At 42.6% G+C, this 72,089-nt stretch overlaps 5 protein-coding genes across 7 annotated transcripts; 2 read left to right on the top strand and 3 right to left on the bottom strand.

The window, feature by feature from the left end:
• Positions 1-8,691: 8,691 nt before the first annotated feature.
• LOC125506145 (pathogenesis-related protein 1-like) lies at positions 8,692-9,487 on the bottom strand. Its single transcript, XM_048671008.1, has one exon. It carries the CDS (start codon positions 9,376-9,378, stop codon positions 8,878-8,880), a length of 501 nt encoding a protein of 166 aa, XP_048526965.1. The 5' UTR covers positions 9,379-9,487; the 3' UTR covers positions 8,692-8,877.
• Positions 9,488-13,876: 4,389 nt separating this feature from the next.
• LOC125507467 (RING-H2 finger protein ATL38-like) lies at positions 13,877-14,893 on the top strand. Its single transcript, XM_048672041.1, has one exon. It carries the CDS (start codon positions 13,877-13,879, stop codon positions 14,891-14,893), a length of 1,017 nt encoding a protein of 338 aa, XP_048527998.1.
• A 13,951-nt stretch (positions 14,894-28,844) lies between these two features.
• On the bottom strand, positions 28,845-31,789 carry LOC125510957 (filaggrin-like). 3 transcript variants are annotated; one of them, XM_048676242.1, is made up of 3 exons: positions 31,729-31,789; positions 30,062-31,644; positions 28,845-30,016 (listed from the first exon to the last, which is right to left on the bottom strand). In XM_048676242.1, the coding sequence occupies exons 2-3, from the start codon at positions 31,572-31,574 to the stop codon at positions 29,442-29,444; spliced, it is 2,088 nt and encodes a 695-aa protein (XP_048532199.1). In that variant the 5' UTR covers positions 31,575-31,644; positions 31,729-31,789; the 3' UTR covers positions 28,845-29,441. The 3 variants fall into 3 exon arrangements, with proteins under 3 accessions (XP_048532199.1, XP_048532200.1, XP_048532198.1); XM_048676243.1 differs by having other exon boundaries at positions 28,845-30,048; positions 30,139-31,644; XM_048676241.1 differs by having other exon boundaries at positions 28,845-31,644.
• Positions 31,631-35,333, bottom strand: LOC125507466 (protein ENHANCED DOWNY MILDEW 2-like). The gene is made up of 6 exons (XM_048672039.1): positions 35,059-35,333; positions 33,913-34,199; positions 32,592-32,688; positions 32,407-32,502; positions 31,729-31,978; positions 31,631-31,644 (listed from the first exon to the last, which is right to left on the bottom strand). Exons 1-6 carry the CDS (start codon positions 35,059-35,061, stop codon positions 31,631-31,633), a joined length of 747 nt encoding a protein of 248 aa, XP_048527996.1. The 5' UTR covers positions 35,062-35,333.
• A 157-nt stretch (positions 35,334-35,490) lies between these two features.
• On the top strand, positions 35,491-37,610 carry LOC125510956 (U3 small nucleolar RNA-associated protein 18 homolog). Its single transcript, XM_048676240.1, has 2 exons — positions 35,491-35,639; positions 35,784-37,610. The coding sequence occupies exon 2, from the start codon at positions 35,797-35,799 to the stop codon at positions 37,438-37,440; it is 1,644 nt and encodes a 547-aa protein (XP_048532197.1). The 5' UTR covers positions 35,491-35,639; positions 35,784-35,796; the 3' UTR covers positions 37,441-37,610.
• Positions 37,611-72,089: the final 34,479 nt, after the last annotated feature.

The following is a 72,089-nucleotide window of genomic DNA, read 5'->3' as shown; positions in this document are numbered from 1 at the left end:
GTCACCCACGACGCCGCGTCTGACGCGTGCCGTTCTGGGCGTGCGCGGTGGATACGGAGTGAGATGCGGCGTGACCTAGGCCGCGCGTGCCCGTGCACTGTTTTGGGCCTGGCCCAACAGCGCTCGGCACCGTGTCTGGCCCAGGCCCGGGGGCTCCTGTCGGTGTACTAGAGTAGGGGTACCCTAGTATCCCGAACTTGTGCACGGACAGTTGTAGCGTCCCGCGGCAAGGCTTGCCGGGTGACCGCCAAAATCCTCCGTGGTTCCCTTGGAGCCATTCAAGAACAAAGTGTCCAAGCCAAGAAGACAAGACCCCGGCAAGAGGAGCTTGCCGGGAAGGCTAACAAAAGCATCCCAAGACCCCGGCAAGAGGGGCTTGCCGGGAAGGCCACTCAAGGCATTTCAGAAAACTTGCCGCGACGCGCCACGCGTCCCGGCAAAGCCCGGTGAGCGACAAGCTCCCGAACACGACAAGACGACGACCGCGGCAAGGAGCTTGCCGCGGGAAACCCTCACTTCGTGCCCGCGCTCCAGCACACCCGCCGACGTGTCGCTCTAGGACCCTCCCAAGCACACGTGGCGGGAGGCCGTGCAGCTAGGGGTGCGAGGTGGCAAGCAGGCGCTGACAAGATAACCATCATGGCAAACGGTGGCGTCCCTAGCGGTCCCTTTCGGTACTGTTTAGGCGACACAGACGGGCAATTAATGCCCTTGTCCCCTGCCGCCAGGGTTAGGTATGATAACACTGTAACAGGTAGCTGTGCCTACCATACCACCTTTCCATTTTTGCCCTTTACCTCCGTTGCAACCTGTGGGTAACCCCTTGCATATAAAAGGAGGCCCGTGTGCAACGGGGGGAGGGGAGAGGCCAGTTCGACCACCCACGCTCGGTCTTGCTAGCCGTCGGTGTGTACTGTAGCACTCCGCGCTCCCGAGCTAGAAATCAATACAAATCCACAAAGCAGGAGTAGGGTTTTACGCATCCGTGCGGCCCGAACCTGGGTAAATCGCTCGCGTGCTTCGCCTCGATCTGCTCTTTGCGCGACCTCCGCCCCCGCCGAACCGAAAGGGACCCGGTCCGCCGGTCCCATAGGTGCCCGTGGATCAGCACCCCCGGCACATATTGAGCATCAAGATCTATAGAGATAGATCAAGACGCTTGATAAGTTTTTTCAATGAGTACATACCTTGACAAGATTTTGAAGTAGTTCAAAATGGAACAGTCAAAGAAAGAGTTCTTGCCTGTGTAACAAGGTGTGAAATTGAGTAAGACTCAAAGCCCGACCACGGCAGAAGATAGAAAGAGAGTGAAAGTCATTCCCTATGCCTCAATCATAGGTTCTATAAAGTATGCCATGTTGTGTACCTATTGTATACCCTACACTGTTTTTTGGCAAGGGAGTACAATAGTGATCTAGGAGTAGACCACTGGACAGCGGTCAAAATTATCCTTAGTGGAATAAGGAAATATTTCTCAATTATGGTGGTGACAAAAGGTTCGTCGTAAAGAGTTACGTCGATGCAAGCTTTGACACGGATCTGGATGACTCTAAGTCTCGATCTAGATACATATTGAAAGTGGGAGCAATTAGCTAGAGTAGCTCCGTGCAGAGCATTGTTGACATAGATATTTGCAAAATACTTACGGATCTAAATATGACAGACCCGTTGACTAAAATTATCTCACAAGCAAAACATGATCACACCTTAGTACTCTTTGGGTGTTAATCACATAGCGATGTGAACTAGATTACTGACTCTAGTAAACCCTTTGGGTGTTGGTCACATATCGATGTGAACTATGGGTGTTAACCACATAAAGATGTGAACTATTGATGTTAGATCACATGGCGATGTGAACTAGATTATTGACTCTAGTGCAAGTGGGAGGGAAATATGCCCTAGAGGCAATAATAATGTTATTATTTTATTTCCTTATATCATGATAAATGTTTATTATTCATGCTAGAATTGTATTATCCGGAAACATAATACTTGTGTGAATACATAGACAAACCAAACGTCACTAGTATGCCTCTACTTGAACTAGCTCATTAATCAGCTTAGCACCCGATCGTTTAGTATGTTGCTATTGCTTTCTTCATGACTTATACATGTTCCTATGACTATGAGATTATGCCCGTTTACCGGAGGAACACTTTGTGTGCTACCAAACGTCACAACGTAACTGGGTGATTATAAAGGAGCTCTACAGGTGTCTCCAAAGGTACATGTTGGGTTGGCGTATTTCGAGATTAGGATTTGTCACTCCGATTGTCGGAGAGGTATCTCTGGGCCCTCTCAGTAATGCACATCACATAAGCCTTGCAAGCATTTCAACTAAATGAGTTAGTTGCGAGATGATGTATTACGAAACGAGTAAAGAGACTTGCCGGTAACGAGATTGAACTAGGTATTGAGATACCGACGATCGAATCTCGGGCAAGTAAAATACCGATGACAAAGGGAACAATGTATGTTGTTATGCGGTCTGACCAATAAAGATCTTCGTAGAATATGTAGGAGCCAATATGAGCATCCAGGTTCCGCTATTGGTTATTGACCGGAGACGTGTCTCGGTCATGTCTACATTGTTCTCGAACCCGTAGGGTCCGCACGCTTAAGGTTTCGATGACAGTTATATTATGAGTTTATGAGTTTTGATGTACCGAAGTTAGTTCGGAGTCCCGGATGTGATCACGGACATAACGAGGAGTCTCGAAATGGTCGAGACATAAAGATTGATATATTAGACGGCTATATTCGGACACCGGAAGTGTTCCGGGTGATTTTGGAGAAAACCGGAGAGCCGGAGGGTTACCGGAACCCTACCGGGAGAAGTAATGGGCCATATGGGCCTTAGTGGAGAGAGAGAGGGGCAGCCAGGGTGGACCGCGCGCCTGCTCCCCCCTTGGTCCGAATTGGACTAGGAGAGGGGGGCGGCGCCCCCCTTTCCTTCTCCCTCCCCACTTCCTTCCCCCTCCTAGTAGGAGTCCTACTCCTACTAGGAGGAGGACTCCTCCTGGCGCGCCAATAGGGGCCGGCCGGCCTCCTCCCCTTGCTCCTTTATATACGGGGGCAGGGGGCACCCCTAGACACACAAGTTGATCCACGTGATCATATTCTTAGCCGTGTGCGGTGCCCCCTTCCACCATAATCCTTGATAATATTGTAGCGGTGCTTAGGCGAAGCCCTGCGACGGTAGTACATCAAGATCGTCACCACACCGTCGTGCTGACGGAACTCTACCCCGACACTTTACTGGATCGGAGTCCGGGGATCGTCATCGAGCTGAACATGTGCTAAAACTCGAAGGTGCCGTAGTTTCGGTGCTTGATCGGTCGGGCCGTGAAGACGTACGACTACATCAACCACGTTGTGCTAACGCTTCCGTTGTCGGTCTACAAGGGTACGTAGATCACACTCTCCCCTCTCGTTGCTATGCATCACCATGATCTTGCGTGTGCGTAGGAAAATTTTGAAATTACTACGTTCCCCAACAATTACATGATAGATCCCATCCAACCCATCACCGTCCAGCAAGCCTACGATGGAATTACTCATGCGCGGCGGTGAGCATCATGAAATTGGTGATGGAGGATGGTTGGTGATGACGATGGCGACGGATTCCCCTCTCCGGAGCCCCGAACGGACTCCAGATCAGCCCTCTTGGGAGGTTTTAGGGCTTGGCGGCGGCTTCGTATCGTAAAACGCGATGATTTCTTCTCTCTGATTTTTTTCTCCCCGAAACTCAATATATGGAGGTGGAGTTGGAGTCGGAGAGGCAACAGGGGGCCCGCGAGGTAGGGGGCGCGCCCCCCACCCTCATGGAGAGACGGTGGGCCCCCTGGCCTTCATCTTTGGCAGGTATTTTTCTTATTTTCTGAAAAGTGTCTCCGTGAAGTTTCAGGTCATTCTGAGAATGTTTGCTCCTGCACATAAATAACACCATGGTAATTCTGCTGAAAACAGCGTCAGTCCGGGTTAGTTCCATTCAAATCATGCAAGTTAGAGTCCAAAACAAGGGCAAAAGTGTTTGGAAAAGTAGATATGTTGGAGACGTATCAGAACGCATTAAAATTCAACGGAACAACAGCACGGGCCATCTATCTACAACAACATAGACATGCAAAATACTATCAAATACTAAGTTCATGATAAATTAGAGTTCAATTAATCAAATTATTTAAGAACTCCCACTTAAATAGACATCTCTCTAATCATCTAAGTGATCACGTGATCCATATCAACTAAACCATGTCCGATCATCACGTGAGATGGAGTAGTTTTAAATGGTGAACATCACTATGTTGATCATATCTACTATATGATTCACGCTCGACCTTTTGGTCTCAGTGTTCCGAGGCCATATCTGCATATGCTAGGCTCATCAAGTTTAACCCGAGTATTGTGCGTGTGCAAAACTGGCTTGCACCCGTTGTATGTGAACGTAGAGCTTATCAATCATCACGTGGTGTCTCGGCACGACGAACTGTAGCAACAGTGCATACTCAGGGAGAACACTTATACCTTGAAATTTAGTGAGAGATCATCTTATAATGCTACCGCCGAGCTAAGCAAAATAAGATGCATAAAGGATAAACATCACATGCAATCAATATAAGTGATATGATATGGCCATCATCATCTTGTGCCTTTGATCTCCATCTTCAAAGCACCGTCATGATCACCATCGTCACCGGCTTGACACATTGATCTCCATCGAAGCATCATTGTCGTCTCGCCAACTATTGCTTCTACGACTATCGCTACCGCTTAGTGATAAAGTAAAGCAATTACATGGCGATTGCATTTCATACAATAAAGCGACAACCATATGGCTCCTGCCAGTTGCCGATAACTGTGTTACAAAACATGATCATCTCATAAAATAAAATTTAGCATCATGTCTTGACCATATCACATCACAACATGCCCTGCGAAAACAAGTTAGACGTCCTCTACTTTGTTGTTGCAAGTTTTACGTGGCTGCTACAGGCTGAGCAAGAACCGTTCTTACCTACGCATCAAAAACCACAACGCGGTATAGTGATTGCTTTTTGATCTTCAGAAAGAATCATGTTCATTGAATCCGATTCAACTAAAGTTGGAGAAACAGACACCCACTAGCCACCTGTGTGCGAAGCACGTCGGTAGAACCAGTCTCGCGTAAGCGTACGCGTAATGTTGGTCTGGGCCGCTTCATCCAAAAATGCCGCTGAATCAAGAATCGACTAGTGACGGCAAGCAATATGTATATACCCACGCCCACAACTCCTTTGTGTTCTACTCGTGCATATAGCATCTACGCATAGACTTCGCTCTAATGCCACTGTTGGGGAACACAGTAATTTCAAAAAAAAATCCTACGCACACGCAAGATCATGGTGATGCATAGCAACGAGAGGGGAGAGTATCGTCTACGTACCCTTGTAGACCGTAAGTGGAAGCGTTATGACAGCGCGGTTGATGTAGTCGTACGTCTTCACGATCGACCGATATAGCACCGAAGGTACGGCACCTCCGCGATCTGCACACGTTCGGCTCGGTGACGTCCCGCGAACTCACGATCCAGTAGAGCTTCGAGGGAGAGCTTCGTCAGCATGACAGCGTGATGACGGTGATGATGTTGCTACCGGAACAGGGCTTCGCCTAAGCACCGCTACAATATTACCGAGGTGGATTATGGTGGAGGGTGGCACCGCACACGGCTAAAAGATCAATGATCAACTTGTGTCTCTATGGGGTGCCCCCCTCCCTCGTATATAAAGGAGTGGAGGAGGGGGGCCTCTCTAGGCGCGCCCCAAGGGAGTCCTACTCCCACCGGGAGTAGGATTCCCCCCCCCCCTTCCCTATGTTGGTTCTAGGAGAGAAGGAAGGAGGAGGAAGAAGGAAGGAAAGGGGGGCCGGCCCCCTCTCTCCCACTAAGGCCCAATAAGGCCGATATACCTCCCGGGGGGTTCCGGTAACCTCCCGGTGCTCCGGTATACTCTCGATTTCACCCGGAACCATTCCGATGTCCAAACATAGGCTTCCAATATATCAATATTTACAACTCGACCATTTCAAGACTCCTCGTCATGTCCGTGATCAAATCCGGGACTCCGAACTACCTTCGGTACATCAAAACACATAAACTCGTAATACCGATCGTCACCGAACGTTAAGCATGCGGACCCTACGGGTCCGAGAACTATGTAGATATGACTGAGACATGTCTCCGGTCAATAACCAATAGCGGAACCTAGATGCTCATATTGGTTCCTACATATTCTACGAAGATCTTTATCGGTCAAACCGCGTAACGGTATACGTTGTTCCCTTTTGTCATCGGTATGTTACTTGCCCGAGATTCGATCGTTGGTATCTCAATACCTAGTTCAATCTCGTTACCGGCAAGTCTCTTTACTCGTTCCGTAATGATACATCCCATAACTAACTCATTAGCTACATTGCTTGCAAGGCTTATTGTGATGTACATTACTGTGAGGGCCCAGAGATACCTCTCCAACAATCGGAGTGACAAATCCTAATCTTGATCCATGCCAACTCAACAAACACCATCAGAGACACCTGTAGAGCACCTTTATAATCACCCAGTTATGTTGTGACGTTTGGTAGCACACAAAGTGTTCCTTCGGTATTCGTGAGTTGCATGATCTCATAGTCATAGGAACATGTATAGTTATGGAGAAAGCAATAGCAACAAACTAAACGATCATCATGTTAAGCTAACGGATCGGTCAAGTCAATCACATCATTCTCTAATGATGTGATCCCATTAATCAAATGACAACTCATGTCTATGGTCAGGAAACATAACCATCATTGATTCAACGAGCTAGTCAAGTAGAGGCAAACTAGTGACACTCTGTTTGTCTATGTATTCACACATGTACTAAGTTTCCGGTTAATACAATTCTAGCATGAATAATAAACATTTATCATGATATAAGGAAATATAAATAACAACTTTATTATTGCCTCTAGGGCATATTTCCTCCACTTTACGCCGCGCCAGCGTCCGTTTTTGTCATCCCTCTCTCTGTGTTGTCATGATGATGGCCTACCTGTAGCCCTGCGACGGGCTACACACGGTAGGCTGACCGGTCATTAAATGTCTGGTCGGTGGAGTGCTCTACAAGGCCACCCTTCCTGGTTGATGCGTGTCCCGTCTGCTCGGGGGCTCAGCCCCCGTGTGCGTCATGGCTGGCATCATGGGCCTCTTCGGGGGTCTTCTGTGACTTATTTTACGACGTGTGACCCACAATTTGCAGTTCCTGCACAAAGTAAATGTACCAAGGTATATTTTTTTCATGGTTATTCTTTTCCCAGCGTTAGATATTTCCGAGGAAACTTGGATACCTAACTTTTGTGTATACCCTGGTATCCATTGTTTCGTCAATAGCCTCCGGGCCCGCCTGCAACAGTCTGGTGATGGTCAAAGAGGCGAGCGTGCGCTCTTATCATTATGCGGGTGGGGCCTAGAGCCGAATAACTGCGCTGGCCTTGTAGTTCCAAAATGCCTTGCTACTAGTGGGAAAAGGAAGTAGCTTCTGCATGGACATAAGGCCTCTCCCAATGCTCCACCGTGTACAGGTGCTAAGCCTTCCACGTAGGCAAAAATTCTGATATGGTAAGTTATTTAAAAGGAGAGAGATATGTGTGGTGACCCTAGAAAGAAACAATGCTAAGCACGTGAACCTAGGCAAAACATTTAAATGAAGGAAGCCCACCAATACATGAAGAGCTTTAGTTGCTAAAACATTAAATGAAGCAAGCTTAGCTACCAAAGCTAAGCACCTATGCATTGGGGAGTATAGTTGCTAAGCTATTTAATGTGCTTAGCACCTCATCTAAGCACCCATGCATTGACAGCAGCCTAAGAAATACGACTCTGTGCTTGGGGGGAGGTTTTGATGTGACCATTCGGTAGCTACTAATGACTATAGTTTTGATTCTTATTCCAAGGTTGACTACCCCGAGGCCCAAGGAGGTCTCATTAAATGGAGGCCTCGGGGTTTTTGCTGCTCTTACCCGTGATCTCCCTTCTCCTTTAGGCGATAAAAGGCGCTTCCCGGGGCGGATACGGGCTCCACTACCTCCATAACCATCGCCATCCCCCCTCCCATTGTTTATGTTGTCGCCATGTTCCGGCATCGTCCTTCTCCTCGCAACTCCGCCCCTCTTTCTTCCACCTTCCTCCGCCCCGTCCACCGTACTCGGCTAGAGATGAGTGCGCTTAGTTTAGTACCAGCCCCAAGTGGTGAGGGCCCCGCCGCCTCCCCCCTGTCCTCTCCTAGGGTTGCGCCGCCCCCTAATCCTTCAGGGGTTCGGGCGGTTTTTCCCTCTCCCGTCCCCCTGCAGACTCAGGCTCCGCCTAGGGTTAGCATGGAGGCGGCCATGCCAGCACCGGCGGTTCCTGTCGTCCACAAGTTCCTCTTCGAGCACCCAGGGGGGATGGCCGTGGTGGCCTCCGCACAAATACATGCCCGTTGCGCTTAGGCGATCCACCTAAGGGATGCTATATGGCATTTTGGCTCAAGGCGTCCCGTATCGCTCCGAAGTTGAGAGAACGCATCCAATCAGATCCCATCCAACTAGTGACGTTTAGTTACAAAATACATTAATCATTATGTTTATGTTAAAGTTATACACCTAAGTTATTTTTCTCTCTAGCTTCACCCCTGGTAATAAAACTTTATTTTCATTCATAAGCACTGCATAGCAAGCACCTATAATACAACTTCCATGAATCGCAACACATACCTTGAATCTCTCCTGCTATAGTCACACGTCTTATCACGACTGTGATCTCAACTTTATTCTTTATGCAATATACGCGCTGCTACGTACATGCACGCATGCATGCATACCCTAGTATGGGCTCTGCCCCACGTAGTTGCCCGGCGGGTTGTAGCTGCAGATGATGAACACGTCGTCGCTGCTGTCGCAGACGACGCGGGCGCAGCCGATGGCCGTCGAGTCACGCCACACCACCTGCGTGTAGTGCCCGCACGAGTCGCCCTCCGGGGCCGAGCAGCTGTTGCTGCCGTGGTCGTAGTACTGCTTCTCCGACACCCACGAGTTCACGGCGTCCGCCGCCGTCCACTGGGTCCCGCTGCCTCCGAAGAGGTTCTCCCCGTACGGCCGGCCATCGGGAGTATGTATCAGCTGGCAGTCGCCGCGGCGCTGCTCCGCGTAGTTCTGCGCGTACGCCGCCACGTTGTCGTCCCAGGTCACCGGCCCGACGCCGACGTCGGCGCGCGCCGCGTTGTGGGGGTCCACGAAGTCCTGCGGCGAGTTCTGGGCCGCGACCGCCATGGCGGACGCGAGAGCTAAGAGCAGTACTACTGCCAGCTTCGGCGAGTACTCCATCGCTAAGGCTTACAAAAGTGAGGGAATATGTACAATCTTTTTTCCTTTTTGAGGGAAAGGAAATATGCACTATCTGTGAATGTATCTGTGATGATGAGATAGGGTGCTGCGACCATGAGTAGTGTATTTATACTGCATAAGTTCCATGGTAAGTAGGGAAGCTTGGAAAGTTGAGGAAGGTTATGTTCCTTGCACCGTGTTTCTTAAAAGGAAGTTTAACAAAAAAAATCTTGACTGGTCAAATTCGAGAAATTCAATCCAAGTACGTAATATTTTTCATGAGACAGCAGGAATTCCATGCACCTGCGCTGAGGGTAAACTCTAGTACGACTAGAATGAAAATTGAAAAGGAATTAGTACGATATTGTGGAATAGTATAATGAAGGCTTTTCAATTCTTGTGGTTCTCAATCGAGTCCTGACGTTCTAGATCACTTGTTTGCCCGTGATTACCGGAGTAATATTGCCATCCAAAGTACGTGTTGGAGTAGGTGCTCTGGAAACGCAAGTGCAAACTGTGGAAAAAGGTGCGTTGTCCGGATCGTTGCGTCAATTAGTCATGTCATCTTTCCAAGATTACCTCTGTGTGCCGATGTGTAGTAATCTTCGACTTGTCTTGCTCGTTGTCCGGTGGAAAAAAGTGTAATGTATTATTTCTTCTGAGATTACCTCTGCGCGCAGATGGTGTAGTACGACGTATCTTCATCATTTTTTTTCATAACAATTGTAGGTGTTCACACGCATGCGCATACACTTAACCTTATGAACACATATGCATACTTCCTTATTAGCATCATTGAGATATTGAGCCGGCATAACATTTTGAGATTGACGAATTTGCCTGTTCGTAGTCGACAGGAACGTCTCCTCCCATTGAACGAACATTACCAGAAAGGCTAAAATATATTTAGAAAAATACAAGCACCAGTGTTAAATCTAAAACTTAAACCCTGGGGATAGTTATATGACAAGAAACCTAACTAACCAAGCTACGCTCAGTTCACATGCATCTTCGCCATTCGATTTTATGGTACATATGTACATGTCGCCTTCATTGTACGAGATCAGGTCAGGCCTTCTCAGTTGTGACGTAAGTACTTGGGCTTGGTTGGTACATAGTATGATCGGTACTAGCTAGATTTCAGTTGACTGAGATTTAGCCAAGTCTTAATCGAGTTGAATAACGTTATCATATTTACGTACAAATAACATATAAAAATAAACTAAAAATAGCGTTGATGTCTTTGTATGATCTCATATAGAGTTTGAGTCAGCTGAGATTTAGCAAGTCCATAGAAAAGAAGACCTAAAATTGTGAGTGGCTAAACGAATCTTTACCTAATATTAGAAAGAGGGACCTAGGAAGACTTTGATTCATAGGAATTTTATAGGATTTGTGGAGAATTAAAATTCTTAGGAATTTTTTCTACATTGGTCGTTTGATTCGTATTTTTCCAAAGGAATCACTTGTACTACATTCCATAAGAAATCTAACAACCACTCCAACCTCTTAGAAAAAAACTTTGTTTTTCCTGTGATGAAATCAAACAAACTAAAATTCGGTAGAATTCAAATGAGCATGACATTTCAATTCTATGATTTCCCTATTTCTGCTTTTTACAAAACTACGAATCAAAGAAGCCCTGAAGGGAGGATTTCTTTTCCTTTATAGTTTAGAGACTTTATTAAATCATTGTCATATCCTTTAGAACAATTGGAGCCAAGAAATCAAGCGATGGTCTCTCCAGACCTCACATGCCATCTTAATAAAACCAAAATGAGCAAGTTCATGTGAAGCTACATTTGCTTTTCACCGGCGGTGTATAATTGTCGCCCAGCTGAAGCTTGTCATTAAACTTTGACAATTATCAGTGACAATCGCCCCCGAAGGGCAGTACTCCAACGGGTTCTTCCAGGCTTGAACAATTTTCATCAAGTCATTCACCATCACAAGGGCAGTGAATACCCAATTCTGCTATTAGCTGTAGACCCTCAATAAATCTTCAGCCTCTATCGATGGAACATCCAACCTTTGAATGCTTGTACCTACATGAAGCAACAATGAATCCCTAATTTTTTTAGGGGTAATGAAGCCCCAAATGAGTCATGAAGAAGAGTCCCGAGGCCACGTTGTCGCCAGAGCTATAAGCATTGAGGAAATCGTTGACTGGTAGCTGCTCTGTTGGCTGGCGGGTAGGGGACTAATAGGATAACTGGCAAGTTAATCGGTCATTTAATCAGTTAATCTAATGATTTATTAGTTTATCAACTAATCGGTGACCCTACGAGTAGGGATTAATCGGCAAGTTAACTGGTTAATCGGGCGAATTCGTGAACAGGGGCTATAAGTGAGATATAGCCCTAGGACGTGGACCGACCCAACACTGTACCATGACTTTTTATGTTTCCATTGTTTTGTGCAGCTTTCTTCGGGTTATTTTTCATCTTACTTTTTTCCTTTGTATTTCTTCGTTTCTTCATTGGTTTTCCATGGTTTTTTTGTTTCCTGTTTTTCTTCGTTTCTTCATGGTTACCACTAGAATGTTTCTTCATGGTTTTTTTTCTTTCCTTCTCTTTTTCTTGTTTTTTTTCTTTTTCTCTACACATGTTTGCTTCTATACAATGCACAATTAAGTGTACACGTACAACATTTTCTTGATACACGTTGACAATTTTTCAAATACATGATGCACTCCCTCCGTTCCTAAATATAAGACCTTTTAGAGATTCCAATATGGACTACATATGGAGCAAAATGAGTGAATCTACACTCTAAAATATGTCTATATACATACTTATGTAGTCCATTTTGAAATTTCTAAAAGGGCTTATATTTAGAAATGGAAGGTATTATTAAATGCATGTTTTGAACATTTTGTATACACATTAACAATTTTTTAAATACATGATGTATATTTTTTAATGCATGTTTTAAACTTTTTTTTGAATACATGGTAAAAAAATCATATACACGTTTGAACAATTTTAATGGCAATATACATTTTTGAAAACTATGCGACATTTTTTCCTATTTTCCTTATTTTATTTACTTCTCTCTACACATGTCTACATTTTCGTAAATATTGTACATTTTTTGTATACAGCAAGAACATTTTCTTCTACATGTTTAACATTTTTTCAATATTGATTAACATTTTTCAAATATATGTTTTGATGTCTATTTTTTCATACACATTGTATACTTTCGGTATATACATCTAAAACATTTTTTATACACGTTTAACATTTTTAAAATACATGATTAACATTTTTCAAACACATTTTTTGAATATGTGTTATAAGTTTTTCAAATACACATTGAAACAGTTTTGAATGATATGAAACATTTTTTAAAACTACACGGACATTATTGTAGATTGTATAAACATGTTTTATATGTCATGAACATATTTTTGAAATGCATGAACATTTTTTAAAATGTAACATATATTTTTGAATGGTAAAATATAATTATTTCGAATTGAAATAATAAATAAATTGTATAATAATTTTTTAGATGTCACATACATTGTTTTCATGGCCCAGCGTCTGTTCCTTTATTTTCCTTCATATACATCCCTCTGAAATCAACGTTTTGCTCAGCAAGGCCCAAGACAAAAGGACCGCTTCTCACGGTGACATATTTTAGAGTGTACCTCATTTGTACAATAATGTCTCTGTATTTTTATACAGTTGTATCTCATTTGTGCATTTATATCTATACCAATATAAAAAGACCCAAATAGTCATATCCAAATCATCTCAACCGTCAAAATTATGTTACCTAGCGGTTCAAATCGCTCCAATGTTGAGCAGCAAACATGTTTAACGCTCTAATTACCCAACACTACTATTGGTTATAAACACATTTTGACTCAACGCTATCCCTTAAAATCTGTCATGTAATTAATATCCTACCATTCCCGCGAAAAAGTAATTGATATCTTACCAAATACCAACATACAACAAATATATCTTACCTAATATTACATGCAACTAATATCCTATCTAATATAAACGTGCATTGCACGTCCATTATTACTAGTTGTCCTAGAGAGAGAGACTAATTTTGTTGCTCATGAATTAGAAAATTTGGCTCAGGGCCTCTTTAGCCTCTTCTCTTTTTTTTTTGCTGAGCCTCCTAGTCTCCTAGCGAGTTCAACCATCTCTTATTAAGTGATGTAATGCTGTTTGAAGATTACCTCTATAACCCAATTGCTATAACCGTCCGGTGCCAAAGACTGGCGCGAAGCACGTACGTATCGAAGCTCGGAACTGAGCAGGCAAGCCTCGTCCATTGCGGCATCGCGTATCTCTTCCTTCTTGGCGCCCTTGACGTATCCTTGAATTAAAAAGAAAATGTCACGCCGGGGCAAATGCAAAGCGCACGAATCTTAACGGAAATTTTGGTAGGGTTTACAAACTCCTAGACTCCGGAGACCCAGCACGCCCACGCCCAGCTCCGCCAGAACCAACCCTAGCCGCCGGGGCGCAGCGCAATGGCCGCCTCCCGCAATCGTGCCTTCGCCTCCGTCGTTTTCACGGCGATCGCTTCCTGCGCAGCAGCGCAGACGCCGGGAGGCCCGGGATCGGACAACTCTATGGATTTCTCGGACGTGATGGCCATCTCCTTCTTCATGGCCATTTTCTTCCCCGTCTTCGTCGTCCTCCTCGCGTTTGCCTGCCTCCGCCTGTACCGGCCGCCAGACGAACCCCCGGCCACCGAGAACTCTTCGTCGGAGTGGCCACACTCGCACCACAAGGAGGGCCTAGACGCCGCCGAGATCGCGGCGCTGCCGCTAGTGTCCTACCGCGACGTCAAGCAGCACCGGATCAGCGACGGCCGGATCGACCCGCTGGAGTGCGCGGTTTGCCTCCTGGAGTTCGATGACGACGACAGCCTGCGCCTCCTCCCGACGTGCCCGCACGCGTTTCACCCGCAGTGCATCGGCCTCTGGCTCGGGAAGCACGTCACGTGCCCGCTCTGCCGCGCCAGCGTCCTCGACCCGCCGCCGCCACTAGGGCCAGATCAGGAGCTGGAAACGCCGGCGCCACCCGGCTCGCCGCCTGTTCACGATCACCATACGGTGGTGCTAATCGAAGACGACCCCAGCCGCAGCGAGGAGGAGGAGGACAGTGCCAGGATCCTCGCGAGGACGCGGCGCGAGGCCGGGCGTGAGGCGCTGCCGCGGTCGAACTCGACGGGGCACGAGCGCGCCGGCCGGATGGAGCGCTTCGCGCTGCGGCTGCCGGAGCACGTGCGCCTCGAGATCCTCATGTCGCACAGGCTGAGGCACGTGACGAGCGCGGTTGCGTCCGTGCGCGTGAGGGAGGGGAGCGCCCACGACCCATCTGCCGGCGGGAATTCGGTACGGAGCGCCGTGGCGAGGCTCTTCTCACTTTTCGCGCCCGGGGATGGGTGGAGTGGCGACGTCGAGGACAAGTCCGGGGGGTCGTCTCGCTGGCGGCGCGATGACTCTACGCGGGGAGCAGGGGAAGACAAGAGAAACGATTGATGGAAATGAGAGCGGAGCATTGACCCATTGAGGTAGAAAATGATTTGGTAGTTGTGTTGGTTTGGTTGTGAACCTGTGAATCTGTGATCAGAGAATTGGGTCAATTTTCCTTCAGATTTTCAAGAAACAGAGCGTGAGTGATGGCATTCTATTTACTCCGTAGTAGTAACTGTTCCAGGATTCAGTATTGAACTGCCAGAGTGAAGATTTATGTAATGTCACATACTCCGGGAACCGTCAGAGTATTTTGTTACCGGGAACCACTATTATATAGGGATCAGATTACTGATTCCAAGCGATCCATCGCCGTAAGATTAGAAGCTTCCCGAGGTCTGATTGCATATGGTATATATATGAGACGTGCGCCAGCCAGGCCAGGCAAAATATGCCCCTACATTCTTTTTCTTCTTTTTTGGATCATGTGCTCGACCACTTCCTCCTTTGACAGAGCTGTGAGCAGTTTGGAGTGGGACCCACATCTGCGATGTTGAGACCGTAGGTGGGGAAAAACTTTCAGCTTAGCAGGGACCTCAATCCGCCACAAATTTTTTCGAGCAACATCCGCCACAAATTTGACCACCCCTTCTCCTCGGCTATGTTACAAGAACCAACCGTCCCGAAACGCCAGCTTTCACATCGCACTTTTGTCCCGACGAGCATGAGATAAGCAGAACGCAATGTAAAACGAAAACTGTTTGGGCGCGCCGGCGAACTTTAGGCCGGACGTGTCCACGCGCACTTCGCCCCAGCCATACACCAAACGACACGTAGGACACGGGGCCACCCACACGCTGCCTTCAACTTCGCGCGGATCTCGGCCCCTTGACGTAGCATCTCTACCACCCCTCCCCCTCTCGCGCAGATCTTCTCAATTGCAGCGCGTGGCGCAGCTCGCCGTCAGCCATGGATGTACGTTGCAGCCCCGCTCATCTTCCCACCTCCCTTTTTTTTCCCTTTCCTCTCTTTTTTTTCCTCCTCCTCCTCTCTTCCTTTTTTGCTGCGACCGCCGACAGGCCAAACGCCAGGGCGACCGAGGTGCCCATGCTACAACCATGGTACCCATGCCCGTGCTACAACCATGGGGAGAGTTTTCCCGTGTTACAACCATGGACACAAAAAGTTACATCCAGTAGATAAAAAAGCTTCAATCAGACAACGGAATACAAGTAAAGTTACAACCGTTTGACAAAAAGCTTCACCCCGCAAATGAAAAAGCTGCAACAAGAGATTGAGAAATCTTCCTCGACGACGGCCATGGCGTCTCTCCGTTTTTTTTGCTACAATCGCAGAGTTAAAAGTTGCAACCCCGGTGGTGTAGAAAGCTTCAGCTGGCCTTGCTAAAAGCTTCAACTGCGAAGCTACGACGAGCGGCGACGGCAGAGCTGTATCCGCGCACGGTGGTCGGGATGCTACAACTGGCGTTTGGTTTTGCTACAACCAAGGAAAACAAAGCTGCAACAGGTGGCCACGGGAGCTGCATGCTAGCGGCGACGGGCGACATCGAACTACAACTGGCGACAACGAGAGCACCGTCCACCGGGCTGCGAGGAGCGGAGGACCAGTCGCCAAGAGGTAGGGGCTGTGGGGGAGATGCAGGTGAGGGGGGGAGGGGGTGGAGGGATGCGAACGCGGTGGAGGAAGACGATGTACCTGCGGGAGGAAGATCCAATGATGGTACTGCGCGCAATTGTGTGGCTGTGGGCCGACCGGCCCAAATTTGGGCCGACGCGCCGGCACAGATCATTGCCCTGTAAAATTCCCTTTTCCTTCAAAATTCCACAACCAAAAATCCGGGATGCTACGGAGGGATACTCAACATAGTTGCAGTGTCCATAGGGAAAAAAGTGTACCGGATAACCTCATCACGTACCGTCTACGAGCCCTTGACTAACAGAGGAGGATTGTCGGTTAGAGCATCTGCAACATATGACGCAAAACAACGATCGTGCCCAAAAAATTATTGTTTGGGGCATTTTGGGCCCAAGTCCAGCTGCCTGATTGTTGCCGAAAAACAAAAATGGCTGTCACCGTGAACCCAGCCGCTAGTGTAAACTTTCATAGCCGCCACCCCACTTCACAGTCCTACGTGTCGGTCGATTCCGGCCACCGGCTATAGTCACCACCACCCCGCCGACCATCGTGAACCTTGTCGTCTCATCCCGCCCCTCGATGACCTCCAACCCGACTTCCCCAACCGTGTGGCGCTCGCTAAATGGACACCCCGTCCCTGCGACGTCCTAAGCGTTGTTTGTCACGAACCCTTCCCCACCGAGCTCGCAACGCGGTTGCCCCATCCCACTGACATCCCCTAGCTCATGTCGTCGTCCTTGAGCACCTCGCTACAGCTCCTGAGCTCTTGCCACTGTTTCCGAACTTTCCCGCCATTGGATTCTGCCATCACCATTGGTGTCCCCGTCGAGCTCGTCCTTGCCATCGGATACGCCGTGCAGCCATCGAAAGGTCATATTTCATGTGGTTTTCAGTTTTTTTGGCACCAGTATTTTGGTAACTCCACCTCAAATTGGCTTTTACTCGTTTGTTTCAACTGCTTTAGATTGATATGATGTTTGTCCTCTATTGTATTCACTCATTGTTATCTCTTATGTTTGGTTTTTCTTTTGAGTATTGCTTCGGACCCTCTATTCTTCTTCACATCCAATCTACTATAAGTCTCCGCAAAGTGTGCTAACTGAAACAGCTCATGTTCAAACAAGTGTCGTTGACTGCGTCTTACCACGACCAACACTAAAATTGTTTTGGCACCGGCTTAAACTCCCACTCCACCTTATCGTATCAACAGTACACGTGGTGTGCGGAGCCGAAGCGACAACCTTACACCAAAATGAAAACCGAAACACTTGACAGATCATGCGTCATCTGCTCCTTTAAAAGCAAACTTATGTTTGTGACCTTTAAAAAAATGTTGATAGAATTCAAATAAAGTGTTTGTGACCTTTGTAAATTGTTCAGGCATTTCAAAAAATATGAATGTGCCATTATTAAAAAAAATTACAATGTAAAAATATATTTGAATAATTCAAAAAACAAATCATACCATTCAACAAAATTACTTACATTAAAAAATGTTCATGCTTTTCATAAAAATATCCGTGCCATTTAAAAAAAGTATTATATACAATGTAAAAAAATTCCATAATTTAAAAATAATTTTCCGTATAATTTGAAAATATATTTAACATTTATTGAAAAAATGTTCAAAACATGTATTTCAAAAGAAATTTTAATCATGTAAAAAACTCAATGTGGGTAAAATATGTTTAAGCTGTAAAAAATGTACAACAGCTGTTGAAAAAGTAGACATGTATTGACAGAAAAAATATTTTAAAACTAAAAACGATAAAAAATACATAGAACCGAAAGAAGAAGAAAACACACAAAAGATTCCAAAACTGATCATACCGGTCCCAACAGATTATAAAACCGATCAGACCGGTCTGATTGGTTTGTTTGAAGGGTCTGTCTAGGACACATCTAGATGTGATATAACTAAGTTGATATCCACTCTGTTTGTGGTCTCAAAGTGTGCTAACTGAAATAGCTCATGTTCAAACCAGTGTCGTTGACTGCGTCTTACCACGACCAACACTACAATTGTTTTGGCGCCCGCTTAAACTCCCACTCCACCTTATCGTATCAACAGTACACATGGTGTGCGGAGCCGAAGCGACAACCTTACACTAAAATGGAAACCGAACCACTTGACAGATCATGCGTCATCTGCTCCTTTAAAAGCAAACTTATGTTTGTGACCTTTAAAAAAATGCTGATAGAATTCAACTAAAATGTTTCTGACCTTTGTAAAATGTTCAGGCGTTTCAAAAAAATATGAACGTGCCATTATTAAAAATGTTTTACAATGTAAAAATATATTTGAATAATTCAACAAACAAATCATACAATTCAAAAAAATTACTTACATTAAAAATGTTCATGATTTTCATAAAAATATCCGTGCCATTTAAAAAATTATTATATACTCCCTCCGTTCCTAAATATTTGTCTTTCTAGACATTTCAAATGACTACTACATATGGATGCATGTAGACATATTTTAGAGTGTAGATTCACTCATTTTGCTCCGTATGTAGTCACTTGTTAAAATGCCTAGAAAGACAAGTATTTAGGAACGGAGGGAGTACAATGTAAAAAAGAATTGCATAATTTAAAAATAAATTTTCGTATAATTTGAAAATATATTTAACACATATTGAAAAAATGTTCAAAACATGTATTTCAAAAGAAATTTTAATCATGTAAAGAACTCAATGTGGGTAAAATATGTTTAAGCTGTAAAAAATGTACAACAGCTGTTGAAAAAGTAGACATGTATTGAAATAAAAAAGATTTTAAAAATAGAAATCTCTCCCTAATAATAAAGTACGGATTGAGTCTCCGGGTTCACCGTCACGGAGCTTTTACCAAAAAGTCCCTGAAATTTATAACGATCAACCCGCACTCCACCCCTGACGTTCGCTCGATCGTGCCACCCTCGTGTTCGATCAATCGTGCCTTATGTCGCACGCTGATTGGGCCTATTTTTTTTTAGGGGCGCTGATTGGGCCTATTGGCACCTGGGCCTTAGCCTATGTTGTTTCTTCTTTAAGCTTTTGCCAATAGCTGGCGTAGGAACATTGTCTCAAAAAAAAACTGGCACACGAACAGGAAACCCACTAGGGCACGAAAAGGAACTCCCACGAAACGATCTAGAATTCAAACCGTAGAGCCAAGCCGATCGCCATAGGAGTCTTCTTTCCCTACATACTATAATTTCCAAGTTGTTTTCCCTGTTTGTTCTCTCCCATCTCACGTGGACAGGATCTTGAATAGCGAGACCCCAACGGCCACGGCAGACAGATCTTGATGGAAACGAGGAGCACGCCGAATAATGCGGCGATGAACGCCAGCAAATCATCTTGTCTACCTTCCACAGGTTGGCAGCGCCACAGACGTCGATTAGCCTGGCCATGGCGGTGAAGTTGATGCCGGAGAGGATCACGTTGGGGCTGTTGTGTAAGAGTGGCTTAAGAAAAAGGAGCGTGACCAACACCGTCGCCGCCACGTCGAGGAGAGACGCCAAGCTGCCATGGTGATGACGCGGCGACACAGAGAAAGCTTTCGTCTCTTGATTGCTTTCGTCTCCTCAACTTGGCGAAGCCGAGTGCAATATTTTTCTTCCTATGCAGATACACGCGACAATCAGATGGGTTGGCGTACGTCCAATCTTCTCCATTCAATTCATCGTGAACTTTTGGTGAGACTGTAGGATTTGCCAACCGCAGGGACACCACCGGCTAGGAGTAGCAGCTGGCCCAATCCGGCTCATCCACTTTTCTCAGCTCGTCGAGCGAGACGCCAAGAAGGCTTAGAAGAACATGGCTGATGACATTGCGCAACAGGCCTGCCCTGGCGAGGCCTTCACAAGAGGCTGCAGGAGGCGCAAGATGAGGTGAGCCGCGCGAAGCACCAGCGAAGGATGCCGGCGGCAGTGGGTAGCCAGGTAGAGGTCGATGGGGTCGATGAGATAGCGGATGATGGGAACAGGAGCATGAAGCCAAGACGTACATGCACACTTGGCTCAGATGGTTGATGCTTGAGGTGGTTCTTACATATGGTGCTGTTCTGATGAAGTGGACATGGAGGTAGGAAGGAACTAGCTAAAATTTTCAATGTGAGTACATATGGTGCAAACGTTGTTGTCCTTTAGCCATTGCGTTGAGGAAATCCAGAAGCTCTCCCTCCCATTGCTCTACCCCTTGCATTAGTCCATCATGAAAACTGTGACGTGATATTCTTTCAAAATTTGGTGAAGCTGCATTTGAACATGGTATTCTTCCAGGAGTGTGTCCCATTTTTTTTGTGTGAATGTACTATTGGTTGAGCAAAGCAAGACAGAAGATGATGAACTTGAAGATGTGCATAAAAGGAATTCCGGTATTTTTATTGCTATAGAAGTACAAAAAAGAGAGGGCTAGACTGTATATTTCTGGCATCAAGTAGGATGAGTATGATATTGTCGTGTAGTGCACGTCCGAGTAGCTAGGAGATGGCACACACGGCTATTGTCGTGTAGTGCACACCAATATACCTAAGGAGGTGACGCGATCTAGCAAAGTAGAGATGTTTCAATGGCGTTCCGGCGTCGGCTCACCTTGATATGGGCTGGTAGATGGAGTGGCCGAGGAGCCCAGATGTCGGGACATCCAAGAACGACGATGCCAAGGACGACCATCTTGGTGTGCATTACTGTGCTATCATACCCATGTCCAGTTGCATCACGTTGTCAACCAGGCGAAGCAGTAGAAAACTCACGGAGCAATAACTATGACTAATCTCTATTTTTTTTATCCTTTGCAACACACGTATTATTCTGCAAATGGCTATTTTGCATTATTTGAGCATGGCACAAACACAAGCATTTCACATACACAACATGCATGCTCTTTCTATCTCAAATTTCTTCTTACGCCGTTGTCTCTCTTTGCCTCTCTCTGAGTAAACCCTGATGTCGACCGACATTCCCGACCGACGCCGTTTGTCCTCCACAAAGCTCTCCACTGGTGTAAATCCGTCATTTTATTTTACGGAGAATCCTCTCGCCTTCGCTGTATGCGGCCTTGTGACTAACTCTATCCGCTCAGGTTTTCAGGAGTTGTGTTCCCCTAGATGCCGGCACGGTGTCTCCGGCTGGGCTACCTTGACGCCCTCTACGCGGTTTAGACCATGCTTATTGTGGTACGATGTATCTTTTTTTTTCCGTTGCAACGCATGGACATATTTGCTACTGGGCTACCTTGATGTATCTTTTTTTCCGTTGCAACGCACGGGCATATTTGCATAATTTTAAAATATTTTTCGTATAATTTGATAATATATTTAACATGTATTGAAAAAATGTTCAAAACATGTATTTCAAAAGAAATTTTAATCATGTAAAGAACTCAATGTGGGTAAAATATGTTTAAGCTGTAAAAAATGTACAACAGCTGTTGAAAAAGTAGACATGTATTGAAATAAAAAAGATTTTAAAAATAGAAATCGATAAAAATGCATAGAACCGAAAGAAGAAAAACCACACAAAAGATTCTAAAACTGATCATACCGGTCCCAACAGATTATAAAACTGATCAGACCGGTCTGATTGGTTTGTTTCAAAAGTCTGTTTAGGACACATCTAGATGTGATATAGTTATGTCATATCTAAGCTGATGTCCACTCTGTTCGTGGTCTATTTTTTTTCTTAGTTTTTTTTTGTTTCTTATTGTCGCATTATATATTTGTGGGAGTTTAGATGTGACATCCTTAAAAAAACATCTAGACGTGAATTAGACAAGCTGTTGTTTCAACTACTACTGTAGTATTGGGCCGGCCCGTTTGTGGAGCGCCGAGGTAGAAGAGACCGTGGCGCAACAGGGGAGAAATATCCGTGGCGGAAAGATAGAGCCACCTCGACGTGCGGCATCGCTACTCCATCTCCGCCGCCTTGGCATTGACATCGGACATCGGCCGGACTCGCCGTCTTCGAGATCGTCGAAGCGACACTACAGAAGTTGGAACAACAGGGGAGGATGCCAAAGCGACCCTCGATCGGACGGGCGCGTCGGCCAGAAGCGCCGCCGCCGGCGCCTATACCTCGTCACGAACGACGGGGAGGCGATATACGGCATCCGCAAGTTCGATCTACCGTCGGACCCTCCGTCCTCCGCCGATGACGACGGCCACGCGACGGCGCAGCGCCTTCCGAGGGCCGTCGTCCGCCTTGAGGCTCCGGCGAGCAGGTTCTTCGCGGCTAAAGGCAACAAGATCATGGTCATGGATACCAGCCAGTGCGAGCGCATCGTCCCCGTCTTCGGCGTCCGCACGCGGTGCATCGCCCTCGTCCCTCGCAACGGCTCGCGACCCACCTGGCCCATGTATCTGCCCGTCGGCGGGAAGCTCGCCGCCCTTGACGACGACTCCTCGGAGCTGCTCCGTCCGTGTCTGTGGGGATGGGGGACCCAGGATAGGCTCCCGAACCCTCCGTTTGATCTGGAGGACATGACCGCCCACTGCGCGCACCCGGACGGCCGGACCGTCTTCGTCAGCTCCAAGGCCGCCACTTTCTCCCTCGACACAGCGTCTAGGGGTGCTGCGTGGAGGCGCCATGGCGAGTGGAAGCTGCCCTTCGCTGGCCGTGCGCACTTTGACCCCAGGCTCGACGCCTGGGTCGGGCTCTCCGGCGACTCCCCGGACACGCTCGGCTACCTCTGCTCCTGCGACGTCGTGCCCACCGACCCCAGCAGCAACATGGAGTCCCCGCCGGCGTGGAAGCTTAGCAAGGAGAAGCTCTTCTGCGAGGACCCAGCCGAGCAACACGTCGGAGCCAGCCTCGTCTACGTGGGAGTCGCACGCTTCTGCCTTGTGCAGTACTTCTCCGTTGTTGAAGACGATGCCGCCAGCAGCTCTGGTAATGACGAGCCGGAGATGGAGGAGGCCATGCCACCGTCGTCTCCTCGCTATAGGCTTCGATTGACGGCGTTCTCTCTCCTGTATGACAAGAAAGGAGACCTGCGGGCTGAGACACCAGTCACACCACGCCGGGTTGGATGCTACCAGCTGCCTGCGCCGTCAGAGATCCACGAGTTGCGGGATCCTGTGGCGTTCTGGTTGTAATGGAAGCCATGAGCATATTCAATACTCGATGATTACAAGTGCGTGTACTGGCATTATGAATCTGTTTGCTGCATTTCATGAAGGCTCCCTAGACGTTGAAAGACTGAATTATGGGGTGATCACCCTAATTCCTAAAGTCAATGGGGCCAAAAAAATCCAAGAATTTCGGCCTATCTGTTTGTTGCGGTGCCCTTACAAACTCATTACCAAAGTGTTGGATAATCGAGTGGCGATGTTTGCTGATAAGCTCATCAGCCGGCACCAAAACGCTTTTATCAAAAAACGTAACATTATGGATGGAATACTTACTTTGCATGAAGTGTTACACCACACACATATAAAAAAGAAATGTGGGATAGTCCTAAAACTTGATTTTGAAAAGGCATATGACAAAGTGAATTGGGATTTCCTCTTAGAATGTCATAGAATGAGAGGCTTCAATGAGAAGTGGTGCGGCTGGATTAGCCAAGTTCTACGAAATGGCACTATTAGTGTCAAGATCAATAACACTGTAGGCCCCTATTTCCAAAGTAGTAAGGGGGTGAGGCAAGGAGATTCCATATCTCCCTTTCTCTTTAATCTAGCGGCTGAATTCCTTTTGAAAATGATTTTCAATGCCCAGAAAAATAATTTGTTTAAAGGGCTGGCAGCAGACCTCATTCCAAATGGAGTTGCTGTCTTGCAGTACGCAGATGATACTGTTCTCTGCATTGAGGATGATATAGATATACTTGTTTGAACTTATGTCTGGCTTGAAAATCAATTTTCTTAAAAGTGAAGTGTTGTGTAGGGGGGGGGGGGGGGATATGACTCTCCAAAAGTATGCTGATTTGTTTGGGTGTCAAATAGGGCATTTTCCTATGAAATATCTGGGCGTACCGGTTATTCTTCCTTGAGAAATTCTGACTGGGAGTATATAGCAATTCGATATCTTAAATGTTGTGACTCATGGATTGGTAATTCTGCCTCGTCTGGTGGGAGATTAACTTTGTTGAATTCATCCCTCTCGAGCATTGCTTATTATTGTATGTCAATGTTCCTACTTTCTAAGACATTTATCGAGAGACTCGATAAATATCGTCGTAAGTTTTTTTGGTGTGGAGGGAGGGGTAAAAAGCGTTATTATCTGGTTAAATGGACCAGGGTGTGCCGATCTAAGAATAAGGGTGGGCTGGGTGTGAAAGATCTTCACAAACAGAATATCTCACTATTAGCAAAATGGTTGTGGAAGTTAGATACAGGGGAGAGGCTGTGGCAAGATGTGGTGAGGGCAAAATACCTTAAGAACAATTCACTAGCTGCTGTGAAAGCGAAATTTCATGATTCCCCTGTATGGAAAGCACTGCTTAAAATAAAAGAGATGTATATGGCTTGAAGGAAGGTGATTGTCAATAATGGCAATGTTGCCAGGTTGTGGCATGATCCCATTGGCACTCACCAGCCTTTGGGTGTCACTTATCCGACCCTGTTCAGTATCACTAATTATCAGGACGATACTATTGCTCAATTTATCAAGCGTGCTAGTGGAGATATATTCAGACGCAGGCTGAATGCAGACCTGAGCTGTCAGTTTAATGAGGTTAAGAAAATTATTGATGGCATTGACACCTCGGCTGGTCCAGATAAGATTGTGTGGGGTGCTGGGCTCAACGGCAAATATACCACTAAATCCATGTATTCTTACCTGGAGAAAGATCTTACTGGTTGTGACTATAGATGGATTTGGAGGGCTAGATTACCTACCAAAATCCAGATTTTCCTTTGGCAACTCTTCCAGGATGCTGTTCTGACTAGGAATGTTATGAAGCGTCGAAACTGGGCCGGCAATCTCAGGTGTTCTTTCTGTGATTGCAGAGAAACCTATTTACATCTGTTCTTTCTTTGCCCAGTGGCAAGGGTTGTCTGGCGCACGGTTGGGGCGATGTTTGGGACTGATTTATGTCCCAATAATCTATGTCAATTTTATTCTTGGTGCTATGCTTTTCTTCCTCAAGGGGAATGGTGCTTCACTATGGGGCTGGCGGCTATATGTTGGGCCATTTGGAATCGTAGAAACCAGACTACCTTTGAATTCAAGAAAATGGCGTCTTCTTTCGAGATTGTCTTCAACGCTTGTATGCACTTATCTTATTGGGCAGGTCTCCTGAAGGGCGAAAGGCGAGTGGAGCTAGAGCATGGTGCGATGATTCTGAAGGAGAATGCTAAAGAGATGATGAGAATCTGCGCGACTGCACACGCGGGCGATGCCGTGGAGTGATCAGCTGCTGGGATGCTGAGTCATTTTGGAAAACCTTTTGGAGTGCATGGGTCGAGACACCAAGACTTTGGAGAGCGTTTTGTGGAGCTTTGTTTCTTATATTCTGCATAACTATGATGCTTTGGTGCGGGATTGTAATGTGATCTGAACTTTAGTTTGGTTCGCGGCGTGTTGATGGTGCTTCAGGGTTTTCGCCTCGTAGTGGGCATTTCGATTGCGAGCGCTCACAGCGGGTTTCACTGAAGTGCTTGATCTCGCTTTTTCCCTTTCCCTTGTTTGAACTCGGAACTGGCTGTATTTCCGTTATATTTTTAATGGAAAGGGGATTAGCCCGGGTAAAAAAAGTGCGTGCACTGGCTGTGTGCTATGGCAGTGGGACTCTTGACGCAAGTTAGCATGTCTGTTATAACTTATAAACCTTCTCTAGTTGAGTGTTATAAACTTTGTCGCAATAGTTAAATGTAAGTTGTTTGAATTTTGATTTTGTGTCAGTCAATGTGTGGCAAAAAGAAGGGGAAATGAGGCGCATCACCAAGGCTGCAGATGGCCGTGCCGAGGCAAGCATAGCAAGGACCAGGGATGCCGGCAAGGCCTCGGCCGAGAATGAGCCGTAAGTGGAGGCTACTAGGTGGTTGACGTACGGGCCCGGCGAAGAAATCTGGTGCTTGGGAGGTTTATAAGGATGGACCGGGGGCGGCGGATGCATGGCGGTAGGCGGAGATGAGGGGAGGGCGGGGCGGAGAGGCTGGCGTGGAGCGCCACTGCCCACGGGTGATGGAGGCACGCAGATCGGCCGGTGGTCGTGGCAGGTTCAGATCGTTGGGGAAGACGATTACGATGATTTGTGTGAGGTGGAACAAAGTAATTCAGAATCTAACGGTTCTGGAAAATTCGATCGACCCAAATCCGTTTTTCAGGCAACTTTGTTCCTCGAAAATGCTAAATGCACGAGCCAGTCGTAGCCATTTTACAGGGTCCTTCCTCTAAGGGCATGTACAATGGTTGATAAGATGTCTTATCTTAAATCTTGCATGTAATTTAGATTTGACAAAAAACAAAAAAAGATGTCTACAATGGGCCATCTCTTAGCTTTATCTTTAATAATTAGCTATTCTTATATACGTGGTGAAACATATTGTGCTAAGAGATCATCTCTTGTCTTCTCTTAAATAAGAGAAGACAAACCTTTTTCTTGTAAGTTCTCTTTTCTCCATCTCATTATTTATCTTGCGTGGCACTCTTAAGATAGCACCATTGTACATGCCCTAATTCTCTTGACAACATCCCCCCCCACCCACCTCCTTAGATTTCAGCGGGTGGGGGCCCTCCCTCTCCTTTAATCCAATCAAAACCTGCAAGTGTAAACCACCCCATAAGGGCATCTCCAATAGTTTGTATGTTAGCTTGTTGGTAAAATATGCCATGTCATCAATCAACACCTTAACATACAACAACTCCAATGGGTTGTATCTAGTTTGGCCAATAGGATGTGAGATAATAAATGGGGTGCTCTCTCATTCTACATTGGAGCTTGTGCAATGGGTGTTGGTTCATGTACATACAACCTTCCTCTCTTTCCTCATTTATTGTATGACACATCATCAAAAATCCTCTGTGGCAAACTCTACCAACAACCATCTTACGACCATTGAAGATGCCCTAATGATCCATGGATGTAGCATTAATACTTGTTCCTAGTCAGGCCCAAACTTTGTAGCACTAGTTCCTGAGCAAGTATAATAAAATACAGTCAGCAGGCTATAAGGATTAAACAATTATATATGTGATGAGTCGGATGAGAGAGAAGAGGAGAGAAAAGGGAAGCGGGCTGTAGATTAACATCCGGCTGCAGCACAGACTCCAAGAAACATTGTGAAAGTGTATGATGGGTCATGCATAGCTACTATACATGTTGCCTATAAGGTTGACTAGACGTGACACGACAACATCATATAGTCGGTTGTTGGCTATATTATTAACCATGCTCTAATCCACCTGGATCACAGAAACTAATTTACATATCTACCTATCACTCTATCACTATGGATATTGCCTAAAAAAACTATCAGTATGGATATTGCCTACAAAAGAACCTATCAGTATGGATATAGTATTTCTGTTTTTTCTTTAAATACTATCTGGCGCTATCGAGGTACCGACTGATATTTCGGTATCGATTGTGTCTCAAATATGTTTGGCTCGAGTGACGCCACCTTCTCCAAACCAAGTCCTAAAATGTTATTTTCATACACTGTGATTGATACAGAGCGACTGATATGACCGAATGAGAGTATACACTTATGTCGTCATCAAAATATTGAAGCGATGCATAATACAAGCTATGACACATGTAGGATGTACTTTCTTAGTTTAGATTGAGAATTTAGCGAGTGTTTATCTATGTACTGTATTTCATAACAAAATGGTGAAAAACCTAAAATGCATAATACTGTAGTCCATAGTTGGCTTGGAGAAGGTGGAAAACCTAAAACCTAAAATGGTGAAAAACCTAAAATGCATAATACAGTATTATATAGTATTATTTTCAATAGTGAAAAACAAAATGGTGAAAAACCTAAAATGCATAACAAAAATGTTATTTTCAATGTTTTCTATGTATTGTATTCCATAACAAAATGGTGAAAACCCTGAAATGCATAATACATTATTATACATTTTTCGAGCATGGAAACAGCGCAGTTCCACTTCCTGGGTCCGTAAAGTGTCTTGTTGGAACTGGATTCGAATGCCAAACAACTTCAAATTCCAGGGTTTATGTGCTTTGTAGCCAAACGCGGCGTAAAGATTATTTGTACAAAATACTCTTAAGATCATTTCATTCAAGTACTAATGGGAAGAGTATTCCGGTAGAAAGCTACGATCGCTCTAACAAAGTAGCGTGAGATCTTTAGTTCGACACAAAGCTCAATCTTCGGCCCTGTTCGTCAACCCACCCAGTACAGGAATCTCAACGCCTAAGAATTCTACGAGACAAAACTACATACATGCCCTCGACGCCTCAAATGATCCACAAAACTTGTTCTTCATCACATCAAGCATCCTGAGAAAAGAGGTAACAACGAATCGACCATTCACTATTTTTTACAAACATCAACACATATTTGGAACTACAAGTCGAGCACAACTGAAGAAACCTTCCGAGTCTGGCATACAACATATTTGGAACAACTGCAGATTACCACATACAAATTTGGAGCAATAGAAAAAGACCACCAAAGACTTAGCTGCGATTGGCATTCACTGCATTATATAGCGCTTCCATTTGCTTGGCCCGTTTTTGTCTGAACCACTTCTGCTTACTTCTGTGGGTAAGTTTCCACACCAGATTATAAAATAAGCACACTCCAGCAACCAAACCGCAAACTAAGCAGATCATTTCTGTCAATCGACAAGTAGCAAGATCCGAGGCCAACATCAAACACACTCGTTAAGGTACGCTGGCACCACCTCGGGTTGAAGGTTACCGTCCAACCACTCTGACAAACTAAGGTTTGACACCCGATTCGCTTCGCGGCTAATTGAGGTTGAACTGTTGGTTTCCTGCAGGGCTTTTCATAGGCTGGCTGGGACTGGCAACACGAGGATCACAACAGCAGCAACCTACCATACGGGATAATCCGGCAGATAACCGTCAACTCTTATTGGGTGGTTCGTTCGGTCGAGGCGCGGGACATACCTATCCGTAACGGAACCTGCAGCAAAAGCCCTATCCTCTGCATTCATGCTGCTGCTTCGTGGATAATCTGACCTCACTCCATGATCACCGAAACGCCCACCACGGAATGTGGTTTCTTCGCCCATGCCGGCATCTGTTCCAGGACCATATGCACCAGGAGATTCCCCTCGGAGAGAGTACGTATTAACGGGAGCAATGCCTTCTGGTAGCACCATATTCAGTGGTCGACCGGTGTACTCCTCGACATTGGGCGCATCATGGTGAAGGGGAACACTTCTCTTTTCCATTTCATAGTCTGCAGGGCCTGATCCTCGTGGGTTCATATAGGGGCCACGGCTTCCACTAGCAGCATGTTCAGATCTCTGATATGGAGGGGAACCATGCCTTCTGCTAGCACCATATTCAGTGGTCGGATGTGAAGGGGGGCTGAGACTAGTACCAAAATTACCAGAAGGAAGTGCTGACTGCTGGGGACTCAACCTCCTTCCACCAATATCACCATCACTGGAATGATCCTCACGATGACTCGACCTCCTCCTACCACCATCACTGGAATGATCCTCACGATGACTCGACCTCCTCCTACCACCATCACTGGAATGATCCTCACGATGGCTCGACCTCCTCCTACCACCATCACTGGAATGATCCTCACGATGACTCGACCTCCTCCTACCACCATCACTGGAATGATCCTCACGGTGACTCGACCTCCTCCTATCACCATCACTGGAATAATCCTCACGATGACTCGACCTCCTCCTACCACCATCAGTGGAATGATCCTCACGATGACTCGACCTCCTCCTACCACCATCTCTAGAATGATCCTCATGACGACTCGACCTCCTTCCACCAGTATCAACATCACGGCGTTTGGAATAATCATCACGACATTTGAAATAATCATCGTGTCGATGTTGCTCATATCTGTGTTGGTTGTTGCTTCTATGATGACTGTTACGATACTCCGCCCTTCGCCCTTCCGGAGAATGTCTGCTTGATCTATTTTGAGAATTTCTTCTCCCCGAGGGTGACCCACCCCTATAAGAATTTTCCCTCATATTATTTCTCCACTCTTCTCTACTTGATCCTCTTCCCTCTCTGGATTTGTATTCGGAAGTCATTGAAGATCTCTGATCATCATTACACCGAGGATGATCTTTTGATGAGGAACAAGAACTTTGACGAGCATCTGTTTTTTTGTGATTATGAAGATGCTGAGGACTTTGATGAGCATCTCTTCCAGTTTCCATGTGAAACTTCTTATTGTTCCTTTCCAAGTCCAACATGTTACCATCAGTTGCCTGTTCCTCCTGTCTCTGTCTCTTTTCTGACTTGTCACTTGAAGTATCAATTTCTGTTGCTTTGTTATTATCATTGCAGTGAGGGCTCTTCAGCTCCTGCTGGCAGGCATGGCTTCCATCAACTTCTCGGTCACCATCAGATCCGGAGGTTAACCGCCCGTCAGGTAATCCAAATTTATTACTGTTGTTCCCAGGAGTCTTCTCCTTTTCCCCATATGTATTTTCTCTCCTACGAGTTTCTCTCTCTTCTCCAGATTTGGTGTTGCTTTCATCCTCTTCAGCCTTTTCCTCCCCAATAAGTTTTTCTAGCTCATCATTGTGTGCTTGATTCAAACGGATGGTCTCTTTCTCAAGGACACCTCTCCCTTTTGGAATCTTATCTTCTGTTAAGTCATTCATATCTACTGTTTGGATCTGGTCGGCTTCTTCTCGACATACCTTGTTTGACAGCTCCACAGTTCCTGATGAACCTTGATCGGTGTTCATATTCCTTTTACCAGTCACTTTTGTTTTCTTAGCAAGATTTCTTGTCCTATAAATTTTTGGAACAGGAGTTAACTTTATCTGGTCGGCTTCTTCTCGACATACCTTGTTTGACAGCTCCGCAGTTCCTGTTGAACCCTGATCAGTGTTCATTTTCCTTCCACCAGTCACTTTTGTTTTCTTCTTAGCAAGATTTCTTGTTCTATAAATTTTTCGAACGGGAGTTGACTTTATTTGGTCAATGCAATGTGTTCCAACAGTATCCATTTCTGTACTAGATGGTAACTTTATATGGTCTCTGCTAGGTGCTCCAAGCTCAGCTTCTAGTTTATGGCTTCTGCAAGATTTCAACAGAAGTTAGTTGCTCTGAGAAGGAAGTACAGAGAAACTTTGGGAAACAAACGAGTAAGAACTAACATACCCACAGTAAATGATAATTCTATCACCCAGGTGCCAAGCGCGTACACTTGTGCCACGCTTTCTCTCAATTGAGTACTGTCTTCCATCGTTCTACATTCTGAGCACCAATGTGCAGGACATGTAAATGACATCCCAGCAGCAATCCTCCTCTCCAACTCGCAAGCTCCATCAGTATCATCAGGCTCAAGTAATTTGGCAATACAACTGGGGTGGTAGAAGTGCCCACAAGATGCTTTGTAGCATTGGAACACCTAAAAGAATGCACACTTTAAAATGGAAGAACTAGAATCACGAAGATATTAATATTAAAAAGGACAGAGATGGTGAGAGGGCACTTCGAATCATATCTAAACATACTCGAGGATCATAGCCACGAGCATCAATCACATGCACGAAATATCAACAGGCCTCAGTTGCCCACAATTCAAAATACATGTGAATGAAGACATCAAGGAACTGGATTTAAATGTTGTCACTTAGTAAGACACAGGATGGACACAAGCAAGTTTAGAGTATGATGATGCATGAAAGGTGCTACATAAACAAGAAATAAGCAACAAGCATACTCATTGGAGGAAGTGAATAATTATCATTGAATGGGAACCGCAGAACTACAAAGGGCACCATTATCTCAACAAACCACATGCCACATTCTTGTAAGAAAGATATAACAAGTTACCTTAGCATTTGGTCCATCAGATGGCTCAAGATCTCCACAACTGAAACATTGGTGTTGCTTATATTCACAGTTCTTGCATAGATAATGATCAATTTCCTGTAAATATGCAAAACAAAACAAATCACAAATTTGAGCCAGGAAAATTATAATGCTGCTGGACCAGTCAATGAGAACTTTGTAACTACCTGTAGTTGTGCAGAAGTTAAACCAAGAGTTTCACAATTAGATTCCCTTCCATCTTTTTCTCTGGGATGGAAGGACCTTTTACATTGTCCTTCACAGCTACATAAAATAAGACAGGATCAAATTATTAACTCAATAATAAATCTACCTATGTGCCAGAAGTTTATAACTGGCCCGAAATGGATTCTCTGTGAAAATACTGGAGAATGTCTTATTTGTTCAATTTACTGGATTTTTGGCAAATCCCCAAAACACAGCACGTTGAATTCCAGTAAGAAGACTTTTTTTTTCCTTTTGCTTTCTCTTTCATGTTAATCTCAAGTTCTTAACCTCCCCCAACCACGCAAGCAAACATTAGTTCTTGAATTCTTTTGAAAGAGTTTCCAAAACAAGTTTAAAAAAAGGCTGGTATTACAAATGCCGGTACCTACCACTACCAGGACATCTGGGAAGCTGGTTACAATTGGTTACGACAGTAGTAACCGGCATGAAACAAAAATTGCTCCAAAGATACCATAGCACAGAGCTTGTTCTTGAAATCATCAGATGATCAAAGCAAAGAATGAAGGCTAAACCATGAGAGTAGGTATATGATCTATTGTGAAATGTCAACAAAAAATGATCCATTGTGAAATGTCAACAAATAGAAATTGATAGCCCTCAAGCTATCAGTGGCCAGTTTTCTTCAAGGAAAATAGTAGAGCAATTTACGTTTACAATTGCCAACAGAAATGATATCTTCTAGTGTCTTTAACATGACATCTCAGAGATCAGTATACATAACATTTCCTTTGCGTCCACATGAAATCTTGTCCTATGAATCTGTAGCTCACTCACTCCTACAGTATTATTTATTTTGGACGAAGTGCCACAATCATCCCATATGCATAGCCCGACTGAATGACATGTCTTCAAGACTTTTGAACTAGCCAAATAAAACAATGTTACCCCCCCCCCCCCCACCGGTTGACTAACACTCCTCTCTTCATTTTTGGTTAGTTGGAAAACTAACACTAATTAATACCACTTGACTAAGACAAATCAAAAGCTTTAAATTGTTTTCTAAAGAAATTCCCGAATTTGGCTTTCAAGGTTCTACATTCACATTCTTTCAAATACTTCACAAATACAAAACCATATTAATTTTTGTCTGAAACATGGACGGAGTTTATGGCATTACAAAGATTACTCAATGTTGTATTTGAAATATTTGACTATATTGGTGATGTTTGCAAATTCAATTCTTTTACAGAAAAAAAGAGAAATCACAAATTCAATTCAGTAGTGTTTGCGGTCAACGACTGATTAGGAAGCACAACTTACCATAGCAATTTCCCTCCATTGTCACATATTGCACATAAATTATCAGTAGCATCACCACCACCACCATCATCATTGTCAATATCATCACCATCATCGTTGCTATCATCATCAGTGCAGCTGTAATCATCACTGCTCTTGTCATCACCACTACCATGATTGTGGCTAGCGTCATATTTGCAGATATAATCATAATCGTTTTGATCACTGTAATCATCATCACCATCATCGTCAAAATCTTCTTCGTCACCACTACGCATTGCAACAGTCGGCCGTCTGGTACGTAAACCCTGTAAAATGGGATTCAAATGAGAAGTGAAAACAATGATACAGCAGCAAGACTTCACAATATTTTATAGGTCTCTAAGATGCATATCTAAGGTCATTCTCAATCTACCTCTCTGATGTTCCTGGAGGTATTCTCAATAAACCTTTCAGGAATTTGTGAGTGCAAAAAAAAAGTCATGGTCATGGCACAACCCCCCATTGAATTGAGTAAATACTAGCAGAGTTCCTAGTCATTGAAAATAATAACAATGTAATTCCTTGCAATAATAACTATGAGTAAAGCAGATTGGATTCAAAGGTTGTTGTAGCTTCGCTTGACAAGAACGGGGTACTAACCCCGTCAACCAGAGCAAAGGGAGGTCAGGGAATTATCTGCTTTACTCATAGTGCTCCATGCCCGTATGTAAGCCATGTAAACAAACCCTACAAAGGCACAAACTGGGCTAATCCCCGGGTTCAGGGAAACATACCCAAGTGAAAGGGAAACTAATCCATTGCAAGAAAGGCCTGTCTTTTGTACATTGAACCCTAGTGCTAACTTTACTGTCTTAAAAACAAACCAATCACATCCTAAACAAGTACAGTACTGCAATCCACAAGAGGTCAGTGAAGAAAACATGTCCAAAATACTCCAAGGTTCCAACTTCCAACAGGTAATTTGCACATAACAACGAAACAACAGTACAATTGCAAAAGGAACGATGATCTTGACAGGATTATTATCTGGGGAATTTGATGAAATGCGATCTAGCACTTGGGCATTGGATCATATAACGCCGCAACTCCCCCCTTCCCCCGACGTGCGGCCCTAAATTGGCAAGGAGAAGCATGATGTGAAGCAACAGATGATAGGGGACTCACCATATCTCCCGGCGCCTGACCGGAGCGCCGCCGTCAGTCGTCCGGGTTCGGGAAGGGCTAGGGCAGGGCGAAGGCGCTCGGCGGAGGTTGGGGAACGCCGGTGAAGTTTCGGGAAAGGGCGCGGTGGAGGCAGGCACGGGCGGCGGACGGCGGGATTGAAGCGGTGGCCGGCGGGAGAGGCGGCGGGCGGGCGGCGGCGCTGGGCGAGGCGGCGAGAGCGCAAGGTGACAGTTCCTTTTTTTTTCCTCCCTATTACAGTACTGAAATTTAGGCAGACTTCAGGGCTTTTCTTTCTGGGGTATTGCTTAATTATTCTTTTTTTTAGGAGCAGTTTTTTTTAGGCCCTGATGGGCTGGGCTGCGTTCGCAGGTGGCGGGCTTGTTTGGGGCCCAATCTGGGCAAGCGGCCTGCCAGGTCGCAGTCGATAGCCCTAAAATCTCTCCAAACCCCCCGCTGTGCCACCGCCGCCGTCACCGTCGACACCCCAACCCCCCACTCCCCTCCCCAATCACCACGGCCTCTCCCGCCGCCGCCGCCGCCGCCGCCACCCCGTCCGCAGTCTTTGGCCGCTGACTTCCGAGGTACGAAGCTCGCTATCCTGTTTTCTTCCAGCGATTCGTCCAATCCCGCTGGCCTTCACAGCTCGCGGATCCGCCCCTGGTTCAAAACTGCGCATTTGTCGCTGGGATTGGTAGCGCCGTCTAATCCGCCGGTGTTCTCCGCAGGGTTCCCCGCGCCATGACGAGCCTGATATCCCAGAACGCGCTCCCGAAGCGCCGGCTGGAGAAGGACGACAGCAGCAGCAGCGATGAAGAGACCATGGATTCCCCCGTCGCCTCGGATGCAGAGGCTGGGAAGAAGCCCAGGCCGGAGGATCGCAGGAAGGACCGGAGGAAGAAGAAGAAGGCGCTGGAGGCCAGGCAGGGCCAGGAGGCCGATGAGATGAGGCGGCTGGAGAGCTCTCTGTTCGGCAACATCTACACCCCGCTCGAGTTCGGCACCGAGGCTGTGCCGGCTCGTGGCCAGGATGATGCTAAGTTGTTCTCCGTGGACCGGTCTGCCGACGACGACCTGCCTGTTTATGAGGAGGACCTGGGCAGTGAGGATGAGGTGCTTGATAAGGGGAGGAAGCCCGCCTGGGTGGATGAGGAGGAGGATAGCACCCAGGTGGACATCCTCAAGGTTGCGAGGCTGAGGAAGCTGAGGAAGGAGGCTGATGAGCGCGTGATCTCGGGCAAGGAGTATGAGGCTAGGCTGCGCGGTCACCACGCCAAGCTGAACCCTTTCACTGGCTGGGCGGATATGGACCGGAAGGCTCCTCTCCGTGATGGTGACTCCGATGAGGAAGAAGGTGGAGTCGACAATATGCTTCGGAACAATGATGAGCTTGTCGTCAAGGGTACTGCTAAGCTCCTGCCTGGCATGCTGGACTACTCGAGGCTTGTTGATGCGAATGCCCAGGATCCTTCCAGTGGTCCTATCAATTCAGTGCAGTTTCATAGGAATGGTCAGCTGATGCTTGTTGCTGGCCTGGACAAACATCTGAGGTTTTTCCAGATTGATGGCAAGAGAAACCCCAAGATCCAGAGCATATTTGTCGAGGACTGTCCAATTCAGAAGGCAGCCTTTCTACCTGATGGCTCTGAGGTGATCCTTTCCGGCAGGAGGAAGTTCTTCTACTCATTTGATCTGGTGAAAGCTGCTGTTAGTAAGATTGGACCCTTGACTGGGCGTGAAGAGAAAAGCCTGGAGAGCTTTGAGATATCACCTGATTCGAGAACCATTGCGTTTATCGGTAACGAGGGGTACATCCTCCTGATATCTTCCAAAACCAAGCAGCTCATTGGAACCCTCAAGATGAATGGTAACGTGCGTTCGCTGGCCTTTGCGGATGGTGGGAACCAGCTACTGAGCAGCGGCGGGGATGGCCATGTTTACCACTGGGATCTCAGAACAAGGAAGTGTATGCACAAGTCTGTCGACGAGGGCTCCCTGTCAGGCCTTTCCCTCTGCACCTCGCAGGACAGCTCTTACTTCGCCACAGGCTCCAGCAGCGGCATCGTGAACGTGTACAAGAGGGACGAGTTCCTCGGGGGGAAGAGGAAGCCGCTGAAGACGATCGAGAACCTCACGACCGAGACGGGCCAGATGAAGTTCAACCATGACGCCCAGATCCTGGCGATAAGCTCGGGCAAGGATAGGAATGGGATGAGGCTCGTACACGTCCCATCCTTCACCGTGTACCAAAACTGGCCAGGGCCACGGTTCAGCCTTCAGTACCCGAGGTGCCTGGACTTCAGCCCTGGGAGCGGGTTCCTCTCCGTCGGGCACGCCGGCGGAAAAGTTTTGCTCTACAAGCTGCACCACTATCAGAACGCTTAGGGCTCCCACAGTCCAGTTTTGACACTGTATTTTTCTGCTTCCAGAGAAAACCCTTGATGTTATCTGTAACGTGATTCTTCTTAAACCCTCTTGCCTTGTGAGTGCCGTTGTCACAGATATTTTGATGGTGAATGCAATACCCTTCTGGTGCCGGTTGTTTGAGCAAAGAATTTCATCTTACTGTTTAAGAAGTTGATTGGTGTGGCTCTAGAAAAGTTGGAGCGTTTAGAAGGTTTGATTGCAGCTCTAAATGTTTGTTTCACCATTTTTAACAGGTGACCGTGATTCTGTGTATGATCTGGTGAGTTGCATCCTGTATTTGTGTTGTTGCAGTAGCATACGACATCAGCCAAGTAATGTAAGTATGTAAATGTAAGCATGCAACTCTTCAGGCAAAGGATGCTTTCTGTTGTAGGATTTCAAAGCGTAGAATTTCTTTTCGATTTTATAAAAAGAGTTTGGGAGCTAACTGCATCGCTGAAACATCAACTTGGCGTTGTTAGTTATTTATGTAGCAGTGTTATGTTCTTAGCATGCAGGAGCCAGATGGTTCCTTTGATCCTTTCCAATCCAGGATAGCTATGCATAATATGTAAAAGACTATTCCTGCGCGTGATCATATCTTATGGAACAAACCATAGCTTTTATGACCAATAAGGAAAAGGAGCATGGAGTGGTCGAGGTATCTTATGTAGAGAAGATTTGATATTAGCTTATACTCGCTCCATCAATAATATAAGAGCGTTTATATCACTAAAGTAGTGATCTAAATGCGCTTATATTTCTTTATCAGAGGGAGTAGTTGGTAGCTTGAAAACACAAAGGGTTTACATTTACCCAATCGTGCTCGGTTTATAGGATGCTGCCGGAACAGAGTTGCCTTGTGCGGTTGTGCCTGCACAAGCTTGCACTCTGCTCTGTAACTTCACCACCTATGTTCTCTTCATGTAGGCCCCTAAAGGTGCACCTTTCGAATGTCCATAGCCATGGCTTATACTCCCTCCGTCTGAAAAAACTTGTCTCAAATTTGTCCCTCAAATGAATATATCTAGCACTAATTTGGTGCTAGATACATCCAATGTGTCGATATTGGTATACTGCTGAAACACAGCTGCCTTGCCGCTTTGTGTCATCCTCTTTACCTCACTGCCAATGTATGTACTTTTTTCATTACTTTTTGCCGGAGGCACTACGCTACTTGAGATGATTTGTACTATCACCATGCCCCCGCCCCTGTGGCCCCTATTTGGCGCATAGGTCCCTGTGTAGTAACCTAGCCGTTGTTGCCCCCCCCCGCCCCCCCCCCCCCACCCTCCCCCCTTGTTTTGGCAAGGTTCGAACCTTCCTTGAACCAGTTATCCTTTTTCTTGCCTGGTGGTTTATTTATTTTCCTTTTTCCTTCTCTTTTTTGCTTTTCCTTTTTTTCATCTTATTTTTCTTTTTCCATTTCCTCATTTATTTTTCTTTTGCCATTAAGTTTTTTCTTTTCTTTTCTTTTTCACATTGCAAACATCTTCCAAATTCATGAACATTGTTTGAAATAATGAACATATTTTACAAATTCATGAACATTTTTCAAAAATTCATAATTTTTTTTTGGAAACTTGTGACCATTTTTTTGACTGGGAAAACATTTTTCACAATCATAGAAACTCATGGATTTTTTTAAAAAAACATTTTCCAAATCCATGGACGTTTTTTACTCAGCGAACAATTTTCAAATTGATGAACTGTTTTTTGGCATTTGGGAGTATTTTTTTAAATTCATGATTTTTTTTTATTTTTGTGAAAATATCTCAAAAATTTCATGAAAATATCTTCAATTCGCGTACATTTTTCCAAATTCACGAAAATTTTCTGAATAAGCAAATATTTTTTGATTCCCTGAACATTTTTTTCTAGATCTTAATTGTTTTTTAAAACATGTGGGGACATTATTTGCGGGCTTTTTATGATTTTCCAACATTTTATGATTTCTTGAAAAAAATCGTAATTTGTTTGAATTTTGAAACTTTTTGAAATCTTAAAATACTTTAAAGAAAAAACAAAAACAGAATTTAAAAGCAAGAAAAAACGAAATGAACAAACAGGGGAGTCCCGCCCACACGTGGCCCAGTCCAAAAACACGCGCGGGCTGTATTTATCTGTCGAACTTTGGTCATGACGTTTTAGGGGATTATACTAACAACACAATGTAATTACCTCAATTCATTAGAACAACTTCCATTGACTCTCTATATCTATCCTTTTCATTTGTATTCTAGTTCAAGAATCGCTTGCTTTCTCAAATCAGAGATTTGGCTCACGATTGCCCTTTTTTAATTCCAGAATAAAGTTACATGTATTTATAAAGAAAAGAATGCAAGTTTTTTTCTTAAAAGGCATAATACCACGGTAATTAGTGAACCTTTTTAAATTTCGCTATATTTCTGGAATTAGTGAACCTTTTCAAATTCTATGAATTTTTTTTCTCTAAATAGCAACTTTTTTAAAAAAAAAATCGTTAGCTTTCTTCAATATGTGAACCTTTTCTTTTTGAAACAAATTTGTGAACCTTTTTTTAATCTATGAACATGTAAATTTTGGAACAGCGCGGCTGCAATTATCCTTAAACAGTTGACGGTATTATTATTGATCAGTGTTATGATGCGGCTCTAGTGGTAAGCGAACTGCGTACTGCAAAGCAGCGACGCATTTGGTTAAGCGGTGCTGAACGCGCTGAATATCAGGTCCTCCGTGTGTTCACCATCACCTGTCTCTTCATCAGCGCGGTGACTATATCTCGCTTAATGCAAGTGCTCCTTCCGTCTCGTTTAATAATTCCCTCCCATCTGTAGCAAAGTGGGTTCGGCCATATTTGCTGTTTTTTTTGTTCGCTGATTTCGATTGTCTTCGCTGGTTTGGTTTCCCCCTGATTTTTTCTTTTGTCTTTCTTTACGATTTTTCTTTGGTTTTCTGTTTTCTTTGTTTCTCGAACATTTCTCTAAAAAAATCATGGGTCTTATGGTTTTATTTGTTTGTTCAAGGATTGGTTTGTTTTTTGTCTTCTTTGTTTTTTTCCTTGATTTTCAATACGTTTTTTCTATTATTTCTTCTTTTCTTCAGTTTTTTGGTTCTTTCCCAAGTTTCTTTGGTTTTTTCATGTTTTTATGTTTCCTTTTCCGGGTTTTTTCTGTTTTCAGTACAAATTCATCATTTATCGTAAACATTAGAAACATTTTTCATATACACGTTTAACTCTTTGCAATGCATGATTAATATTTCATTGAAATCTGATTTATATATCTCTACTTTGTTCATCAATGTTTTACATTTTTGGAATATATCTAATACACATTATAATTTTTCATGTACAAGTTAAACATTTTTAATACATGGTCGCCATTTTTCCTATACACTTTTAAAAAAATCAAACGCTTGATTCATATTTTTCAAATACAAGATTAACATCTTTTGATTACATGGTCAACATTTTCTCTATAAGAAATTAACTTTTTTACAAATGCTTTATTAAAAATTTTGAAGTATAATTGTCGTGGTTTTGTCACGGCAGATGTCCTAGTGAAAGGACTTAGTCGTGGAGCCATCGCGACGGGTTAGCTTGAAGGGGTTAAAGCGAAACAAGGGACGCAAGGAATTATACTGGTTCGGCCCCTTACGGTGAAGGTAAAAGCCTGCTCCAGTTGTGATGGAATTGCTAGGGTTTCGATGACCAGGGAGCGAATCCGCTTTGCCTGGCTCTCGAGTTATTGTCTATTGTCCCTAAACCGCCGCCGGGTAATCCCTTTATATGCACAGGTTGACGCCCGGCGGTTTACAAAATCCCGAGGCCGACTCACAAACGTGCCCGACTCGATTTCTACCTTTCCTTGTCTTACAACATAAGTTACATATCATACGGCAGTTTATGTCTACGGGTCTTAATCCGCCTTTGGGCCCTGGGCCTTCATGTTAGACCTCTTCCGTAAAGCGCCATACTTCTTGTCTTCATGGGCTTCAAACATGACTAACTCATTGTGAACATAACCCGGCCCCTCATGGCCGGATTATACTTAATAGTAATATCCCCAACAATAATGTTAATTTTTTAGTAGGTAGTGAATAGTTTTTTATACACATTTAACTTTCAAATGCTTGATTTACATTATTTCCAGACACAAGATTGACATGTTTTTAATACATAGTCAATATTTTTTCTATACATATTTATCTTTTATCAAATACTTGTTTAACTTTTTTTATATGCTTAAGTAAAATTTTCAAAATACAAGCTCAAATTTCACATTATATTTTTTTTGTATGCATAACAAACATTTTCTCTATACACATCTAACATTTTTCGAATGCTTGATTGACATTTTTATGTGAAGTTTTTTATGTAATATATATTTTTATAGTAACGGAAAGTATAAAGAAAAGTAAGGAAATAGTGCAAAAAACGAATACAAAAATGGGAGAAAATAAGAAAGCAAAAAATGATGAACTTTCTTTGAGAATTGATGAACTTTTTTTCCAAAATTGATAATCTTTTCCAAAAAAATTGATTTTTTTAAAAAAATGGTGAACTATGTTGAAATTCGTTGAACTTTTGAGGGACGATGGACTTTCTTTTAGAATCGATGAACTTATTTTCAAAATTGATGGTTTTTTTCTTATTTTATGAATATTTTTAATAATAGATGATCTTTTTCAGTTTTCATTAACTTTTTGAATTTGTGAACTTTTTTGAATACATGAACTGTTTTTCTAATTCGTGATTCTTTTTTAAATTTGTTGACTTCAAATTTTGTTCATGTTTTTGCAAAAGAAATCACGTTTTCGTAAAATGTTTTCAGATAAATAAAAAATCTACATGACAATGTACGCGAAATAAATAGCGTGCCAACATTTTTATTTTGTTACTAGGAGTCCTTGACATGTCATACCTATATTTATTTTATATTAGCAAAAATACCTGTGCGTTGCAACGGGCGAAAAAAATTAATGTGAATTTAGTAAGGATTGTATGTGTAAACATAACGTCTAGTGTGTTACAATGAGAGAAATTAAAATTGACCCAAATTTGGTAAGGACAGTAAGTGCAAGCAACACATCACTTGTCATCCGTTGTAACTCAAGAGAAAATTAGGGCTAGTTTTGTAAGAACTGAATATGCATATACAATGAGGAAAAAATGGCACAATTAAAATCCATGCCCGCTGCTGCTAAAAATCCATGCAGCCCCACACTGTTGGGGTTAATTAATCCTCAAATTTTTGTCTCCTCCTTTAGTTAGGTCCTCCTATGCGATTAGTGCGATTCATATTTCCTTTAATTTTTTCGTGTGATCAGTGCCCAATCAATCGGGTGCAGCTTTCTTCTTTAGGAATGCATGGCAGCCCCTCAATCCCGGGAATATATCATATTTCCTTTAATTTCTTCATGTGTTTTTTAAAGATCCGTTCTCATTCTTTATTTGTTGACTCCCGATTCCGCTCGTGGATCCAGAGCAACTTGGAACGTATATGAATTGATGAAATTCAATGTAAAAAAACGAGGTGAGACTATTTAAGTGCAAAATGAACCAGAACTTCTCGTGAAGTTATATGTTACCTCAGTTTTTTAGGGGTATATGTTACCGCAGTTGGTTGTGGCCCTTGCAAGTTAGGGCACTGATCATGATCGATTCCTTCACAGTACAAATCATTTTTTGGATTATTTAGCTGGCCCAATTCGATCGGACAGGCAGGCCTCCAACGGCGTGTCATTTCGGCTGTATTTTCTGTTGAAAAGGGGCAGTGCTTTTGGCCCAAGTCCTGTCAAACACAGATCCATGCCCCGCTTAAATTACGTAGAATCTATATCTATGCATGATCCTTAGCAGGCTTAGTTGGTTTGCGAGCTTATTATTGGGGCCGACTTATAAACATAACCTGAGGGTTAATTACATAAAATAGCCGGGTCTTTTTTATAAAATAGTATGATGGTGAACTCGACGAAGTCAATCCGTGCTTTATTATTACTAGCACATATGCCCGTGCGTTGCAACGGGAGAGATAACTGATATGTCCGTCAAAATATTCATCACCACAGCCCAACAACATTCGAATGGTGCCACCCGCCCACGACAGAGAGCTGCACACTAAGGTCTAGCATTTGGTATATTTGGTATGGGTTTTCTATGACGATTCTAATCCTAAAGAGCCTAATTTTCAAATGTTTTATACCAAGGCATTATTTGGAGGTTGAAGCCATGTTTGAAATCTGCATCAAATCATGAAAAAATAACAATAAAATGGTTATTGTAAATGCGTTTTAGGCCATCTCTGCAAACACTTGAAGATTAATTAAAAGAAATGTTTGTGTATGAGGGAAACAGACCTAGTTTGTTGCATTCAACTCGACGCTTACGTAGTGCTTCTCACCTTCCTAGTTGCATTATTTTTGTTGCACATCACGGTCGCACGCTCCGCAGCAACACTTATATGTCTGCCCCTTTCACATCTCTCGATATCAATTCCTTTTTGTCATTTTATGTATGCCACGCCTTTGGTATTAGTACCAATTCCTTTATGTTATCCTCTCCTTCATATTTTTTTAATCTCCCCTTTTTTTATGTCCATTGATCACACCCTTTATTCTCTCGTATTTTTATTACATATGCCATTCGAAACCGGTATTTCATACTTAATTTAGCGCCACAACATCCCATGAAATATAAGCCACATGTAAGCCCGCCTTTGTTTCCTTATTCTCGAGGTGTTTTTTTGGAGGACCGGTTTGCTTATTTTCCTGACAACTTATGCATGTACATAATGCAGAAAATCGAGGTGGGACTATTTTATTGGGTAGTGAACCCGAAAGCATAGCCCAGCTCCATTGGTTGCCACCTTCTAAACGGTGGTGGATGACTCTGGATCAAGACCACATGAATAAATTAATTTTTTCTACGGCAGAATTCTTTGTCGCACAATAACCTTGGGTCGGCCCCTACAGGAAAATACACAATCGCACTGGGGTGGAGGACCAGGCTCATTTCCCATGTGCAAGCTGGGACCGATGAGCCACAAAAATCAAAGTCAAATGACGGATAATTTTTTATTTTTTTGTTTTTATTTTATATACAAATGGATGGACCAAACCACATGTCAAAAATCTGGTAATAAGCGAGGTACAAAAAAAAGAGTAAGAAACGTTCCGACCTTTAATTGTATGTAAGAAAAGTACTAATTAAGGGTATAACATAAAATAATTTAAAAAATAATTAACATGCAAGTTATTGAGAATGTACAAAATTTTGCATATATAACATGCAAAATTTGGAGTTGGGGCTTGAAAGATATGAATATTTTAAAAAACTTGAATTTGAAAAGAAAGTAGAAGAGAATAGTTCGGCAAAAATTGTACTATGCAGGCCTGCTAAGCTACACCCGGTGAGATAGCTCTATGTGTTACGCCAATCGAAATTCATGAAAAAAAAGGCTGAGACAGACGCTTTAGCCAGCACAGTGGCATGTGTACTTGTGTTTTGTGTGGGCATCTCCCTACCTGAACCAATCGCTACCGGCGGCTGTTTTAAAAAACGAAATGTTTTCCTACTTACGGGTGGCATTGGTGGGTAAATTTGACCAACTTCGAGGGCAATGTTATGACGGACGACCAGAAGCATTATTTGCTTTATTATTAGGGGAAGATTAGGGAAAGAGAGGGAAAGATATCTTGCCGCAGGATGTAAGGGGCGCGAGTTCGATTCCACACCAGGACAATATTTCACTGTAATATTTCTCGCGCTATATAAATACATTGCAGTGATGTGTGTTCGTGGGCCGTCCCACCAGGGTGCTTCGGCGCCGAGTAGGCTCTCTCCATTGTCTAAAAAAAAGAGTAGGCGCTCTCCAAAGAGGCTCCCACTCAACCAATTCCCCACTGCGCATAATGGGCCAGCCCACATGAGGATTTTATTTGTTTCATCTTCTAGTTTTAGAACGCTCCGGTCTGATCACTCAAAAATAAAATAAAAATGTTCCAGTATGTATTATTTTCTCTTATCATTTTCCTTCAGGGTTAATTTTATAATTTGTTTTCTTATTATTTTAATTTTATTTTTTTGTGAAGAATCTTCAAATTCACAAAACTAAAAAAATGGAACTTTTTCATGAATAGATTTAAAATCATGAATTTCTAAAAAATGGAACTTTTTAAAAATTTATTAATATTTCCCAAAGGTTATTAACATTCTTTTATTTTGAACATTTCTTGAAAAAATTGGAACATTTGTAAAATTTCGTGGACATATTTAGAGGAAAAAACATCAACCGGTATAGAAGGAAAAACCGGTTGATCGATTAACGGCTGGCCCAAGGGAGAGTGAGATGTGCGTTTGCTCAAGAAATTAACGAGATTGATAAACGGTGGTCAAGCCAAACGTTCATACACTGGCGGTCACGGGCATCAAAGGATTCTGTTTACTCGGGGCTTATATAGGTTCTTTAATATGAATAGTATCAATACTCCTATCCGCTAGCGGTCATGGATTTTCCTGGATCCTGCCACCTACAGGCTGAGTAAAATGCAATGTGGATGTTGCGACTGGGAAGAACGATAATAAAAAAGGCCATGACAGACGTTACTTGCAGTAGCAACAAGATCTTGAAGTAGCCTCCACAATTACATTTGAAGGCATCATGGATCCTAAAACACTGGAGTCACTTGTCTACGGAGAGGCACTGTCACGGGCATCAAAGGATTCTGTTTACTCGGGGCTTATATAGGTTCTTTAATATGAATAGTATCAATACTCCTATCCGCTAGCGGTCATGGATTTTCCTGGATCCTGCCACCTACAGGCTGAGTAAAATGCAATGTGGATGTTGCGACTGGGAAGAACGATGATAAAAAAGGCCATGACAGACGTTACTTGCAGTAGCAACAAGATCTTGAAGTAGCCTCCACAATTACATTTGAAGGCATCATGGATCCTAAAACACTGGAGTCACTTGTCTACGGAGAGGCACTGTCACTTGCAAACGACCTTCCTGTGAGCCGAGCATGCGTGGCTAGTGATTGCCTCGGAGCAATCACCTCAATTCAAGATGGTACTAGAGGATCATATACTCAATTTGTACATGAAAAATCGGCTTGTAATAATGCATTTGAGGAAACTAGCTTCAAGCACGAAAGAAGAGGATCGAACATGGAAGCTCATAGTCTACCTTGGAGTGTTATCCGTTCTTGGAAGAGTTATCTGGTTTCCTCTAGGCTTCGACAAACAGCGACCGCCGCCAGGAAACCTTCGATCCCTTTGCCTTCGGCTGTCATCTTGGCGCTAAGAGATGAGGGGACCTCACATCATCAAGAATTTTATGATCTTCGTCAACATCTAGTGGTTCTTGTAGGTCTTTTGTGAATAAAGTTACTCCGGTTCTTTCTTTGGCGGTGCCATAGAGCCACGGAGGTTTTTGTCCATGCAGAGTCGATTATTCGTATATGATTAGTTTATGTTATTGTAACCTCTTGGTTTGACTCTTTGTAGAGTTGGAATCTTTCCTCAACACCATAGTGACGATCTTGTGGTTCGAGAACATGCACTTCTAGGGGACCATCCCCAATCTAAGTATGTACATCACTTATGGTTTCCCATCTTCTTTTGATGGGTGACTCAATGGGCTTTCGATAACCTTTACTAGTAATCAACCTTGTTTGGGTAAAAGAATTGAAGCATCGTTGCTCTAGTTCAATTGCAATCAATTAGCGGAAGTCTTGGCAGTCTTCACAGTATTTTATCTTGCAATATTGATATCAGAGAATAAGATATCTTCAAAATATTTTATTGTGATTCTTATTTGTAGGAGTTACCTTGTAGTTTCTTATATCTTGGATTCAAAGCATTGTACCTGTAATATTACAAACAACCCCTAGCATGGCTCTATTTTATTGATATCTTACGAGAAAACATCACACGATTGTGTAATTCCTCTTTACCGGAGAGCATGGGCTTATTTGGTCAAAATGTATCTAGTCTTTATCTGTTTCGTCTTGTGTAGGCAACAATGGTGACTAGTGTAAGTAGGGATGATGGATCTAATGTTAGTCTGCCGATCCTAAAATGGTGAACAAATTTTTTTGATTGAAAGCTTTAAAACAATGACATTTCCCTACGCCAACGAGGGCGTTAGTCCCACGTATTTATCTGTCGAACTTTGGTCATGACGTTTTAGGGGATTATACTAACAACACAATGTAATTACCTCAATTCATTAGAACAACTTCCATTGACTCTCTATATCTATCCTTTTCATTTGTATTCTAGTTCAAGAATCGCTTGCTTTCTCAAATCAGAGATTTGGCTCACGATTGCCCTTTTGAATTCCAGAATAAAGTTACATGTATTTATAAAGAAAAGAATGCAAGTTTTTTTTCTTAAAAGGCATAATACCACGGTAAGCGCGTAAGAGCATCTCCAGCGGAGTCGCCATAATAAATGTCAATGTTGATTTTGGGCTAAATGGCACTCTAGCAGAGTTGCTATATGCCTTCCGAGCTCTATAATTTATGGAGAGCCCTCCATATTTGGCTAATATATCCATTTTTCATCACTATTTTCTTTATAATTTATCCTATTTCACGGATGTAATTCACATTATGATGAAATTTTAATGTCTTTTTCCTTCTAAGTGCAAGGAATACACAGAGAAGGAAACCGCGGGATAGCTGGAAATCTGCACCTAATTTACAATGGAAGAAAAAAATAATTTCCCGAAGCTCCAAAAATACCAGGGAGTTTGGTGAATTGTTTCTATGACATATGAAAATTGGAGAGACCGAAGATGGGACACACTGGTGCCACAGGGGCATGAGATGGTCTGGACGCATGAGGTAGCCGTCTGGAGGCCTGGAAGACCTCCTTTCCCGGTCCTCTTTGGCCCTAAATTTAGAAATTCCCTAGAAAAAACACAGAAAATTATCGGGACTTTATACCGCTGTTTGCAAGGTGGAACTGAGACAGAGCACTTTTTCTCTCCGAGAGAGCGCTAGCACGACAGAAAATGGTGTATAGCAAGCCCTCCTAAGGAGGAAATATGTGGGCTCAAAGTCAGTGCCCCAAGTATATTGAAAGCCCGGGCACTCACACTTTTGGGTTGGTCTAATGGCTACAAAGAAATACTTCTTCTGCTATGGATCCTTAGCTACTAAAGACGAATTGGAAATTAGATTCTGGGACGGTAAGTGGCTAGGAAATGATATACTCCAAGAATAATATCCAGCTCTATACAATATTGTGTGTCACATGGGTGATACTATTGCCACGGTTCTGGAACCCTTTCCGTCAAATGTGACGTTCAGACTAGATTTAAATGTCTCAGACTTGAATCATGGAACACTTTGTTACTGAGACTATCCATGGTACAACTTTCACAAGGAGTTGATGCATTTCGTTGGAACCTACACATGAATAGTAAATTCATGGTGGGCTCTGTGTATAGTGCTCTGATCCAGTCAGAGGTGCCAGTTGATGATAATAAGAAGATTTGAAGATGAAGATACCGCTTAAGAATAAAATATTTGCATGGTATCTTCGTCGAGGAGTCATTCTTGCCAGGATAACCATATTAAGAGAACTGGCATGGAAGTAACCAATATATTTTTTGTCATCATGATGAAACAACAAAATACTTATTTTTCCAATGCAAATTGGCCCGTTCTATATGGTCAGGCATCCAAGTAGCTTCTGGCTTGTATCCTCCATGTAGTGTTTCTAATATATTTAGCAACTGATTACATGGGATTGATTACATGTTTAAAATTCTTCTTAGGGTGGGAGCGCTTGCCGTTACTTGGTCGCTTTGGCTATGTCAAAATTATAAGGTTTTTAGTGTTGAAAGTTCTTCTCTTATGCATGTTATCTATAGATGTATCGGTACACTTCGTTTATGGTTGCCTCTGCAATGTGTGGAGAATCGAGACCTGCTTATGGAGGTGTGTACATGCTTGGAGAACACACAAGGGATACTTTTACCCGGCATGAATGGCAGCATGATCTTAGGATTGGCCCTCGCACATTTTAGACGTCATACAATCTTTTCATGACTACTTCTATTTTGTCTTTTTTACTTTTTGAGACTGGACCTGGTTTAGCTTTGTGCATCTTAGTTATGTAGAGGTCGGATGTAATACTGAAACCTTTTAAGTAATAAAGTGCCTTTTATCGAAAAATATGAATAGTGGTTCACTGAGAAAATACTAGGACAGGGCAGTACAGGAGCAATGTTCGGAACGGTGCATCAGGCTTGCCACACAAGCACAATAGATAGAGAGTATAAAAGGATTTCTTGTGGGGTTAAAAGGGATTTCATTGCTCAAGCTGGAAGAAGATCTTCCATACAAAGTTCAGGTACATTAGCAGGGCCTGAACATAGCCAAACTTCTATGCGACCAAAGATAGCTAATCTATGACTGACAACATTTGGTACCTACTAATATGAGCAATAGAACTATCCCTTTCACCTAAAAGTAAATAGACTTCATTGATCAGCATCACATATTGTGATCTATCCACCATCCATGACCGGATCGAATCCGTCGCACTTAGGCAGTCAATCTCAATATCAACCTGGAGTGACGACCATTGCATAGCAAGGTTCAAACCTTCTTGATATGCCGAGAGCTCGGCTTAATGAATGGAGAACCCAAGCTTATGAAAATGCCAAGTTGTTTAAAGAGAAAGTTAAAAGATGGCAAGACAAAAGATTTCAAAAACGGGGATTCAAAGTAGGTGAGCATGTTCTGTTATACAACTCTTATTTCAGATTCTTTGCAGCAAAACTTCTCTCCAAATGGGAAGGGTCGTATATCATCGAAGAAGTTTATCACTCTGGAGCTATCGAGATCAATAGGCACTAATCCGAGAGTGGTCAATGGGCAAAGGATTAAACATTATATCTCAGGTACACCTATTAATGTTGAAACTAACATTGTTCAAATATGACACCAGAGAACACATAAGAGAGACCTTCCGGAGTACTCCGGAATCCTAAAAAGGAGTAGGTATGTGATAAAGTAAGTAAATTGACTCTAAAAATTCCATAAAAATATTTTTGTCCGTTTTGGAATATTAGAAAAAAAATACAAAAATAAGAAACAACCGAGAGGACCCATAAGGAGGTCACAAGGCACCAGGGCACAACCACCCCTTGGGCGCGCCCACGTGCCTTATTGGCCCCTTGTGTTCCTTCCCAACTCCGTTTTCTTCTGGAGTACTTGTTTCGCAAGATAAAATTCTTTATATATACTCCCGGATGTTTTGACCACCGTATCGCAAGATTCTCCTCTATTCTTGTTTCATGTTGTTTTTCTACCATATCCAGACTCCCATGGCTCCTCAAAGGCTCCACACCAAGCACCTGATCGTGCAACCTTCGCTGGGCAAACGCCCATATAGCGAGGTATACTCTGAGTGGGCATCAGGAGAGGAGAATATCAGCAAGGAGGATAAAGCTGAAGAAGTCGTGGGAAGCCAGATTAATGAGGGAGATCAAGCCATACCTATGGAAGAGAGTACAGAGAAGGGAGATATTCTGCAACCCCTTTAGTATCATCTTTCCCCGTCCGAAATTGATACCTTAAGGGTCTTTGAAACCATCTCTGCTCAGAATACATCTCTCACTCGTGAAGTTATTCTGCTGGAGGAGAAAAATCATGCCCTTCGGAACATCAATAGGAATACGGAGGACCTATTCAAGCTAAAGGACAAGCTCACTACCTCATCATCACCACCATCACCAAAGAAATACACTTGAGTACACAGGTATGGGCTCCACCCTAGGCTTATGCCAAGCTTGGGGGAGGTGCCACGGTATCGTATCACCATCACTTTTATCATATTTATCTATAGTTTGATCCTTAGTTATTTCGTCATTTAGAAGAATAGAAGTTTAGTATGATCTACTTTCGAGTGTTAGTTTTGTGATCTATCTATCTCTGTAATCGAGTTGAGATTTATATAGTAAAGATTAGTTTGAGTTTTGCTTCTTTACTTTTATGTTTCAATCTTAGCAATGAAAATAATAAAAAGATCATATGCTAACTACATGGGAAGTAATGACTTTACATAAAGAAAAGTATAAGTGATAAATTTGTTGGAAGTTAACAAACATAGTACTGGTCAATGATGCAATTCATGAAAGATTAATAAGGGAAGAGAAGACTCACATGTAAATATACTATCCTGGACATCGTTTATGATTGTGAGCCCCCATTAAGTATTCTATATCAATTTGTTGACGTTGGACAAGGAAGACAACATAATGAGTTACGTTTGCTTATATTCACACAGAAGTTATATTGTCATGGATCCTCCAACATGTGGTGCTTGCTCAATATCTTTTGCTAGCCAAAAGTCCGCACCAAGTAGAGATACTACTCGTGGATCCAAAACCCTTAAACCCAGTTTCATGCCATTAGAGTCCACTATATCTACCTATGGATTGAATAAGATACTTCAAGTAAGTTGTCATTGGTGCATAAAGCAATAAAAATTGCTCCTAAATATGTGTGATCTTTTATTGTAAGGGATAATAAGCTTTGTACAATCTTGTGATCGGAAAGAAATAAAAATGACAGACTGCATAATAAAGGTTGCTATCATAAGGGGCAATATAAAGTGACGTTCCTTTACATTAAGAGCTTGCACATCCAAAAATGCAAAGTGCACGACAACCTCTGCTTCCCTCTGTGAAGGGCCTATCTTTTACTTTTATGTATTTACTTTTCACACAAGAGTCAATAGTGTAATTATCTATTTCTTTTTCATTTTTTCTCTTTGCAAGCATCATGTGGTGGGGAAAGATCTAGGCACATATATATAGTTGGATATGGGTGATCATGAGTTATTATAGTTGACATTACCCTTGAGGTAAATAAGTTGGGAGGTGAAACTATAAGCCCCTATCTTTCTATGTGTCTGACTGAAACTTTTACTCCATATATATGTCATGACTGTCAGCAATCGTAGAAGATTAAATGATAGTTGAGTATATGGAATTTTTAAACAAAAGCTCTTACATGAAACCCTTCCTGGGAATATGATGAATTGTAATTGCTTTGTTGACTGAGAATAGAGTTTGTTAGTTTTCAAGGAGGTTTATGCTTTATACTTCGTTATTGTGATGAATTGTTACTTGATCATGAGAAGTTTTATGATAATACATATATTGTTGCTATGATAATGGTCATGATGCTATTATGTCCGTATTTTAGTTTTATCAACCTCTCTCTCTCTCTCTCTAAACATGTGGTCATGATTATTGATATCAGCTTTCGCTTCAGGACAAGCGAGGTCTAAGCTTGGGGGAGCAGATATGTCCATTTTGCGTCATGTTTTCCTACTATTATTTATAATGTTTTTATCATTATTACACTTTGTGATGCAATTCTAATGTATTTTCTCTTTTAATTTGTAAGATTTACATAAAAGAGGGAGATTGCCGACAGCTAGAATTCTGACCTGAAAAAGCTATATCAGAGATACCTATTCTGCACAACTCCAAATGAGCTAAAATTTCATGGAGATTTTTTATGGAATATATAAAAAATACTAGAGCAAAGAAGTACCAGAGGGGACCCCCCAGCTACCCACAAGGCACTTGGGCGTGGCCAGTGATGACCCATAGGTGTAGGGGATCAATCGTAGTCCTTTCGATAAGTAAGAATGTCGAACCCAACGAGGAGCAGAAGGAAATGACAAGTGCTTTTAAGCAAGGTGTTTTCAGCAAGCACTGAAATTGTTGGTAACATATAGTTTGGTAGCAAGGTAATTTTTTGTTGGGTAACGCTGCAAGATCTATCCATGGAGACGTATAGCTCCGAGAGGGGAGAGTATTGATACGTCTCCAACGTATCTATAATTTTTGCTTGTTCCATGTTGTTATATTATCATTCTTGGATGTTTTACAATCATTTTATAGCAACTTTATATCATTTTTTGGGAATAACCTATTGACATAGTGCCCAGTGCGACTTGCTATTTTTTGCTTGTTTTTTACTTCGCAGAAAATTAATACCAAACACAGTCCAAACGCAACAGAACTTTTTGGAGAATTTTTCTGGACCAGAAGGAACAACTTGGGCCAAAGAAGTATCAAAGGAGTGCCCCAAGGGGGGCACAACCCACCTGGGCGCGCCTGGGGGCCCAGGCATGCCCTGGTGGGTTGTGCCCACCTCGGTGATGATGTCTACTACACAACCTTCTTGTTGCAGACGTTGTTGGGCCTCCAAGTGCAGATGTTTGTAGGAAAATAGCAAATTTCCCTCAAGTGGATGACCTGAGGTTTATCAATCCGTAGGAAGCGTAGGATGAAGATGGTCTCTCTCAAGCAACCCCGCATCCAAATAACAAAGAGTCTCTTGTGTCCCCAACACACCCAATACAATGGTAAATTGTATAGGTGCACTAGTTTGGCGAAGAGATGGTAATACAAGTGGTATATGGATGGTAGATAAAGGTTTTGTAATATGAAAATATAAAAACAGCAAGGTAACTAATGATAAAAGTGAGCGTAAACAATATTGCAATGCTAGGAAACAAGGCCTAGGGTTCATACTTTCACTAGTGCAAGTCCTCTCAACAATAATAACATGATTGGATCACATAACTATCCCTCAACATGCAAGAAAGAGTCACTCCAAAGTCACTAATAGCGGAGAGCAAACGAAGAGATTATGGTAGGGTACGAAACCACCTCAAAGTTATTCTTTCCAATCAATCCATTGGGCTATTCCTATAAGTGTCACAAGCAGCCCTAGAGTTCGTACTAGAATAACACCTTAAGACACAAATCAACCAAAACCCTAATGTCACCTCAAGTATCCGTAGGTATGATTATACGATATGCATCACACAATCTCAGATTCATCTATTCAACCAACACATAGAACCTCAAAGAGTGCCCCAAAGTTTCTACAGGAGAATCACGACGAAAACGTGTGCCAACCCCTATGCATAGGTTCATGGGCGGAACCCGCAAGTTGATCACCAAAACATACATCAAGTGAATCACGTGATATCACATTGTCACCACAGATACGCATGGCAAGACATACATCAAGTGTTCTCAAATCTTTAAAGACTCATCCGATAAGATAACTTCAAAGGGGAAACTCAATCCATTACAAGAGAGTAGAGGGGGGAGAAAACATCATAAGATCCAACTATAATAGCAAAGCTCACGATACATCAAGATCATATCACCTCAAGAACACGAGAGAGAGAGAGATCAAACACATAGCTACTGGTACATACCATCAGCCACGAGGGAGAACTACTCCCTCCTCGTCATGGAGAGCACCAGGATGATGAAGATGGCCACCGGAGAGGGATTGCCCGCTCCGGCAGGGTGCCGGAATGGGTCTAGATTGGTTTTCGGTGGCCACGGAGGCTTCTGGCGACGGAACTCCCGATCTATTGTGTTCCCCGATCGTTTTAGGGTATATGGAGATATATAGACGGAAGAAGTATGTTAGGGGAGCCATGAGGGGCCCACGAGGGTGGAGGGCGCGCCCCCCTACCTCGTGGCTTCCTCGAATCTTCCTTGACGTGGACTCCAAGTCTCCCGGGTTGCTTTCCTTCCAAAAATAAGTTCCTGAAGTTTCAGGTCAATTGGACTCCGTTTGATTTTACTTTTCTGTGATACTCTAAAACAAGGAAAAAACAGAATCTGGCACTGGGCTCTGGGTTAATAGGTTAGTCCCAAAAATAATATAAAAGTGTATAATAAAGCCCATAAACATCCAAAACAGAAGATAATATAGCATGGAGCAATAAAAAATTATAGATATGTTGGAGACGTATCAGCATCCCCAAGCTTAATTCCTGCTCGTCCTCGAGTAGGTAAATAATAAAAACATAATTTTTGATGCGGAGTGCTACTTGGCATAATTTCAATGTAATTTTTCTTAATTGTGGTATGAATATTCAGACCCGAAAGATTCAAGATAAAAGTTCATATTGACATAAAAATAATAATACTTCAAGCATACTAACAAAGCAATTATGTCTTCTCAAAATAACATGGCCAAAGAAAGTTCATCCCTACAAAATCATATAGTTTAGCCATGCTCCATTTTCGTCACACAAGAATGCTCTCATCATGCACAACCCCGATGACAAGCCAAGCAATTGTTTCATACTTTAGTAATCTCAAACTTTATAAACCTTCACGCAATACATGAGCGCGAGCCATGGATATAGCACTATGGGTGGAATAGAATATGATGATGGGGGTTATGTGGAGAAGACAAAAAGGAGAAAGTCTCACATCAACGAGGCTAATCAATGAGCTATGGAGATGCCCATCGATTGATGTTAATGCAAGGAGTAGGGATTGCCATGCAATGGATGCACTAGAGCTATAAATGTATGAAAGCTCAACAAAAGAAACTAAGTGGGTGTGCATCCAACTTGCTTGCTCATGAAGACCTAGGGCACTTGAGGAGGCCCATTGTTGGAATATACAAGCCAAGTTCTACAATAAAAAAATTCCCACTAGTATATGAAAGTGACAAAACAAAAGACTCTCTATCATGAAGATTATGGTGTTACTTTGAAGCACAAGTGTGGCAAAGGATAGTAGCATTGTCCCTTTTTATTTTATTTTTTTATTTGGCCTTTCTTTATTTATTTGGCCTTTCCCTTTTTGGGGGACAATGCTCTATTAATTATGATCATCACACTTCTATTTATTTACAACTCAAAGATTACAACTCGATATTAGAACAAAGTATGACTCTATATGAATGCCTCCGGCGGTGTACCAGGATGTGCAATGATGCATGAGTGACATGTATGAAAGAATTATGAACGGTGGCTTTGCCACAAATACAATGTCAACTATATGATCATGCAAAGCAATATGACAATGATGGAGTGTGTCATAATAAATGGAACGGTGGAAAGTTGCATGGCAATATATCTCAGAATGGCTATGGAGATGCCATAATAGGTAGGTATGGTGGCTGTTTTGAGGAAGATATAAGGAGGTTTATGTGTGAAAGAGCGTATCATATCATGGGGTTTGGATGCACTGGCGAAGTTTGCACCAACTCTCAATGTGAGAAAGGGCAATGCACGGTACCGAAGAGGCTAGCAATGATGGAAGGGTGAGAGTGCGTATAACCCATGGACTCAACATTAGTCATAAAGAACTCACATACTTATTGAAAAAATCTACAAGTCATCAAAAACCAAGCACTACGCGCATGCTCCTAGGGGGATAGATTGGTAGGAAAAGACCATCGCTCGTCCCCGACCGCCACTCATAAGGAAGACAATCAAAAACACCTCATGTTTCAAATTTGTTAAATAACGTTTACCATACGTGCATGCTACGGGACTTGCAAACTTCAACACAAGCACTTCTCAAATTCACAACTACTCAACTAGCACGACTTTGATATTATTACCTCCATATCTCAAAACAATCATCAAGCATCAAACTTCTCTTAGTATTAAAAACACTCATAGGAATTTTTTTACTAATCTTGAATACCTAGCATATTAGAATTATTTAAGCAAATTACCATGATATTTAAGACTCTCAAAATAATCTAAGTGAAGCATGAGAGATCAATAGTTTCTATAAAAAAAATCCACCACCGTGCTCTAAAAGATATAAGTGAAGTACTACTACCTCTTGAGCACTGCGTTGGATTTCCCCGAAGAGGAGAGGATGATGCAGCAAAGTAGCGTAAGTATTTCCCTCAGTTTTTGAGAACCAAGGTATCAATCCAGTAGGAGGCTACACGCGAGTCCCTTGTACCTACACAAAAACAATAGCTCAACGCAACCAACGCGCTTAGGGGTTGTCAACCCCTTCACGGTCACTTACGAAAGTGATATCTGATAGAGATGATAAATAATATTTTTGGTATTTTTGGTATAGAGATGCAAAGTGAAAAGTAAAAGGCAAAGTAAAAAAGCAAAGCAATAATAAAGTGATGGAGATTGATATGATGAGAAAGAGACCCGGGGGCCATAGGTTTCACTAGTGGCTTCTATCAAGAGCATAAGTATTCTAGGTATGATCATGTATATAGGCATCACGTCCGAGACAAGTAGACTGACTCCTGCCTGCATCTACTACCATTACTCCACTCATCGACCGCTATCCAGCATGCATCTAGAGTATTAAGTTAAAAACAGAGTAATGCCTTAAGCAAAATGACATGATGCAGAGGGATAGTTTCATGCAATATGATAAAAAAAACCCATATTGTTATCCTCGATGGCAATGATACAATACGTGCCTTGCTGCCCCTTCTGTCACTGGGAAAGGACACCACAAGATCGAACCCATAGCTAAGAACTTCTCCCATGGCAAGAACAACCAATCTAGTAGGCCAAACCAAACTGATAATTCGAAGAGACTTGCAAAGATAACCAATCATACATAAAATAATTCAGAGAAGATTCAAATATTATTCATAGATAGACTGGATCATAAACCCACAATTCATCGGTCTCAACAAACACACCGCAAAAAGAAGATTACATCGAATAGATCTCCATGAGAGAGGGGGAGAACATTGTATTGAGATCCAAAAAGAGACAAGAAGCCATCTAGCTACTAACTATGGACCCATAGGTCTGAAGTAAACTACTCACACTTCATCGGAGGGGCTTGGATGATGATGTAGAAGCCCTCTGTGAACGAAGCCCCCTCCGGCGGAGCTCCGGAACAGACCCCAAGATGGGATCTCGTGGATACAAAAAGTTGCGGCGGTGGAATTAGGTTTTTGGCTCCGTATCTGATCGTTTGGGGGTACGTATGTATATATAGGAGGAAGAAGTACGTCGGTGGAGCTTCGAGGGGCCCACGAGGCAGGGGGCGTGCCCTCCATCGTCGTGACCGCCTCGTGGCTTTCTTGACGGAGGGTCCAAGTCTCATGGGTCTTATCTGATGAGAAAATCGCGTTCCCGAAGGTTTCATTCCGTTTGGACTCCGTTTGATATTCTATTTCTTCGTAACACTGAAATAGGCAAAAAAAACAACAATTCTGGGTTGGGCCTCCGGTTAATAGGTTAGTCCCAAAAATAATATAAAAGTCGAAAATAAAACCCAATATAGTCCAAAACAGTAGGTAATATAGCATGGAGCAATCAAAAATTATAGATACGTTGGAGACGTATCAAGCATCCCCAAGCTTAATTCCTGCTCGTCCTCGAGTAGGTAAATGATAAAAACAGAATTTTTGATGCGGAGTGCTACTTGGCATAATTTCAATGTCATTCTTCTTAATTGTGGTATGAATATTCAGATTCAAAAGATTCAAGACAAAAGTTCATATTGACATAAAAATAATAATACTTCAAGCATACTAACAAAGCAATTATGTCTTCTCAAAATAACATGGCCAAAGAAAGCTATCCCTACAAAATCATATAGTCTGGCTATGCTCTATCTTCACCACACAAAGTATTTAAATCATGCACAACCCCGATGACAAGCCAAGCAATTGTTTCATACTTTTGACATTTTCAAAACTTTTTCGATCTTCATGCAATACATGAGCGTGAGCCATGGATATAGCAGTATATGTGGAATAGAATGGTGGTTGTGGAGAAGACAAAAAGAGGGGAAGATAGTCTCACATCAACTAGGCGTATCAACGAGCTATGGAGATGCCCATCAATAGATATCAATGTGAGTAAGTAGGGATTGCCATGCAACAGATGCACTAGAGCTATAAGTATATGAAAGCTCAATAAAAGAAACTAAGTGGGTGTGCATCCAACTCGCTTGCTCACGAAGACCTAGGGCATTTTGAGGAAGCCCATCATTGGAATATACAAGCCAAGTTCAATAATGAAAAATTCCCACTAGTATATGAAAGTGACATAATGAGAGACTCTCTATCATGAAGATGATGGTGCTACTTTGAAGCACAAGTGTGGTAAAAGGATAGTAACATTGTCCCTTCTCTCTTTTTCTCTCATTTTTTTGTTTGGGCCTTCTCTTCTTTTTTTATAGCCTCTTTTTTTTCGTCCGGAGTCTCATCCCGACTTGTGGGGGAATCATAGTCTCCATCATCCTTTCCTCACTTGGGACAATGCTCTAAAAGTGATGATCATCACACTTTTTATTTTTCTAACAACTCAACAATTACAACTCAATACTACAAAATATGACTCTATATGAATGCCTCCGGCGGTGTACTAGGATATACAATGAATCAAAAGTGACATGTATGAAAGAATTATGAATGGTGGCTTTGCCACAAATACGATGTCAACTACATGATCATGCTAGCAATATGACAATGATGGAGCGTGTCATAACGAACGGAACGGTGGAAAGTTGCATGGCAATATATCTCGTAATGGCTATGGAAATGCCATGATAGGTAGGTATGGTGGCTGTTATGAGGAAGGTATTTGGTGGGTGTATGATACCGGTGAAAAGTGTGGGGTATTAGAGAGGCTAGCAATGGTGGAACGAAGGAAAGTGCGTATAATCCATGGACTCAACATTAGTCATAAAGAACTCATATACTTATTGCAAAAATCTAGAAGTTATCAAAGCAAAGTATTAAGCGCATGCTCCTAGGGGGATAGATTGGTAGGAAAATACCATCGCTCGTCCCCGACCGCCACTCATAAGGAAGACAATCAATAAATAAATCATGCTCCGACTTCATCACATAACGGTTCATCATACGTGCATGCTACGGGAATCACAAACTTTAACACAAGCATTTCTCAAATTCACAACTACTCAACTAGCATGACTCTAATATCACCATCCTCATATCTCAAAACAATTATCAAGCATCAATTTTTTTTCTTAGTATTCAACGCACTCAAAAGAAAGTTTTACAAATCTTGAATACCGAGCATATTATTATTAAGCAATTTACCATGCTATTAAGACTCTCAAAATAATCTAAGTGAAGCATGAGAGATCAATAGTTTCTATAAAACAAATCCACCACCGTGCTCTAAAAGATATAAGTGAAGCACTAGAGCAAAATTATATAACTCAAAAGATATAAGTGAAGCACTAGAGTAAAACTATAGAGCTCAAAAGATATAAGGGAAGCACATAGAGTATTCTATCAAATTCAAAATTATGTATGGCTCTCTCAAAAGGTGTGTACAGCAAGGATGATTGTGGTGGACTAAAAAGCAAAGACTCAAATCATAAAAGACACTCCAAGCAAAACACATATCATGTGGTGAATAAAAATATAGCTCCAAGTAAAGTTACCGATAGAAGTAGATGAAAGAGGGGATGCCTTCCGGGGCATCCCCAAGCTTTGGATTTTAGGTGTCCTTAGATTATATTGGGGGTGCAATGGGCATCCCCAAGATTAGGCTGTTGCCACTCCTTGTTCCATAATCCATCGAATCTGTACCCAAAACTTGAAAACTTCACAACACAAAACTTAAAGTAGAAAACTCGTGAGCTCCGTTAGCGAAAGAAAACAAAAGACCACTTCAAGGTACTGTAATGAACTCATTCTTTATTTATATTGGTGTTAAAACTACTGTATTCCAAATTCTCTATGGTTCATAAACTATTTTACTAGCCATAGATTCATCAAAATAAGCAAACAACACACGAAAAATAGAATCTGTCAAAAACAGAACAGTCTGTAGTAATCTGTAGCTAGCGCAAGATATGGAACCCCGAAAATTCTAAAATAAATTGCTGGACATGAGTAATTTATCTATTAATCATCTGCAAAAAATAATTAACTAAATAGCACTCTTAAAATAAAAATGACAGTAGTTCTCGTGAGCGCTAAAGTTTCTGTTTTTTACAGCAAGTTCAACAAGACTTTCCCCAAGTCTTCCCAACGGTTCTACTTGGCACAAACACTAATTAAACACAAAAAACACAACCAAAACGTAGGCTAGATAATTTATTTATTACTAAACAGGAGAAAAAAGCAAGGAATAAAAATAAAATTGGGTTGCCTCCCAACAAGCGCTATCGTTTAACGCCCCTAGCTAGGCATAACAAGCAAGAATAGATCTAGGTATTGCCATCTTTGGTAGGCAATTCTTCAATGAGGCATCTATCTCCCTTAAGAATTTCTTTCTTTCTAGTGATTATCAAACTCTTAGGCACAAGATCGAAAATTTCATTTGTAGCAATTGGTTCCTTAATGATAGCAAAAAGATTGGGACGAATACTTATAGATTTAAGATCCGCAGTTTCCTTACTAGATGATTCACCCTTATTTTTAGGAACATACATAAGCTTGGCAATTTTAGTAGGAGGACTTGGAGTATTATTTACGGAAGAAAAAGCGGTTCCCAAGTTTGTAATGATACCCTCAAGTTATCGATTCTAGTGGAATCTAGATTTATTTTCTCATTAACTATGGGTTCCTTTTCCTTAATATTTTTCAAAGTCATTCCTACCTTAGATCCATATTGGGTAATTTGATTGTGGATCTTTTTATCTAGATTTTCAATTAATTCAATGGTAGCAACTTTATTTTCAATAATTTCAAGTCTTTGCATAACATGCTCCAAAGTTAACATAGTTCCATTAACCAAAAGAGGTGGTGAGCCAAATAAATCTAACATAACATTATAAGAATCAAAAGTATGGCTACCCAAGAAATTCCCTCCGGTAATAGTATCAAGGATATATCTATACCAAGGACTAGCACCTACATAAAAATTGCGGAAAAGAACTGAAGTAGATTGCTTCCTCGTAGATCTATTTTGAGCATTGCAAATTCTATACCAAGCATATTTTAGATTTTCTACCTCCCTTTGTTTAAAATTTAGAACTTCATTCTTGGGAGACAACGGAGAAGATATGAGACTAGCCATGACGACAAGCGAGCAAACTAATACACAAGCAAACAAAAAGGCAAACGGGCAAAAAGAGGCAAATAGAGAAAGAGAGGGATGATAGAGAGAGAGGGTGAATAAAACGGCAAGGGTGAATTGGGGGGAGAGGAAAACGAGAGGCAAATGGCAAATAATGTAATGCGGGAGATAGGGATTGTGATGGGTACTTGGTATGTTGACTTTTGCGCAGACTCCCCGGCAACGGCGCCAGAAATTCTTCTTGCTACCTCTTGAGCACTGCGTTGGATTTCCCCGAAGAGGAGAGGATGATGCAGCAAAGTAGCGTAAGTATTTCCCTCAGTTTTTGAGAACCAAGGTATCAATCCAGTAGGAGGCTACGTGCGAGTCCCTCGTACCTACACAAAAACAATAGCTCAACGCAACCAACGCGCTTAGGGGTTGTCAATCCCTTCACGGTCACTTACAAAAGTGACATCTGATAGAGATGATAAATAATATTTTTGGTATTTTTGGTATAGAGATGCAAAGTGAAAAGTAAAGGCAAAGTAAAAAGCAAAGCAATAATAAAGTGATGGAGATTGATATGATGAGAAAGAGACCCGGGGGCCATAGGTTTCACTAGTGGCTTCTCTCAAGAGCATAAGTATTCTACGGTGGGTGAACAAATTACTATTGAGCAATTGACAGAATTGAGCATAGTTATGAGAATATCTAGGTATGATCATGTATATAGGCATCACGTCTGAGACAAGTAGACCGACTCCTGCCTGCATCTACTACTATTACTCCACTCATCGACCGCTATCCAGCATGCATCTAGAGTATTAAGTTAAAAATAGAGTAACACCTTAAGCAAGATGACATGATGTAGAGGGATAGTTTCATGCAATATGATAAAAAAAACCATCTTGTTATCCTCGATGGCAACGATACAATACGTGCCTTGCTGCCCCTTCTGTCACTGGGAAAGGACACCGCAAGATCGAACCCAAAGCTAAGCACTTCTCCCATGGCAAGAACAACCAATCTAGTAGGCCAAACCAAACAGATAATTCGGAGGGACTTGCAAAGATAACCAATCATACATAAAAGAATTCAGAGAAGATTCAAATATTATTCATAGATAGACTGGATCATAAACCCACAATTCATCGGTCTCAACAAACACACCGTAAAAATAAGATTACATCGAATAGATCTCCACGAGAGAGGGGGAGAACATTGTATTGAGATCCAAAAAGAGAGAAGAAGCCATCTAGCTACTAACTATGGGCCCGTAGGTCTGAAGTAAACTACTCACACTTCATCGGAGGGGCTTGGATGATGATGTAGAAGCCCTCTGTGATCGATGCCCCCTCCGGCGAAGCTCCAGAACAGGCCCCAAGATGGGATCTCGTGGATACAGGAAGTTGCGGCGGTGGAATTAGGTTTTTGGCTCCATATCTGATCGTTTGGGGGTACGTAGGTATATATAGGAGGACGAAGTACGTCGGTGGAGCTTCGAGGGGCCCACGAGGCAGGGGGGCGCGCCCTGGGGGGGGCCCTCCACCCTCGTGTCCGCATCGTGGATTTATTGACGGAGGGTCCAACTCTCCTGGGTCTTATCTGATGAGAAAATCGCGTTCCCGAAGGTTTCATTCCGTTTGGACTCCGTTTGATATTCTGTTTCTCCGAAACACTGAAATAGGCAAAAAAAACAACAATTCTGGGCTGGGCCTCCGGTTAATAGGTTAGTCCCAAAAATTATATAAAAGTGGAAAATAAAGCCCAATATAGTCCAAAACAGTAGGTAATATAGCATGGCGCAATCGAAAATTATAGATACGTTGGAGACGTATCAAGTACTAGAGCAAACTATATAACTCAAAAGATATAAGCGAAGCACATAGAGTATTCTAACAAATTCCAAATCATGTATGACTCTCTCAAAAGGTGTGTACAGCAAGGATGATTTTTGTAAACTAAAAGGCAAAGACTCAAATCATACAAGACGCGCCAAGCAAAACACATATCATGTGGTGAATAAAAATATAGCTCCAAGTAAAGTTACCGATAGAAGTAGACGAAAGAGGGGATGCTTTCCGGGGCATCCCCAAGCTTAGGCTCTTGTTTGTCCTTGAATATTACCTTGGGGTGCGTTGGGCATACCCAAGCTTAGTCTCTTTCCACTCCTTATTCCATAGTCCATCGAATTTTTACCCAAAACTTGAAAACTTCACAACACAAAACTTAACAGAAAACTCGTAAGCCCCATTAGCGAAAGAATACAAAACATTACTTCAAGGTACTGTAATGAACTCATTCTTTATTTATATTGGTGTTAAACCTACTGTATTCCAACTTCTCTATGGTTTATAAACTCTTTTACTAGCCATAGATTCATCAAAATAGGTAAACAACACATGAAAAACAGAATCTGTCAAAAACAGAACAGTCTGTAGTAATCTGTAACTAACGCAAACTTCTGGAACCCCAAAAATTCTAAAACAAATTTATGGACGTGAGGAATTTATCTATTAATCATCTGAAAAAATAATTAACTAAATATAACTCTCCAAATAAAAATGGCAGCAATTCTCGTGAGCGCTAAAGTTTCTGTTTTTTACAGTAAGATCAACAAGACTTTCCCCAAGTCTTCCCAACGGCTCTACTTGGCACAAACACTAATTAAAACATAAAAAACTCAATCATAACAGAGGATAGATTAATTATTTATTACTAAACAGGAGCAAAAAGTAAGGAATAAAAATAAAGTTGGGCTGCCTCCCAACAAGCGCTATCGTTTAACGCCTCTAGCTAGGCATGATGATTTCAATGATGCTCACATAAAGGATAAGAATAGAAATATAAAGAGAGCATCATGAAGAATATGACTAGAAAATTTAAGTCTAACCCACTTCCTATGCATAGGGATTTTGTGAGCAAACAACTTGTGGAAACAAGAATCAACTTGCATAGGAAGGTAAAACAAGCATAACTTCAAAACTTTAAGCACATAGAGAGGAAACTTGATATTATTGCAATTCCTACAAGCATATATTCCTCCCTCATAATAATTTTCAGTAGCATCATGAATGAATTCAACAATATAACCAGCACCTAAAGCATTCTTTTCATGATCTACAAGCATAGAAATTTTATTACTCTCCACATAAGCAAAATTCTTCTCATTCGGAATAGTGGGAGTATCATAAGAAACTCGAATACTATAAATTGTTTCCACATTAAAAGAGTAATGTTCAGAAAAGGGGTAACCATAATCATGACAAGTTTTATAAATATAACCACTACTTTTTATAGCAGAAGTATCATCACAATAATAATCATAGGTAGGAGGCATGCTATCATCATTATAAATTTGCATATCAAAACTTGGGAGACTAAAAATATCATCTTCATTAAACGTAGCATCCCCAAGCTTGGGACAAACATTAATTGCAGCAAATATATTCTCGAAAACATCATCTTCATCAAACATAGCATTCCCAAGCTTGGGACTTTTCATATCATAAGCATAATCACTCTCATCATTAATAGTATGGATAGCACCAATAGTATAACAATTATCATATTCTTCCAAGAAAGTGCCAAAAAGATTTTCAAGATCATAAGAATTATCATTATCTTCCACAATTATATTTTCATGAGGCACAATAGTAATAAGAGTGGCATTATTTGGGAGAGATGTCTTTTTACCTCTCTTCCTTTTCTTTTCTTCTTCACCACATCATGTGTGGGTTCAATCCTCTTTTTGGAGCTCCTTATTAATGAGATTGGTTGAATAGAAGGCTCCTCCTCGTTACCTGATTCATCATAAGAAATAATAGGAGGATATTGGGAAGTCTCTTCCCTTTCATTAGTATTCTCTTCATCTTCTATTTACTTTATTTTCTTTATGTAATTGGCAATATAAGGATTTTCAATACAATTCACCGCAGAATACATATAAATTTCCTCTAGATCAAACCCAAGAATTTTATAACGGGCAAACTCTGGAAGATGCTTAGTTATACGTTTCATTTCTTTGTAGCCCATAAGCAAACTAAGTTCATTATAATGTGCAAGGGAAATCAAGTCATCACAATTTTTGGACACGATTAGATCATGAAACAATTTGCATCGGATAGCTAAATGACCTTGTTCATTGCAAAGTCCACAAGTACGGCCAAGAAAATTTAAATTTTCAGCACAATCATCTAGCCTTTCTTGCAACAATTTATTTCTAAGTACTTATGCCTCATGCAATATCTATCTTCCCTATTTGGTGTGTACTTACAAACCCAATGCACTCCACAAAAATTGACATGTTTATAGGAGACATTTTCATCATAACTAGTGCAATCATCATTAGTACCATGGATATTCAAGGAGTTCATACTAACAACATTGCAATCATGCTCATCATTCAAAGATTTAATGCCAAACATTTTAATGCATTCTTCTAACACTTTGGCACAATTTTCCTTCCCATCATACTCACGAAAGATATTAAAAAGATGAAGCGGGTGAGACAAACTCAATTCCATTTTTTATTGTTTTCTTTTATAAACTAAACTAGTGCTAAAACAAGAAACAAAAAGACTCGATTGCAAGATCTAAAGATATACCTTCAAGCACTCACCTCCCCGGCAACGGCGCCAGAAAAGAGCTTGATGTCTACTACACAACCTTCTTCTTGTAGACGTTGTTGGGCCTCCAAGTGCAGAGGTTTGTAGGACAGTAGCAAATTTCCCTCAAGTGGATGAACTAAGGTTTATCAATCCATAGGAGGCGTAGGATGAAGATGGTCTCTCTCAAGCAACCCTGCAACCAAATAACAAAGAGTCTCTTGTGTCCCCAACACACCCAATACAATGGTAAATTGTATAGGTGCACTAGTTCAACGAAGAGATGGTAATACAAGTGGTATATGGATGGTAGATAAAGGTTTTTGTAATCTGAAAATATAAAAACAACAAGGTAACTAATGATAAAAGTGAGCGTAAACGGTATTGCAATGCTAGGAAACAAGGCCTAGGGTTCATACTTTCACTAGTGCAAGTCCTCTCAACAATAATAACATAATTGGATCACATAACTATCCCTCAACATGCAACAAAGAGTCACTCCAAAGTCACTAACAGCGAGAGCAAACGAAGAGATTATGGTAGGGTACGAAACCACCTCAAAGTTATTCTTTCCAATCAATCCGTTGGGCTATTCCTATAAGTGTCACAAACAGCCCTAGAGTTTGTACTAGAATAACACCTTAAGACACAAATCAACCAAAACCCTAATGTCACCTAGATACTCCAGTGTCACCTCAAGTATCCGTAGGTATGATTATACGATATGCATCACACAATCTCAGATTCATCTATTCAACCAACACATAGAACCTCAAAGAGTGCCCCAAAGTTTCTACAGGAGAATCATGACGAAAACATGTGCCAACCCCTATGCATAGGTTCATGGGCGGAACCCGCAAGTTGATCACCAAAACATACATCAAGTGAATCACGTGATATCGCATTGTCACCAGAGATACGCACGGCAAGACATACATCAAGTGTTCTCAAATCTTTAAAGACTCAATCCGATAAGATAACTTCAAAGGGGAAACTCAATCCATTACAAGAGAGTAGAGGGGGGAGAAAACATCATAAGATCCAACTATAATAGCAAAGCTTGCGATACATAAAGATCATATCACCTCAAGAACATGAGAGAGAGAGAGATCAAACACATAGCTACTGGTACATACCATCAGCCCCGAGGGAGAACTACTCCCTCCTCGTCATGGAGAGCACCGGGATGATGAAGATGGCCATCGGAGAGGGATTGCCCCCTCCGGCAGGGTGCCGGAACGGGTCTAGATTGGTTTTCGGTGGCTACGGAGGCTTCTGGCGGCGGAACTCCCCGATCTAGTGTGTTCCCAGATCGTTTTAGGGTATATGGAGATATATAGGCGGAAGAACTACGTCAGGGGAGCCACGAGGGTGGAGGGCGCGCCCAGGGGGGGTGGGCGCGCCCCCTACCTCGTGGCTTCCTCGAAGCTTCCTTGACGTGGACTCCAAGTCTCCCGGGTTGCTTTCCTTCCAAAAATAAGTTCCGTGAAGTTTCAGGTCAATTGGACTCCGTTTGATTTTCCTTTTCTGCGAGACTCTAAAACAAGGAAAAAACAAAAATTGGCACTGGCACTGGGCTCTGGGTTAATAGGTTAGTCCCAAAAATAATATAAAGGTGTATAATAAAGCCCATAAACATCCAAAACAAAAGATAATATAGCATGGAGCAATCAAAAATTATAGATACGTTGGAGACGTATCAGGTGACCTCCCGCACCGCCTCCTTGCTCTAAAAATACCCCGAAAATCCCAAAACCCGAGGGGAGTCGACGAAACACAATTCCAGCCGCCGCAAGTTCCAGAACCACCAGATCCAATCTAGACACCATCACAGAGGGGTTCATCATCCTCATTGATGCCTCTCCGATGATTGCTACTTCTTGAGCTTGCGTTGGTTTTTCCCTTGAAGAGGAAAGGGTGATGCAGCAAAGTAGAGATAAGTATTTCCCTTAGTTTGAGAACCAAGGTATCAATCCAGTAGGAGACAATGCACAAATCACCAATACCTGCACAAACAATCAAACAACTTGCACCCAACGCGATAAAGGGTTGTCAATCCCTTCACGGTCACTTGCAAAAGTGAGAACTAATAGAGATAGATGAAACTAAGCAAAAGGTAAAGTAAATATTTTTGGTATTTTTGGTTTATAGACCAGAAAGTAAAAGATTGCAAAATAATAGATCGGAAACTTATATGATGGAAAATAGACCCGGGGCCCATAGGTTTCACTAGAGGCTTCTCTCAAGATAGCAAATAATTCGGTGGGTGAACAAATTACTGTCGAGCAATTGATAGAAAAGCGCAAAGTTATGACAATATCTAAGGCAATGATTATGAAATATACGCATCACGTCCGTGTCAAGTAGACCGACTCTTGCCTGCATCTACTACTATTACTCCACACATCGACGGACTCTTGCCTGCATCTAGAGTATTAAGTTCATGAAGAACTGAAAGGATCGAGAAGAGGTGTCTAGAGGGGGAGGGTGATTAGACCATCAACAACGAAAAGTAGCAGTTTTTAAGTACTTTAAGTTAAGGTGGAGTTTTAGCACAAGTTTAAACATTCACAATACATTTCAAGCAAGCATGGCAAGAGTATATGAGCAGCGGAAAGTAAAGCATGCAAGTTGCAAGAAAGTAAAGGGTTGGGATTGGAGTGTGCAAACGCAATTGGAGACACGGAGATTTTTGGCGTGGTTCCAATAGGTGGTGCTATCGTACATCCACGTTGGTGGAGACTTCAAACCACGAAGGGTAATGGTTGCGCGAGTCCACGAAGGGCTCCACCCACGAAGGGTCCACGAAGAAGCAACCTTGTCTATCCCACCATGGTCATCGCCCACAAAGGACTTGCCTCACTTGGGTAGATCTTCACGAAGTAGGCGATCTCCTTGCCCTTACAAACTCCTTGGTTCAACTCCACAATCTTGACGGAGGCTCCCAAGTGACACCTAAGCAATCTAGGAGACACCACTCTCCAAAAGATAATAGATGGTGTGTTAATGATGAACTCCTTGCTCTTGTGCTTCAAATGATAGTCTCCCCAACACTCAACTCTCTCTCACAGATTTGGATATGGTGGAAAGATGATTTGATGGAAAGCAACTTGGGTAAGGCTAGAGCTCAAGATTCTTGTGGTTGGATTGGAATGTCTTGGTCTCAACACATGAGTAGGTGGTTCTCTCTCAGAAAATGAGTAGTGGAAGTGTAGGCACGTTCTGATGGCTCTCTCCTCGATGGAGAATGGGTGGAGGGGTATATATAGCCTCCATACAAAATCTAGCCATTACACACAATTTACCAAACTCGGTGGGACAGAATAGTGAAACTCGGTCAGACCGATATGGCTCAAAATGTGAACATTAGAGTTTTTGGTGGGACTGACATGATCAACTCGGTGGGACCGATGTGCTAGGGTTAGGGTGAAACCTCAACTCGGTTTGACCGATTACACAAACTTGGTGAGACCGATTTTGGTAATAAGAGAACAGAGAGTTGGTCAAGCAAACTCGGTGGTTGCATGTCTCGGTGGGACTAAAATAATTGCAACAGGCAACAGAGAGTTTGCAAGCCCATCTCCGTGAGACCGAGATCCCATCGGTGAGACCAAACTGATTAGGGTTTCTGGCAGTGGCTATGTCAAGTGAACTCAGTGGCGCCAGATAGAGCAAATCGGTGGGGCCAAGTTTGACTTTAGGTTTAGGACATATGTGGAAATGAGAAAGTGGTTGAGGGCTTTGGAGCATATCACTAAGCACTTTGAGCAAGCAAGTCATTAAGAAACACCTCATCCCCTTTTAATAGTATTGGCTTTTCCTATGGACTCAATGTGATCTTGGATCACTAAAATGAAAATGTAGAGTCTTGAGCTTTTGCCAATCTTTGTCCTTAGCTTCTTGAAGGGGTTCCACGTCCTCTTGTCCATGCCACGCCTTTGTTGAACTATCTGAAGTATAGTAGATGAAAATATTAGTCCAACAAGAGATATGTTGACATTAATTATCAAAATCACCTAGGGAGCACTTGTGCTTTCAAGAATAGAGTAACGCTTTAAGTAAGATGACATGATGTAGAGGAATAAACTCAAGCAATATGATGTAAACCCCATCTTTTTATCTTCGATGGCAACAGTACAATACGTGCCTCGCTGCCCCTACTGTCACTGGGAGAGGACACAACAAGATTGAACCCAAAGCTAAGCACTTCTCTCATTGCAAGAAAAACCAATCTAGTTGGCCAAACCAAACCGATAGTTCGAACAGAATTACAAAGATATCAAATCATGCATAAAAGAATTTAGAGAAGATTCAAATAATATTCATAGATAAGCTGATCGTAAATCGACAATTCATCGGATCTCGACAAACACACCACAAAAGAAGATTACATCGGATAGATCTCCAAGAACATCGAGGAGAACATGTTATTGAGAATCAAAGAGAGATAAGAAGCCATCTAGCTACTAGCTATGGATGCGTTGGTATGTGGTAAACTACTCATGCTTCATCGGAAGGGTGATACGTCCATTTTGCATTATGTTTTCCAATTGTTATTTATGATGTTTTTATCCATCATAATACTTTTTTGGAGTAATTCTAATGTCTTTTCTCTCATAATATGCAAGGTATACACAAAGAGGGAGAATTCCGGCAGCTGGAAATCTGGACCTGCAAAAGCTACGTCAGGCCACCTATTCTGCACAACTCCAAACAAGTTGAAACTTCATGGAGAATTTTTATGGAATATATGATAAATATTGGAGCAAATAAGTACCAGAGGGGGCCCACCAGGTGGGCACAACCCACCTGGGCGCACCAGGGAGCCTAGGCGCGCCCTGGTGGGTTGTGCTCACCCAGGCCCACCTTCGGTGCCCATCTTCTGGTATATAAGTCATTTTGACCTAGAAAAAATAAGGATAGGACTTTCGGGACGGAGCGCCGCCACCTCGAGGCGGAACTTGGATAGGAGCACTTTTGCCCTCCGGCGGAGCGATTCTGCCAGGGGAACTTCCCTCCCGGAGGGGGAAATCATTGTCCTCATCATCACCAACAACTCTCCCATCTTGGGGATGGCAATCTCCATCAACATCTTCAACAACACTATCTCATCTCAAATCCTAGTTCATCTCTTGTGTTCAATCATGTTACTGGAACTATAGATTGGTGCTTGTGGGTGACTAGTAGTGTTGATTACATCTTGTAGTTGATTACTATATGGTTTATTTGGTGGAAGATTA

The sequence above is a fragment of the Triticum urartu genome, chromosome 5 (assembly GCF_003073215.2).
Source record: "Triticum urartu cultivar G1812 chromosome 5, Tu2.1, whole genome shotgun sequence".
NCBI lineage: Eukaryota > Viridiplantae > Streptophyta > Magnoliopsida > Poales > Poaceae > Triticum > Triticum urartu.
The sequence above is the reverse complement of the archived record's forward strand: the minus strand, read 5'-3'. Positions and strand labels throughout refer to the sequence as shown.

Coding starts and splice junctions, on each gene's coding strand:
- LOC125510956 (XM_048676240.1), top strand. CDS start 35,797: ATGACGAGCCTGATATCCCAGAACGCGCTCCCGAAGCGCCGGCTGGAG.
- LOC125507467 (XM_048672041.1), top strand. CDS start 13,877: ATGGCCGCCTCCCGCAATCGTGCCTTCGCCTCCGTCGTTTTCACGGCG.
- LOC125507466 (XM_048672039.1), bottom strand. Junction 32,689..33,912: donor AATGGAGGGAAATTGCTATG/GTAAGTTGTGCT, acceptor TATTTTATGTAG/CTGTGAAGGACAATGTAAAA. Junction 32,503..32,591: donor TAACTTCTGCACAACTACAG/GTAGTTACAAAG, acceptor GCATATTTACAG/GAAATTGATCATTATCTATG.
- LOC125510957 (XM_048676241.1), bottom strand. CDS start 31,574: ATGGATACTGTTGGAACACATTGCATTGACCAAATAAAGTCAACTCCC.
- LOC125506145 (XM_048671008.1), bottom strand. CDS start 9,378: ATGGAGTACTCGCCGAAGCTGGCAGTAGTACTGCTCTTAGCTCTCGCG.